We start from the raw sequence: 72,089 nt of genomic DNA, 5'->3' as shown, positions 1-72,089 counted from the left end.
CGTCTTGAGGACCTTCCATCTTGTATTTTCCTTAGAAATAAATCTATTTTCCTTGATTTCCTCACGGCGTCCTTCAGCCAGTTCAATCAACTCTATTGCCAGGCCCATTCTTCTTTTTACCTTGGGCTTTTAACCTAATTCTAAATTTCGTACGTAACAGATATATATATTAAAACATACAAACACACCTTTAAAGATAAACCCAACTAAACATACATTTCCTCTGTCCGCAAAAGTTATATCATCATTTTCTTCAATTCTTTTTTTTTTTTTTTTTTGGCATTTTTTAAATTTATGAACAATCCATTTAGAGTAATAACTAATTGCCACATTTTTTCTGCTATGTTTTATTTTTTTATCAATTATTTAATAAATTTTTTATAATAATTCTGTAACACTCCCAGTTGGCTCATACTGGAAATGTTACCGCCACACTGCATCATGAGGTCGTCATCTCCTACTTCGGACCCCACAATACAGTGTTAAGGCTAAAATTAACCATAAAAGTACATTATTATATAACAAAATCTGATTTATAAATATTTACAAATACACTCCTAAACAAGAGGTTTTTCCGGTTAAAAATTTACACATAATACAATAGATATAAGTTCACTCACTCAGCCCGTCTTTCTATATCCCGAGACGTCCCTTGTCCCGGAGATGCCATGCATACCTGAAACAAATATTTTTCTTAAAAGCAGTCTAGAATTAAATCCATTTTAAGAACTAACGTGAAATATGTCATTTCATACCTTTTAAAATAAAGTCTAATTCCCGTCAATCATAAAATACATGTCATGTCATGCCAATAGTGAAATGATGCAACAATGATATCAAACTCGACAACAATGCACATGCGCATATATATATCCGCCGAAGTAAGCAGCCGGAATAAATTTGGCTCCATAATAATAGGCTCACTGCATCTGTTTAAGTGAGCAACCGGAATAACCTCGATCCCGTAATAATAAGCTCACTAGACCATCATCAATAAATAGCCGGAAAATCCTCGGCTCAAGAAAGGACCTGATAAACTCATAATAATATAACGGTCATCTGGTCACTTCCATATACTCACCATACGACTCACACAATCAATACATGGATAGCCGAACGTTGTCGCCATTAACCACAAGACGCCCCATAGTCTGTGATAGCGAAGATAGGACCCCCACTGACTAGCCCTATCCCGTGTAATGTAGTAGAATCCGTGCAACCTGGAATCTCCCAAGGGAAACTCGGAAACTCTACTCCTCATCGCACGCTTTAACGGGATCACGTTTGGAGTTTGACATATGATCCTAAACTACCGGTAGACCTCACCAGTGGCCAGCCCAATGAGTGAAACAACACCGAACACGAATGATTAGACCAAATACGTCTCAACTACAATGGGTCTAATCCCTGAATGACCGTGCGACTAAGTCACCCAATTGTCCGACTACTATCGTCTACTATTGCCAAAGTATTACGGTACATCGGGGTCGAATATCCTAACCCCAGATGATGCCCTCGCTTAGGACTACCGCACTCGGCGACTAAACGATATATTCATAAAACATATCCGATAAACCGTGCAATATGTGTGCATCATGTCAAATAAGTGAATTTACCGAAAAGGACTGGTGAGACAACTCACCTATCCTCCTTTTTATAAATTCACCTACGCGATCAAATACGTATATCAAATATCATAAACCGTGAAGTCTCTCACATGTATATGCACATATATATATAAATATATACATGCACTGACAAAATTATTCACATAATATCACATTAACATATTAATCAGAATCACACGCAACAAGCATACCTAATTTCTTAAAATTAGATTTAATTCCTTACTATTTACCTCTTATCAACACTCCTTAGCTTTTGCAATTTCACCCAAATCTTCTCCAACATATACACTTCCCCATTATTTAATCAAATCAGATGAGCTATATGCTTGTTTATAGGAGCTACCTGCTTATTCAAAAGCTAATTTCTATAATTATCTTGTTGGATTTTAAACTTTTATATTTAGTAGAATACGATATTCTAGCTATAAAACTCTTATACTACATAATATTTATATCGCCCGATTATTAAGTAAAAATACTTAAAGATATGAATAAACAGGCATGTGCAGTACACTGTTATTTTCAATTCGGCTCGGATCGATACGAAATTCTCAGAATATAATGCTAGGATTACGAATAGGCTATTAGCTAAAGAAATTCGTCGATTAAATAGCCAAATAGCCAGTTATGAATTTTTTAAGAATTTCTAATTTAATATCTTCAATATCTAAATTCATATTAAAATACATAATTAAATTCAACGTATAATAAAGAATACAATACTAAAGTCAAAATTGAAATCAAACGGCTAAATCTTTTTCTTTCTTTCTTTTCTTTCTTCTTTTGCCTTCCTTTGCTTCGCAGGTAAAATTTATTTGTTTTATATATATATATATATAATTATATTATTATTATTATTATAATATATTATATTATATTATTATTTAACGTTATTATATATTATTATTATCCTTATATTATTATTATCCTTACCATCCTTATCATCATTATTATATTATTAATATATATATTATATTATTAATATATATATTATATTTTATATTTATCTTTACCTATATTTATCCGTTTAGCAGTCTTTTCAATCATAATAAATAAATAGAATACAAATAAAATTTATTCTAAAATATTAATTTCTTGATCCCAAAATATTATAAAAATATTTATTTGTTATAATAATATTATTTTATACACTCTAAAATCGGGGCATTACAATTCACTCCCCCTTAAAAAGATTTTGTCCCCGAAATCTAAACTCAAACGCATAACAACACTACTTAATTAAAAAAATGTGGGTATGCTTTGAACATCTCTTGTTCTAGTTCCCACATGGCCTCTTCCGCTCTATGCCGGGACCACATTTTTCACCATACGAATATCTCGGTTCCTCATGGATTGAACCTTTGTGTCCATGATCCAAAGAGGAATTTCCTCATACGAAAGATCCTCATTTAGCTCTAACTCATCCGGAGATAATATATGAGAATGATTTGCGACATACCTACGAAGCTGTGATACATGGAACATATTATGAATTCGTTCCATGGAATTAGAAAGTGCTAATTGATAAGTCCAATCCCCAACTCGATCGAGGATTTCATAGGGTCCAACATTACGTGGACTCAATTTTCCTTTAATTCCAAACCTTCTAATACTTTTCATTGAAGATACTTTCACCAGGACGAAATCTCCACTTTGAAATTGACCTTTACGTCAGGCTTTATCGGCATAACTTTTTTGGCGATCTTGAGCTATCTTCATCTTTTCCCTGATAACTCGAATCTTATTTTTTGATTCTTCGATCATTTCTGGACCTAATATCAGTCGATCACTCATGTCATCCCAACCTAAAGGAGTCCTGCATTTTCGTCCATAAAGAGCTTCAAATGGAGCCATTCTAATACTTGTTTGATAACTATTATTATATGAGAATTCCACTAAATACAAGTAGTCCTCCCAACTTCCTTGAAATTCTATTGCACAAGCTCTTAGCATATCTTCCAGAATACGGATAGTTCTCTCTTATTGACCATCAGTCATTGGATGGAATGCAGTACTCATATGCAACTGAGTACCAAAGGCTTCTTGCAATTTTTGCCAAAATGGAGATTGAAAACGTGGATCACGATCCGATATGATTACATCAGGAATACTGTGTCGTTTAACCACATGATGAACATATAATTTGGCCAACTTCTGCATACTCCAAGTCATACGTACTGGGATGAACACTGCTGACTTGGTCAATCTATCTATAATCACCCAAATTGCATTTGTTCCCGACTTCGCCCTTGGAAGTCCTGTCACAAAATTCATTGCAATAGAATCCCATTTCCAGAGCGGAACTTCTAAAGGTTGTAGCAACCCCATTGGTCTATGATGTTCTGCTTTCACCTTTTGGCAGTTTAAACATTGTGCAACAAATTTGGCTACATCCTTCTTCATGCCCTTCCACCAAAAATGTTGACGTAAGTCTTGATACATTTTAATCCCTCCTGGATGCACTGAATGTGGTGTATTATGAGCCTCACTCACAATTTTCTCCTTCAAATCGCTTCGGTCCTTTGGGATACACCACCTCCCATGGAATCGAACACTCCCATCTGAAGCAATATCAAAGTTTTGAGTCTGACCACACAGAACTTTTATAGCCAGCTCGACCATCTTATTATCCTCCATTTGAGCCGCTCTAATGTGATCATAAATTTCAAGCTCAACTTGCATCATTTTCAAATATCTACGCGTCATGCGCCGTCCAAGTACTTCAATTTCCATCCGTGCTAAATCTTGACATAGTTCATCAGCAACTGACATAGAACCCAACTTATGCCTTGGTTTTTGACTCAAGGAATCAGCTACAACATTTGCTTTGCTTTAATGATATACAATTTCGAGATTATAATCCTTCACCAATTCTAACAATCTTCTTTGTCTTAAATTTAATTCTCTTTGGGTGAAGATATATTTCAGACTCCGATGGTCATGAAACATTCTACAATAGGCACCATAAAGATAGTGTCTCGAAATCTTCAAAGCAAACACAACTGCTGCCATCTCCAAGTCATGTGTAGGATAATTCTGTTCGTGAGGTTTTAGTTGTGGTGACGCATAAGCAATAATTCTTTGATTCTGTATTAAGACGCATCCCAATACCTTTTTTGAAGCATCATTATAAACTTTAAAATCATCACCCTCTACTGGTAAAGCCAAGACTGGTGCTAAAGTTAATCGAAATTAGTTAATGGCTTTGCAACCTTCGAAAAATCAAGAACGAATCTTCGGTAATACCCTGCCAAACCCAAAAAGCTTCTTACTTCTGATTGATTGGTAGGTCTTGGCCAATCCGAGATTGCTGCAACTGTAGAAGGATCTACTGAGATACCCTTACCAAAAACTACATGCCCCAAGAAAGCAACCTTTTTCAACCAAAACTCACATTTGGATAACTTACCATATAACTTCCTCGCACGCAGTGTATTTAGTGTCACACGCAAATGTTTTGCATATGTCTTTTTATCTGGAGAATACACCAAGATATCATCGATAAATATTACCACAAACTGATCGAGGTATGGTTGTAAAATTTGATTAATCAATTCCATAAACGCAGCCGGGGCGTTGGTCAATCCAAAGGACGTAACCATAAATTCGTAATGACCGTATCTAGTACGAAACGTTGTCTTAGGAATATTATGCTCTGCAATCCTTAGTTGATAATATCCAGACCTCAAGTTAATCTTGGAGAATATACTTGCACCTCTCAGTTGATCAAATAGATCATCAATCCTCGGAAGAGGAAATTTGTTCTTTACCGTTACTTTATTCAGCCCACGGTAGTCAATAGACAACCTCAAGCTTCCATCTTTCTTTTTCATAAATAAAACTGGAGCTCCCTAAGGCGACGTACTAAGACGAATGTAACCTTTATCCAGTAATTCCTGTAGTTGCAATTTAAGTTCAGCGACTTCTATCGGTGTCATGCGATACGGAGCTCTCGATACTGGCTCGGCGCCTGACACAATATCAATAGTAAAATCCACCTCACGAGCTGGTGGCATACCAGGAATATCATCAGGAAATACATCAGGAAAATCTCGAACCACATGAATATTTTGCAATCGTTGCTCCCCTTGCTTCAAATCTCTTACCTCAGACAGATACACTGGATACCCCTTACGAATAAATGATTGAAATGATAAGGATGAAATTACCTTCATAGAAGGTTGTCTTGCAGATCCTGCATAGTTCACTTGTTCACCCATCGCTCCAACCAACAAAATTGATCTTTTTCGACAATCAAATTGAGCTTGATATGCCATTAACCAATCCATCCCCAGTATCACATCGAAATCGGATAACTCCATACTCAACAAGTTAGTAGCGAAATCAACTCCCCCAATACTAATCGGAATTTACATATAAAGTTCTCGACACTCCAGTACTTCTCCTGATGGAAGTAAAACTTCCGCTACCACTTCTACTGATGAATACAGACCCAATCTTTTAACCAAACATTTAGATATGAACGAGAATGTTGCACCCGAATCAAATAACACAAGAGCTGACAAACCGCAAACAAGAAATATACCCGTTAGAACCTCACCTGGGTGATGATCAGCCTCGGTTTGTGTAACAACATTCATTCTGCCACGCTGGTCAGGTCCTCTGCCTGGCTGCCTAGATGATGAATGTAACTGACTTCGACCACCTCGCCATGATGGTCCTAATCCTCTCACATGTGACAGTGAAGACGGATGCTGCCATGGCCTAAATCTCGGTTCTGGAAACTCCCTTGTAGTTACCGCACTTGGGCATAACCTGGCAATATGACCACTACCACCACACTTAAAACATGTTAATGGAACTTTATCACAACGGGTACCTGAATGACTTATTCCACAACGTCGAAAAACAACCCCCAATTGTTGAAACCTCTCTTGACTCGGTTCTTTAATCGAAATCCCCTTATACGATAGCCCAAACCTGAATATTTGCCACCATTTATTTTTACCCTTTAGTTCTTCCTCCACCTTAGTTTTTCCTTTATCTCGAAACTGATGTTGATACCCCATTTCCTTCTCACTGTTCTTCTGTTTGACTTTCTACTTCTGATAGAATCGAACAGCACGCTCGTAAGCCTCATACAACGAATTGATATCCAACACAGTAAAGCTTCTTGAATCCTCTGCTTCAACCCATCTACAAAATGATCAATTCTATCTCGCTCACATGAAAAGTAGTTAGGAACATACATCTCCAGCTCATTGAACTTTACAAAATAGTCCTCGACTAACATCAAACCCTGCTTCAAGTCCAGCAGCTCTTGCTTCTTTGCTTTTCGAATATGTGACGGTATAAACCTAACTTTTAATTTTGCTTTGAACTCATCCCAAGTCATATCCACTTGGTCCACTTCCGCAGCTTCATCACCTAACCACCACCGATTTGCTCGACCTTCTAAGAAATAAGCCTCGATATTGGCTCATTGATCTGGTAGAACCTGAACAACACGAAATATCTTTTCCATCTTCTCAACCCAGAACTCAAGAACTCCAGGCTCTACGGAACCAGAATATGTTGGTGGGTTATGCCGCATCACAACATCAATAAAACTCCTCTGTTGAGGCATCATCGCAGCCATAAACTGCCGGAAGAAATCCTGACTAGGTGCCTCTATTGGTACATGCTCTGGCACAGGATATTGTAACTCATCAGACAAAGGATCTAGCTCTGGGCCTCGAATAGCCCTATATAAACCATCACCAATTGAGAATTAGACATACTGCCTCTGACTTCCCTGATTCAATATCAACTCAGCAACACAACTAAACCAGGTATAAGATTAAAGCATAAACCACATTAGCAAGAATGCACCCAAAAAACCCAAACCTCGCCAAACCGATTCAATATCATTAATATTTTTAAAACAATTTTAATCACAAGAGCCAAAGTCTACCAAACCTATGCTCTGATACCAACTTGTAACACCCCCGGTTGGCTCATACTGGAAATGCTAACGCCACACTGCATCATAAGATCGCCAGCTCCTACTTCGGGCCCCACAATACAGTGTTAAGGATAAAATTAACCATAAAAGCGCATTATTATATAACAAAATCTGATATTTACAAAACACACTCCTAAACTAAAGGTTTTTCCGGTTGAAAATTTACATATAATACAATAGATCTAAGTTCACTCACTCAGCCCGTCTTTCTATATCCCGAGACGTCCCCTGTCTCGGACGTGCCAAACATACTTGAAACAAATTTTTTTCTTAAAAGCAGTCTAGAATTAAATCCATTTTGAGAACTAACGTGAAATATGCCATTTCTAACCTTTTAAAATAAAGTCTAATTCCTGTCAATCATAAAATACGTGTCATGTCATGCCAATAGTGAAATGATGCAACAAAAATATCAAACTTGAAACCAATGCACATGCACATATATATATACATCCGCCAAAGTGAGCAGCCGGAATAACCTCGGCTCCATAATAATAGGCTCACTGCATCTGTCTAAGTGAGCAGCCGGAATAACCTCGGCCCTGTAATAACAAGCTCACTAGACCATCATCAATAAATAGCCAGAAAAACCTCATCTCAAGAAAGGACCTGATAAACCCATAATAATATAACGGTCATCCGGTCACTTCCATATACCCACCATACGACTCCCACAATCAATACATGGATAGCAGAATGTTGTCGGCATTAATCACAAGATGCCCCATAGTCTGTGGTAGCGAAGATAGGACCTCCACTGACTAGCCCTATCCCGTATAATGTAGTAGAATCCGTGCAACCTGGAATCACCCAAGGAAAACCCGGAAACTCTACTCCTCCTCGCGAGCCCTAACGGGATCATGTTTGGAGTTTGGCATATGATCCTAAACTATTGGTACACCTCACCAGTGGCCAGCCCAATGAGTGGAACAACACCGAACACGAATGATTAGACCAAATACGTCTCAACTACAATGGGTCTAATCCCTGAATAACCATGCGACTAAGTCACCCAGTTGTCCGACTACTATCGTCCACTATCGCCAAATTGTTACGGTACATCGGGGTCGAATATCCTAACCCCAGATAATGCCCTCGCCTAGCACTACCGCACACGACGACTAAACGATATATCCATAAAACATATCCGATAAACCGTGCAATATGTGTGCATCATGTCAAATAAGTGAATTTACCGAAAAGGGCTGGTGAGACAGCTCACCTATCCTCCTTTTCATAAATTCACCAACGCGATCAAATACATATATTAAATATCATAAACCGTGAAGTCTCCCACATGCATACGCACACATATATATATATAAATATATATACATGCACTGACAAAATTATTCACATAATATCACATTAACATATTAATCAGAATCGCACGCAACATGCATACCTAATTTGTTAAAATTAGATTTAATTCCTTACTGCTTACCTCTTATCGACACTCCTTAACTTTTGCAAGTTCACCCAAATCTCTTCCAACGTACATCTGCCCCATTATTTACTCAAATCAGATGAGCTATATGCTTATTCATATGAGCTACATGCTTATTCAAAAGAAAAATTATATAATTAGCTAGTTGGGTTTCAAATTTTTATATTTAGTAGAATACGATATTCTAGCTATAAAACTCTTATACCACATAATATTTATATCGTCCGATTATTAAATAAAAATACTTAAAGATATGAATAAACAGGCAGGTGCAGATTCAGCTCGGATCGATACGAAATTGTCATAATATTATGCTAGGACTACGAATAGGCTATTAGCTAAAGAAATTCGTCGATTAAATAGCCAAATAGTCAGTTATGAATTTTTGAAGAATTTCTAATTTAATATCTTCAATATCTAAATTCATATTAAAATTCATAATTAAATTCAACGTATAACAAGGAATACAATACTGAAATTTGAATTGAAATCGAACGACTAAATCTTTTTCTTTCTTTCTTTTCTTTTTCTTCCTTCTTTCTCCTTCGTGATTCTTCTTCTTTCTTCCTTCACTTCGCAGGTAAGGTTTATTTGTTTTATATATATTTATAATTATATTATTATTATTATTATTATTAACGTAATTATACATTATTATTATCCTTACCATCCTTATCATCTTTATTATATTATTAATATATATATTATATTTTATATTTATTTTTATCGATATTTATTCGTTTAGCAGTCTTTTTAATCATAATCAACAAATAGAATAGGAATAAAATTTATTCTAAAATATTAATTTCTTGATCTCAAAATATTATAAAAATATTTATTTATTATAATAATATTATTTTATACACTCGAAATTTTGGGCATTATAAATTCCATTTACTTTTTACCTACTTTACTTCAATATTAAAATAATATTACTCCGTGTACAACCAAATCTATATAATTTTACCGAACCGAATGAGTAGTAAAGAATGGCGGCTATGACTATGCTGAACAATACTAAATAAACTACCAAGACATTATATAATATTACACAAGATGTGTTACAACTGATTCATGACATGACATAATTATATATACTACACACCTACATGTACGATAACATACTTTTATTTAACATGTTAAATAAAATATATAGTCCCTCCGTTCGGCGACAGATTCCATAAAAGATTATTAATTTTTATTTTTAATAAATTTATTTATTTTAAATATATTTAACCAATATAAATTAATTTATTTTAATTTCTAACATCTTATTCAAAACCTTTTTATTTTTATCTCTCTTCAATAAACAAATATTTTTATCTATATTTAAAATATTTTATTTTTTTATCAAAATAGTTTTAAGTTAATTATAAATAAATAAATATTTTTTTATTTACTAGTATTATATAAAATTTTATTCTTTACAAAATGATATATACATATTGTATATATTTTATTGACATATATTGCTAAAAATATTTAAAACGCCAACAATACTATTCATATACAAAAATAAAAAAATAATACTCCCTCCATCCCAGAACTATAGTCTAGGTTGTGTTCAGCACGGAATTCAAAGAATATTGATATTAAATTAGTAGTGGATAAAAGACTTGTTTGCCCTTGTGAGTGTATTAGTGTAAAAAGTAGTGACAATTGTGCAATAATAATGAAAAAGTAAGGATAGTTTTATAGTGATATGATTATTTATGGAAATGAGACTATTGTTTTGGGACGGAACAAAATAGTAAAGAAGACTGTTGTATTGGGACAAATGGAATATTATTTAGCTACCCTGTCTGGGTCTGTTTGGTTCAAACGAGGGGAATGGTGGGAGGGAATTTAATGAAAGGGAGGGGAGGCGAAAGGTGGGGAGATAATATTAAAATTGTAATAGCGTGTTTGGTTATGGAAGGAAGGGGAGGCAAGACTAGGGAATTTTGTATTTGGTTAGACACTTAAGACAGTGGAAGGAAAAGAAAATAGAATAATTTTACTATTTTGCCCCTATATTATACAAATAAAGAAAAATAAAAGTATTTAATAAAAAATTGGTTAATTTATTCATAAAGCATGATACAAAATTTATTTGTCTAATATAATAAAACAAAAACTGCATTATAAAGCATCGGAAGAACTAGACACCATATACATAATGACCGATCTGCGTACTTCGGGTGGACATTCAATAATCGCTCGAAGTTGGTCTGGATTATTCATAAGAAAACAATATATCTGAGTCCATCGGGTTGTTTCAATTCCACATTCCTTAATCAAATTCCAAGTTTTTTCTCCTGAAAGTGGACATAATTTGCTATTCACTTTCTTTTCTATTATTGCATTATCATGTTCTATTGTCTGCGCTATTTCTTTTAATCCTCCGCTGATCTCCTCAATTTCATTAACTTTCTCCTTGAACTTCTTTTTGTTTCTTGTTTTTATTTCCACAAATTGCTCATCATTAGAAAAGACATCATTCTGATCTAAAGTGACTTCATTCTGAGAGACAAGATTGTCTACGTTTTCAATGCTAAAAAAATCTTTTTAGTAGTTAGATGTTGACGCCTTCTTATTATCATAGATGCAGTTTCAGCACCCTCTCCCGTTACTCGATCATTACCATATATAAAGAATCACCATTTTTTCATAATTTGGAAAAGGAGTATTTTTCCAATACGCAGCTTTAGGTTTTGATGGAAAACAAATAAACGAATTAGATACACAATAATTGTAAAAATTTAATAAAAAATAGTTATAATAAAAAAAAAAAACATAAAATTTTCAAGCAAACCTCTATTAAAGCACTCTGAAAAAATTTTCTTCAATGTCTTCCAACAATTTTTTACTTTCTCTTTGTCAATGTTCATGCTAAAAATAGCATTTAACTCCTTAACAATATTTTTGATACACCGTACAAGTGAAAGAACCATTAACTTTTTTTCCTTCATTGAACTCGTGCAAGAAGACATCAATGAGAGCACCATCCATTGTTCTATCCAGTAAAATTAGTTGATGATTGTCTTTTAGATGACATGCTGCTATTTAAATAATTATACCAAGATTAAAAATATGTCAACAAAATAAGTAAGATAATGCACGATAAATTATTAATGAAAAGAATTCAATGTCACGAATACAACTAAAATTTAAAAAAAAAAGAAAAAAAAACTTATTAAAAAGACCAAAAGCTAAAATTAAAACAAAAGTGGAAAAGATATATAAAAAGTTGCATATTATTCATCTAAATGACGATCATGATCGTAATCTAACCACATTTGGTTAACTATAGCATCTCTTACAAGCCCAATCTAAACCGCTTCATCACTTTCACTTCCTAAAGTATCATCATTGCTATCAAACATAATTTAAGTATCCAGTTCAGCATCTACTTCAGCTATAAGATCTTCATCGGGATCTATGGTCATAAAGTAATTGTGAATAATACAACATGCAATAATGATTTGATTTTGTGCTTTGATTCCATAAGTAGGCTATGTGAAATTTGATAAAATTACAAATCTTTTATTTAGTACACCAAACGCTCTTTCGAATGCATTGCGTAATGATGCATGACGAAGATTGAACAATTCTCTATAATTTTGAGGCGAATTTCGTGTTGAATATTCTTTCAAATGGTAACGAATCCCTATATATGGTGTAATAAGTCTTTTTGTCAACATAAAGCCAACATCAACAAGATAATATTTTCCTATAATTAACACAAATAATCAATATAACTATTTTCAATCAAATATAAATAATTAATATGACTTATCATATTAATTACCTTGAGGTATTTTGAGTTTATCTTCACGTGTTAATGCATTTTTACTAATTCTTGAATCATAAGTTGTGCATTCCCATCCAATAAGCACATAAGTGAACTTTAAGTCAAAAGTACACGTAACTAACGCATTTTGTGTTGAAAAATCTCTTCTATCACGATATCGAGGAGTAATGGCAGGAGACACTTTAACACGTACACTACAAGAAAATATCATTTTTGTAACAAGATTTTTTCGTCTCTAAATTCAGTTTTTTCCGTTACTAATGATATTAGAGACGGAATTAATGATGGAATTACGTTAGCTACGTGATCTTTAGTGACGGAATTCCATTACAAATATACTATTTTTTTGTAGTGGTATATGTGTCCCATCTATGGCACCCATACAATCCTGACATTATATATTTTTATTAAAATAATATAAAAATTTTAAAATTATATAATTGCATACTAAGTGTTATTACCTTAAAGTAGGAAAAAAATCTACTACTTCTAGAGACTTCAAAAAGAGTAGTTGAGCCATTAGGTTGTACAAGAAACTTTTCTTCTAGCTCAATGATAACTTTCAGCACTTGATGGAGATGATGACTAATCGTCTCATTAGAGCGACGAAACCAAAAGTTAACTTCATGGATTTTAGCATTGTGGGTTAATATGTAAATGGTTTTCGCTACTTGTTCTTCCACACTTGACCAACCGTTGGTTGCAATCCACCATCTATTTCTAACATTCGACACAATGATATGAAAGTTTGCGACTCATTCTTAAAATATTCCTACTAGTATCACTATTACTAATTCGTCCCATTATTTCTTCACGTATTCTTTCTCGCTCCGCGCTCAAACTATAACCTATTTATCTTTTTGTTTCATTGTAATGAACTGATAATATGCAATAAAGCATGCAACTTGCACTAAAGCCCGTCGACGAATATCAAAACATTTTATAATCTCATTTTCCATCTACAAGTAAAAAATAATAAAAAAACATGAAAAAATATATACTATATATTTTCAGAAATATAGTTTCATAAAAAAACCTTGTTAAAGAATATTTATTACATCAACATAATAGAGTCTAGAAATTTATTGGGTTAAGAAATTTTGTAGACAAAAAACTATACTTAATAGTAGACGATTAATCAAAATAAAATAAGTAAGAAAGCTAAAAAATTATTATAAAAATTTAAACACCACGAACTAAAAACATTGAGCGTTCATGATAAAGTGAATATACATAATAGTGGGAATATAAAATAAAGAATATATCACTATTATAGTTGTTTTTTTATTTAAAAAATTAAATATTGTTAAATTAATATCAATAAATATACAAAGATTAATACAAAATATATTTTTCTTAAAGAAGTTATATTTAAAAAAAAAATAATCATAATTTTTCATATATATTTGTATATTACAAAATAAATTGACTCTTTTTAATAAAAGAAAATTTTAATTTGATAGTCATTTGAAATATATAAAATTTTGATACTACTATATTTCATATCAAGTTTATTTTTATTTTTAAATATATGGTAAGTAATTTTGAATAAATAAGATGTTAAGAATATAACAATCTAACATTTAAACTAATTTATAGTATTAAAGTTATCTGACTCGTAGAATTCTGTTCACTTTTTTTTTTTATATATCTATTTCTGAAATTTTATTAATTTTAAAATATAATAAAAAAAATGGTAATATTATTATTACGAATAACTAGATATTTTATAAATAATATTATATTTAATAATATAATATTGTATTAATGGTGGGATCCACAAACTATTTTTTTAAAAAGTAATATTAATAAATCAAGAGAAATTACCGTGGAATATATAATACTTAAAATGATATTTTATTAGTGATTGAACATACCATTTTTATTTTTTATTAAAAAAATTACATGTCGATTATTATTATAATAAAAAACTATAGGTAATTATTATGTTATAATAATAATAACGTATTTAATATGATGCATACTAATAATATAATATTATATATATATATATATATAAAACTAATTAACCGACCGACCGAATGAAAAAAAGAGAAGAAAGAGAATTGAAAGAAAATATATATGTGATAATATGTTTTTTACTTTTTATTAAAAATAGCACTTCATAATAATATAATTAAATAGAAAATTCTATAATACATCTTGTTACGTATGAAAATTATGATTAGGTTAAAAAGCCCAAGTTACGAGGAGAATATGGGCCAATGATTGGGTTGGTTGGATTAATCGAGGGATAGTGTGAGGAAATTAGGTGAAATAAAGATATTTCTAAGGTCCGCAGGTCGGAAAGTCTGCAAGACGGAAGGTCCGCAGGTCGAAAGGTCCACAGGTCGGAAAGTCCGCAAGACGGAAGGTCCGCAAGTCGGAAAGTCCGCAAGACGGAAGGTCCGCGGGTCGGAAGGTCCGCAGGTCGGAAGATCCACAGGTCGGGTGGTCCGCAGGTCGGAAGGTTCGCAGGTCAGGTGGTCCGCAGGTCGGAAAGTCTACGGGTCGGTTGCTCTATAAGTCGGGAGGTTTACGGCTGGACCAAATAAAGTCGGATGGTCTATCAGTCGGGAGGTATGCGGCTGGACCAACAAGTCGGATGGTCTGTAAGTCGGGAGGTATGCGGCTGGACCAAACAAGTCAGGTGGCCTGCAGGTCGGGAGGTTTGCAGTTGGACCAACAAGGCGGAAGATTTGCAGTCGGGCCAAAAGGGCGGAAGGTCTGCAGTCGGTCCAGAGAGTCGGATACTATTGCTAATGAGCGAGAATGACACTTCGGTCGATTGAGGGCACGTGTCAGCAGGAGAAGGGTTAGCAGACGGTTGAAAAAGAGGCTTTGTAACCGTTCGGGCGACGGTTTCCAATACTGTTTCTCAAGGAATATTTAAGGATTTGGATTTTTCTGGAGAAATCATCATCAATCATCTACAAACGACAGCAAAGTCAAGAGATTCGGGGATCACCACTTTAATTTCCATTATTTTTACTTTCCAGTTTATTTTCTGTACCGTACAGTGTTTAGAGATTCCTAATCTTAGGCACTAATTAATCAAATTTAAGGATATTTCCATATCTTTGAATTTTACTTTTTGTTTGTTGAAAAAATACATCAACAAATTGGCGACCACAGTGGGAGAAAGGCAAGATTGCTGATCCTACATCAACAGAGAATTTCATACGACTGAGGTCTGGCCGAATCATCAGAAAACTCAGTATGGCAGGCTCACAACCTCAATCATCATCAACACCGGCGGGAGAAAATGTTTCACCATCCGTCATGCCAAATCCAGGGGAGATTCCTCAACCACCTACCGATTGGTTGTCGTATGTTCAACAATTGAACAATCAGCAAACTGTGGCTATGCAGAACATGTTGCGCGAGCAACAGAACATCATGTTGCGCGAGCAACAAAATCTTATGCAGAACATGTTAGATCAAGCATTATTAAGGGTTACTCTTCAACCCACCCAGACGCCGCCAGGGGTGTCACCATCAAGGATGCAAGCAAATTTTGCAGGGCCATCATATGTGGACAGCACACTTCCAAGCGCCACAACGTTCAACCGAACAGATAGGGGAAAGACTCCTCTGACTTTCCCAAATAATATTCCTTTGGGACCAAGGGTTGAAAATGTCCAACCGAACATTACAAGAGATGAAAGGCCTGGGGGACATGTGCAGGATCCTATTCTTATTCCTGGGCAAAATCCCATTGATATTCTTGATCATCAACATTTTCGTTTGGGTGATGAAATTGCTCACGTATTGAGGGTGCAGTTCGGTCTAAATCCTCAGATGGCCAACCGACCTGCTTATCAAAGACCTTTTCCATAAAGGATTATTAATGAATATCCTCTCCCAAGGAATTACAGGCCACTAGATTTTCATGCTTTTTCTGGAGAGGATGGATCATCTACTATAGAGCATGTGGGGCGTTTTACAGCACAGTTAGGGTAAATTGGTAACAATCTTTTTTACAAGTTACAACTTTTTGGATTGTCTCTAACTAGGACATCTTTTTCATGGTTTGTAAGTCTGCCACCTGGGCAAATACAAACTTGGGAAGGTTTAGAGATGACATTTCATGCCAGATTTTTCAATCCCTTGCCAACAGTTTATTTGACTGATTTATTGGAAATGAAACAATATCCAGAAGAGTCAGCTTCACAATTTATTGAGAGGGTGCGATTGATGAAATGACGGTGTCCTACAATAATCAATGAAAAATAGATGACCAACTTAGTGGTCAGAAATATGCATGGTCGCCTAAAGGATGCGCTTATTGCACATGATGTCGAGGATCTGGCAAGTCTCGCATCCAAGGCTGGACGTTTAGAATCTCTTTTCAGGGAAAGGGATCAGAATTTCAGGCGTAATAAAGGCCAACATATGGCTAGTATGGAAACAGAGGCATACGACTTTGATTATGATCAAACAGAAGAGATGGCGGCCGAAATAATTTCAGGGAAGCCTTACGTATGCTCTAAATTAAAGCCAGCACCAGGAACAGAAGTTAAAGGGCAACCGATCTTTGACAATTCAAAGGCCGATGAGATATTTGATATTCTGTTAACTGATGGTCAGATCAGTATTCCGAAGGGGCAAAGGTTGGCTACTAAGGAAGAAATCAAAGGAAGACCATACTATAAGTGGCATAACTCCTTCACACATAATACACGTCAATGCACTCATTTTCGGAATGAGATCCAAAAGGCTATTAAGGCTGGTCGGCTTAAGTATATTACTTTGGGAGTGAAGCAGCAACCATTTCCAAAAGTGACTACAGCAATGGTTAATATACCAGTAACTTCCAGAAAAGAAAAAGGGAATTCATCAAACAGTGGCCGACCAGAGGAGAAACTCAAGGTCTGTGAAAAAACAGTGGCTGAAAAATGGGACAACCAAGATGGTTCTTTTAATGTGGAATTAAAGGAGCAAGCTTTGGTTCGGGACCACCCGACCAGGAGGACGGGTGCGGTCGGAAGCAAATGGACTCGAAATAAGAAACCTTTACCAATTGATGTGGATCCTCGCTTCCCAGGCATGAATTGTACTCATATTCAGAATGCCAAGCGCAGGTACACTGCAAGATACAGAGACAAGGTTGGTTCCTCGAGACAACCAAGTTCTTCGGAAGGAGGTCGGTACATACGGGGCGCCTCAGCAAAGCAACCGAACGACGGCCAAGGCGCTGTTAAGTATACTGAAAGAGGTCGGTCCATCAGGATCGTTTCGTTTGAGCAGTTGAATGAGGCAGAAGAAGGTCGGCCCATTGAGATCACCTCGTCAAAGCAACCGACCAGCATACAAGACACTGCTAATTACAATAAGGGAGGTCGGTCCATGCGAAAAAAGAGTAAAGGCTTGATTGATGAAAGAGTTGAGGGTTTCAGATGTCAGTATTGTGAAAAGATTAACATTAACCCATCTTTGGAGGAATTTCATTTGGAATCTCTGACTGTTCAACCCGAAACTGAAGTCGGAGACGAAATTCCAGACAAGGATTCAAGGTTTGTCAAATCTCGACTAGGGCCACGTATCCCCTGCCGAATGAAAGAAATTAATTGGGTTGAGGAAGAGCTTTCTGGTGGATGAGTCCATAGAATAGCCAAAATGGGCAAAAATTGCGGATCCTGACTTTCAATCAGAGGTCCCTCCAATAGTCTTCCCTCCCATTCCAGAAGGCATGGTGTCTCATTTGAAGCCTCTGTACGTTAATGCTTATATTTGTGGAAAACCAATCACAAAGGTTTTCATAGATAATAGGGCCGTCTTCAATGTAATGCCATTAAAGACTCTCAAGAAGTTAGGAAAGGGAATTCATGATCTATCTCCTGTGGATTTTGAGATGACTAGCTTTACAGGGCAGCCGACCAGGCCAGAAGGCATGCTGGTCGCCTCCATTGAAGTCGGTCAAAAAAAGATTTCTTCTGTTTTCTTTGTGGTGGATGCAGATACCACATATTCAATCATGCTTGGATGAGATTGGATTCATGCATCTAAATGTGTACCATCAACACTGCATCAACAATTGATGTTCTGGGAAGGCAACCAGGTCTTCAAAATGGAGGCAAATGACAATCCTTTTGGAGCATCAGAACAAGTTGAAGAATCAGTTTTTTATTCTGGTCGTGTACCTCCAATGTATCAGTTTTTTATGGCTAATGACTACCCAAAGAAGGGTTTTAAATTCATTGGCCAGAATTCAATGTTTTTTTAAAAGAACAATTGTACTATATGGCTCTTGAGTAAGCCAGACCTACTTTGTATAATACATTTCTTATGGAAGAAGCATAATTACAAGATTGTAGTTTACTTATTAATCAATATTATTTAGATCAGCTTTTGAAAAAGTAGAAAAATAAAAAAAATGTGATGTTCATTTCCAAGAAGATGAACAATTTCGTTGGCCTGAATTGTTAGAAAAAATAGAGCCAGCTTTTTCAGCACAAGATCCTTTGCTGGAGTTTAACTTAGGAACCGACCTGGTTCCAAAAATAATCAGAATGAGTGTTTATTATTCTGAAGGGCAACAAACATTGATGCTCGAGGTTATAAGAAACAATATTGATTGTTTAGCTTGGGACTATTCAGAAATGCCTGGTCTGGATCGAAGTCTGATAGAACATCGATTGCCCATTGAGAAGGATTTCAAGCCTTGTAAGCAATCTCCAAGACGTATGAGTCCTGACTTGATGCCTCAGATTAAAGAAGAGATTCAGAAGCTTCTTAAAGTGGGTTTCATCCGACCTTGCCGTTATGCAGACTGGTTGGCCAACATTGTACCAGTGGTTAAGAAAAATGGTCAGATTAGGATATGCATCGATTTCAGAGATCTTAATATGGCCACCCCTAAAGACGAGTATGTGATGCCTATGGCCGACATGCTAATTGACTCAGCAGCAGGGCACAGAATTCTTAGTTTGATGGATGGTTATGCAGGATATAACCAAATCTTTCTGGCAGAGGAAGATATTCACAAGACAACATTTAGATGTCCATGAGCATTAGGCATTTATGAGTGGACAGTTATGCCTTTTGGTTTGAAGAATGCTGGGGCGACTTATCAGAGAGCCATGAACTCAATTTTTCATGATCTCATTGGTAAGTCTATGGAAGTCTATATTGATGATGTTATTGTCAAATTTTCTAGTTTTGAAGAACATTTGAGGGATCTTAAGGATGCTTTCAGTCGGATGAAAAAGTACAAATAGAAAATAAACCCGACTAAGTGTGCTTTCGGTATATCAGCTGGGAGTTTCTTGGGGTTCTTGGTTCATGAGAGGGGCATTGAGATCGATGCTAACAAAGCCAAGGCAATTCTTACCAGCCGACCACCTCAGACGGTTAAAGAAATTCAAAGTCTTTTGGGAAAAGTAAATTATCTCAGGCGGTTCATTTCCAATGCTGCTGGCAAGGTCAGACCAATCACTAAATTTTTGAAGGTAGGAGGAAGCGTCTTTGAGTGGGGACCGGACCAACAGACGGCTTTAGAGGCTATAAAGCAAGCATTGGCTCAACCACCTATGTTGATGCCTCCCAAGGAAGGTCGGCCCCTCAAACTTTATTTGGCAAATACCCATGAAGTGGTCAGTTGCTTATTAGCTTAAGATGGAGATGATGGAAAGGAAAGGACAATTTATTATTTGAGCAAGACTCTCACAGGACCAGAATTGAATTATACAATGCCAGAGAAGATGTGTTATTCACTGGTGTTTGCATGCACCAAACTTGAACATTACATGCTGCCTATAAGAGTTGAGGTTATTTCAAAGGTTGATCTCATCAAGTTGATTTTGCAAAGACCTATGATGCAAGGCAGACTCATGAAGTGGGCCATTAAATTAGCGCCTTTCGATTTGTATCATTCCCCTTTGAGGGCGGTCAAAGGCCAAGCAGTAGCTGACTTTTGGCAGACTTTCCAGGTCGTGAGGAGCAACCGAATGGGTGTGTATCTTATGTAAGCACTCGAAATTGGTTAATTTTTTTTGATGGTTCTACCTCAGGAAGCAGATCGGAAGCAGGAGTTTTGTTAGAAGGGCCAGATGGCCAAAGGATTAATCTGTAGTTGCAATTAGAAGCTATGACCCATAATTCAGCAGAATATGAGGCTTTAATCTTGGGTCTGGAGGCTTTGATAGCTAGGAAAGTTCAGTCGGTCATTATAAAAGGGGACTCTCAATTGGTGATTAACTAGGTAAACAAAAAATATGTTTGCAATTATCCCCACTTACGTAGGTACAGGGATTTGGTAGGTCGGTTGCTATCAAAGATCTCCGAAGTCATAATTGAGTTCATTCCTAGAAAGGAAAATCAATTTGCAGATGACTTAGCTCAAAAAGAGTGCAAAAGAATCTCAAAAGATATTTGTGCAGAGTTCGGTCCAGAGACAGAAATAGGAACCGACTGGAGGATAGAACTTGTCATGTATTTACAAGATCCAAAAGCAAATGTACCGATTGGAATCCGACTAAAAGCTTTGCGATTTCAGTTGGTAGAAGGAGTGTTATATAAAAGGACATTCGAAGGATTACTCTTGAAATGTTTGGGTCCCGAGCAGGCCTTGGAGGTGATGACAGAAGTACACAGTGGAATATATGGAGCTCATCGAGCAGGTCTGAACATGAGATGGGCTATTCATCGTTTAGGTTTCTTTTGGCCTAAGACTGTATACAATTTGCCAAGGGCTGCCAAGAATATCAGAGGCCCGGACAGTTAATTCGTTTACTAGTCACAGAATTGCAAGCTATGGTGAAACCATGGCCTTTCAAATCTTGGGCTATGGATATCATTGGTAAAATTCATCCTCCCTCATCCAAGAATCATTGTTTTATTTTGGTTGCAACAGATTATTTTACCAAATGGGTGGAAGCGGTTGCTTTGAAAAAAGTGGATCAGAAGGAGGTGATTGATTTTGTGCTGAATCAGATCATATATAGGTATGGGATTCCTCATTCAGTAACAACCGACCAAGGTTTGGTCTTTACTGGGGAGAAGTTTTTAAGCTTCTTGGCATAATTTGGTATTTTTTTGAATCATTCTTCGCCTTATTATCCCCAAGCTAATGGGCAGGCAGAAGCAGCTAACAAGATTATTATTGGAATTATCAAGAAAACAATTTAGGGGAACCTAAGGAAATGGCATTTGTTGTTACCTCGAGCCTTATGGGCACATAGGAATAACATAAGTTTTACCACAGGGTTTTCACCATATCAAATTACTTTTGGACAAGATGCTGTGTTGCTAGCCGAAGTGCAGGTCTCATCTGGACGTACAAGTTTTACCAATGATGAATTTACCGAGGAATACCAACAAGTGATGCTGCAGCAATTGGAGAGCCTGGATGTCAACCGACTTCATGCAATTGATCAAATTGTGAAGCAAAATGAGATCAGGGCCAAGACTTATGGAAAGAAAATCTTTTACAGAACATTCAAAGAAGGAGACTTGGTCTGGAAGACTATTCTTCCAACTTGTAAGAAGGTTGATCAATTAGGAAAGTGGTCCCCGAATTGGGAGGGGCCATTCATTATTCAAAAGGAGATCGGAAATGGTGCCTTTATTATCATAAATCAAGAAGGTAAAAGGGTACACGACTGTATTAATGCTAGATATCTGAAAAGGTATTTTCCTGCCTTTTCATATTACAAGAAAGCATGAAGCAGTAAGTTTTCAGAACCCATTTGCAAGGGTTCGAACCTAACAAGGGTTCATTCATTTTCAGATGTTGAATTATGCAGAGGATCATTTTCTCCTGAGTCAGAATCGTCATTCGAGTGATTAGGGATTAGTTCTGGCTCTTCATCAATAAGGTCTTCTAAGCTAGGTCGCTACTTCTCCCATTGGTCCTGCATCTTCTCAAGATCATAGTCGGTCCTAGCTTTCATGTCTGTCACAGCTTGGCGCTCACGATCAACAAGAGTGCGTAATTTGGAAAAGACTGCACGCTGATTGGAGAAGGTATGATCCCAGCCAAGGTCTGGGAGTATGGCTGCCACGTGGTGTTCAATTAGGTCCATATGATGATCAATGTCGGGAAGGCGACTTTGAATATCCCGATGGGTCTCATATCCTTCCAGCACGTTTTCCATCAGGCGAATGACACGATGGATGATCTTTCTACCTCGTTGGGAAAACTTGAATTTGAAATCTAATTGTTTGAGGATGCATAGTAGGTCTTCAGCGTGATCTCCAACTGGATGATTACGCACAAAAAAGGGTTGAATGACACCTTGCCAATTGTTTACAGGAACATGAGGAGGGTGAGGTGGCATTTTAATATCTGTTCGCAGGTGTGTTTAAAGTTTGATTTATAGATAAACGCTTGTTTGCTGGTTTGCAAGTACTCTATGTACTTATAAAAGAGATTGAGTGATTGGTTCCTTGAAGAGTTGGAATCCTGGAAGGTGATCCTTAACAATAGGATGAAAATTTTATTTACTAAGTCAAAATTTCCAAAAGTTTACAGAAGAGACCCTAAAACAAGTTTAATCGGGGACCATTTATCTTCTGTCCTGGAAAGTCGCCTGTTATTGGCAGCCGACTGATATTGCCTTATGAGTTGGGATCGGGCATGAATCTGTAATTCCTGGTCCAGGTCAGCTGCATTGGTCTTGTACCGATCAATCAGGCGTTGCTCGTCGTTGATATGGCCTTCCAGGACGGACCTTTCTTGATGAAGCGCCCTCAGTTCTGCCTCTTTTTGCTTAATCGACCCTTCTATTTGTGCCTTGGCATTATTAAGGCCTTCTAGCCGGCCAATTGCCTGTTGAATGGATTCCTTAGTTTTGGCCAAGGAAGCCTACAGACTTATTCGATCCAAATCAGGCAAGGGTGTATCGGATAGTCGCTCCATCAGTTGGTGAAGAATGGATGTAGCAGCCGACTCTGAAGACATTTGGAACAACAGACCACCAATGGCTTGAAGAAGGCTGTCAAGCAAGTCTGGCCCCAGGTCGGGGAAAGATTGGTCAACAGCCTGTGCAATTATAGTTCTGACATCCGTCGGAATGGAGACAGCCGACAGGTGGGCTAGGTCAGGACATCCCTGGAGGAAAGGATGTTTATTTCAGACTAATTGGAGCATGAATATTGAAAATTGATTGTGGAAATTGTTCTTACCTCTGGACGAATGGTGGTCACTAAAGGTGCCAGAATAGCCATGAACTTGAAAGGCTGGTCGACTGGTATTTCAATAGCCGACTCGTCGGCTGCTTCCAATGGGCGTTGAGGTTTAGATCTGGGTCCTTGAATGATGGGAATGAGATATATTTAATGTCATGTGAACATCAGTTTTTAATTTGGAATGGAGAGTTTGAGTGTATACCAGGTTGACAGAGGTCTCTGAGTCAGAGGAGGTGATTTCTTGTAATTCCTGTAAGAGATCTCTTGGTGGCACAGCTGCAGGTTCGTCTTCCCATCTGTCTGCCTCTGGAAGAGGGTCGGCTGCCCTTGGGTCGGCTACCTCCAAGTCTGCTGCCCCTGGGTCGGCTACCTCCAAGTCGGCTGCCCCTAGGTCGACTACCCCCAAGTCGGCTGCTCTTTGGTTTGATGCGTCTGGAGCGGTTGTATCAAAGGCAGCAGAAGCAGGCATAGGTGTGGCCATCGGTGCCATAGTAGGCAGAGATGGGTCTGAAGCGACATAAGGTAACCTGCCCATCTCTGAAGAAGTCTCCTCGCTGGAAGATGAGACCCTTGTTGTTGCCTGCTCGGCAGATGAAGGCATTTTATTCGAGGCCCGGCGCTTGGTCGAGGGCTCAGGTTCTGGTAGTGGGTCGGTTGGTGGCTTTGCTGCTTTAGTTGGTTTGGAAGCAGGTCAGGCGGTCGCCCGGGCCGAAGCCACACCTGAGTATAAAAATAAGGATTAATACCATGGTAAGGGAATGATCAAGTTAAGATGAGAGTATGAGATTATACCTGGACGGGGTCGGGTCTTTATAGAGGGCCGACCTGATGGGCGGTTTGCTAAGGTCAGTTGATTGTCTCCAAAGGGAGGAATAGTTTGAGTCTGAGAGGCTCAGGTCCGCAGGTCGGAAGGTCCACAGGTCGGAAAGTCCGCAAGACGGAAGGTCCGCAGGTCGGAAAGTCCACAAGACGGAAGGTCCGCAGGTCGGAAGGTCCACAGGTCGGAAAGTCCGCAAGACGGAAGGTCCGCAGGTCGAAAGGTCCGCAGGTCGGAGGGTTTGCAAGTCTGAAGTTCCGCAGGTCGGGTGGTCCGCAGGTCGGAAGGTTCGCAGGTCAGGTGGTCCGCAGGTTGGAAAGTCTGCGGGTCGGTTGTTCTATAAGTCGGGAGGTTTGCGGCTGGACCAAAAAAAGTCGGATGGTCTATCAGTCAGGAGGTATGCGACTGGACCAACAAGTCGGATGGTCTGTAAGTCGGGAGTTATGCGGCTGGACCAAACAAGTCGGGTGGCTTGCAAGTCGGGAGGTTTGTAGTCGGACCAACAAGGCGGAAGATTTGTGGTCGGGCCAAAAGGGCGGAAGGTCTGCAGTCAGTCCAGAGAGTCGGATACTATTGCTAATGAGCGAGAATGACACTTCGGTCGGTTGAGGGCACGTGTTAGCAGGAGAAGGGTTAGCAAACGGTTGAAAAAGAGGCGTGGTAACCGTTCAGGCGACGGTTTCCAGTACTGTTTCTCAAGGAATATTTAAGGATTTGGATTTTTCTGGAGAAATCATCTTCAATCATCTACAAACGACAACAAAGTCAAGAGATTCGGGGATCACCACTTTAATTTCCAGTATTTTTACTTTCTAGTTTATTTTCTGTACCGTAAAGTGTTTAGAGATTCCTAATCTCAGGCACTAATTAATCAAATTTAAGGATATTTCCATATCTTTGAATTTTACTTTTTGTTTGTTGAAAAAATACATCAAAAATACAAATCAATGTATGTAAAAACTACAATGATAAAAATTGTTCAACATACCTTTACACTATGTGTATTTGATTCAAAAGAAAAGTGATAATTCCAAGTCATTTCTTTATTTCACCAAAAACCTATGAAATGGCATAAAGAACCAAATTAATTCAAAAATTGAAGTGATCTAATTATTTGATAAAAAAAATAATAATAATAAGAAAAAGAAGAAGGGAGAGAATAAAATCCATCCAGAGAGATTGAATAATAATTTACTTAATTGTACAAGAGATAATTATTAACATCACCAATATAGATAAACAATAATTTACTTATAAATAGTAACAACATGACATAAAATCATATAAATTAAGTATATAATAAAGACCAAGTCTTATCTTATCATGTCAAATTCAAATCTACTTATATAAATTGAACTAATTATTAAACTAAATCAAATCATTTAAACAGAATTAATTAAAATATATACTTAATTATAAAATAAATTCGATTAAATTTTTTAAAAGTATTTTAAAATATATTTGAATTAAATTAATGTGATATGTTTTAGATAGCGTAAGTATTTATTAAAATCAAAATAAAGAAAAATAATAATTTTATATACAAGTATAAAAATAGATAAGGTAAAATTTATATAAACTAAATCAATTATAAAAATTATGTTAATTTTTTAAAATATATTTATTTGATAAAATAAATTATTAAAATAAAATACAGTTATTTAAAATTATTTATTTATTTTTTAAAATATTATATATTATTTTTTGAAAATATTATAACTAAATTTAATGTAAATTTTAATCTAAAATATTTTAAAATATATAATGTAATTTAGATATATACACAATATATATTAATATTTATTTAGTATAATTAAAAATAAAATAAATAAATATTAAAATTTAAAAATATTATACAAATTTAATAAAATTTTAAAAAAATATAATAGGCAAAAAGTGTTTAATAAAATATCTCCCCTCCAAATTCCTCCAAATTAGAGGGGAATCAAAATATAAAGAGATTATTCCCTCCGCTCTCTAAAAAAATTTGAATCAAACATTACAAATTTTAGAATTGTCACCCATTCTTTCCCCTCCCCTCCTAAAGCCTCGAAGCAAACAGACTCTAACAAAATGGGTCATCTTGACTGAAATATTATTTGTTTATTTAACATGCACCTAAGTAAGACATATGAGTGCTAATAATTCCCAATAAATAAAAAAAACCATATAAATGACCATATTGTTGTAATATACGTAGCATAGTTACAATGTTGATGGTGGTTAATTTGTATCCATGTAATTGCAATTTGTTTTGCCTATAAATAAATCGTGATGTGCATCAAATCAAATACACTTAATCTTCATTACTTCTATCTTACTATCTCTCTCTACTTTGCATAACATATAAATAATAATTTATATCTTTACATACATAAAATATATATATATATAAATACATTATATTCACCAGCCGTATACACATATTTGATATATTATATTATTTATTATATAACACATATTATATACTTTTTTTAATTTTTTTTAATCATTTTATATTATAGTAAAAATACATGCTATTATAAAATATTTTAAATTTTTATATAAATTATAAATATATGATTAGACATTCAATTAATTTATAAACCTATGCTACACATTTTTACTATCTAATAAAATATTTCTATTTCTTAATCCACTATATAAAAAATAAATAAATAAATAAATAATAAAACTAAAAATATAATTCAAAAGAGTAGATTAAAAGGGGAGGGAGAGGGTATATACTAAAACAATTCAATTTTGTTTTGAATTAGTTGGAACAGGAACCAGTGAATGGCATTATTATTATTCATTCATTACACAAGAGTGAATCCTGTTTTTACGTATTGCAAACATGAAAAGGGCATGTTCACAAGTTTATCTACTTTGAGGGCTTTGGACATAAGCGTGTTCAAAGCCATACCTATACCCCACCCGGCCCCGGGAAAGCCCTCTATTCCATCTACTCCACCCAAACCTCTACATACAACAAGCGATGTATTGCACACCCATGGTACCGAAACTGTGAATGCTATACCATTACCATTGCTAGAATGTTGGCAGGTATCTAACAGAGCATGTTTGTAGGAACGGCATACCTGCCTCGTATGCTTGCCCATTGCCAAAAGGGGTGAACTCTGCGCATCTACTGACGACGACAAGTCAACATCTGAATGCAGGTTGACGACAACAGTTCCATGGCTGGGATGAAGCCGGCACCCCAGAGCATGGACAAATGGAGAGTCAGGTTGCCATAACTTGTGTGGGAAAATGTCTTCACCATCATAGGCATCGATGAAGATCATGTCATAAATGGTGCTCCCTTCGAGAACAAACTTCTCTGCGTCTGAATTGAATAGTAGTATCCGTTCATGGGTTCCTCCCCAGAGAATGTTGTCAAATGGACTTGGCTTTGGCTGAGCACGCTTGCCAGATGGGGAGATAGCCGAGTACGCAGGAAACCCCATTTCTTTGATTGATGCAGATATTACAAGAGGGTCGATTTCAACTATGTGGACTACAGCACCTGAATGAAGGCAATTCCAAGATGAGCAACTTGGTCACATCAACTAGAGCAAAATTACACAACCGTGCTGATAAAAATAATCTACGGACAACTGTGTATCAGAAATTCGGACTCTTCTTAAACCATGACAAATATGTGGAAATGTACAAATTTCTAGCAACATCCATATGCAGCAAGTTTTGCCTATACAAGTGATATAACAGTTATCCCCAAACACATTTCAGATCTGCAAATGAAAATGCACTTAAAGAACACGCATAGACTATGTATTTCTTAGGACAGTTTCATCTTAAATGAGCTACTTTTGAATGAAAGCTTATAATGAGAAATTATTAATGTTGATTTCAAAAACTATTAACAGTGTCAACAAGGACAAGTTTGAACTGAAATTTAGGTTCAAAGCACAATATATTCGTAACTAAGCCATCAAAAAAAGTGAAACGTTTCAGAGCTCTAAAATAATATGTTTACTCAATTATTTGATGCAGAAACAGTTTGATTTCTCAAACCTTGAATTTTACTGGCCAAAAACAAAGGTATGCTTCCCCCACCATGACCGATGCACAAAATTTTCATATTCTGCTTCCCATTTATAGCATTGCTGATGAGGTCATAATTCGATGAAGCAATAGTAGTCAAGCCAGCAGAAATCATACTCTTCACATCTGCAAACAAAGTCCCAACTCAATACAGGAACAGAATGTCAAGCTAAGAAAAAGAGCAGCTGAGGAAGAAAGGTGTCAGAATAACATAAGGATGGGATTGAAGAAGCATACATCTAAAGCCTTTAGGCATTTCATATTTTATTTCTTTCAGGTTCGCCAATGAGATCGAACATAATGAGCTGATCTCCACACTAGTCTTTCTGTAGATTTCTGCATTATATATTTAGATTTTACGTTTTTCAAAACTATTTTGAAACAATGGCTCACAACTAAAGCAGGAATTTGTTACTGTTTTTTTTTTATCCAACTACGAAAAAATTTTCTTTCATTCTAAACAAGTGCTATCAGCTTATGATGGAAATACCTACAGACATCATAATCATATAGACGAGAGGAATAATTGAAGGAGGCGACAAAAAAGTTGAACATCATTTTTTAACCAAAATGAGTAGGGAAAGGGGAGCGAGTAGGCAGTAGTCAGTCATGACACAAGAAAGAAACTCAAGGGAGAAATGATAACATAACTGTAAGTTAGTTAGCATTGGTCGGGCATAAGCTAAACATGGGCGATGCAAGTAATTAAAAGTTTTTACATGGCACAGCCAGACAATTTGGTTGTTGCATGAAGCTCAAAGAGGCAGGTTCGTCTTCGGTGTATGCAGCCAATATTTTAACAGTGCTTTCCCGAGTAAAATCATTAAAGTGAAGTGTTCTCCATTCATAGCCACTAACCCGAATGTTTCCTCTATAATCTGGGCAAATCTCTGTACGCCGATGTTGAAGCCATTTTTCTGCTCTTGCCCAGTTAGATCTATCCTGCATTGCCATTTCCATTGTTAGTCATCGTCGACCAGCAAAGATATTATGCTTCTGCTGCAGCCTGCAGCTGTTGGTAGACAAGTGTAAACAATCAAACGTACTGGTTTTGAGCAAGGATGAGCCAGGACGGATACGACGCCGTTTCCGGCACGGGAAATCTCTCGGAAAACGGTGCGGCTATTGGAGGCGGCGCTGTCCCACCACTCGGAGGCGTAAAACCAATCGCCTTCGTCCTCGATATACCGGGGATTAATGGCCTTTGAAAAGCGACGAAGGCTCGATTTGAGGTTGCATTGTGTTAGATTAAACATTTATGCGGCTGCGAGGAGGGGGGAGAGAGCTTAGGAATTGGAGAGGAGAAAGCTCCGACGGAGAAGCTAGCTTAAATCGGTGAGGGATTTTGGGTGTGGTCGACGATTGGTAAAGTATATTAGTATTAGTATTAATATTAGTATTATTAGGGCGGGGCAGCAGGGGTAGCACTACACTAGCACTAGCACTAGCACTAGCAGCAGTTAAAGGGCCACTGTATGTGTTATCCCAAAAGTCATTTTTGGGTCAAATTTGTTGGAGTTTCAGTTTGGGTGGAAGAAAAAGAAGAATCCACTGGGCCCATTTAAATTGGCTCAGTTTGAGAGCTGGCCCAATACATTTATTAAAGCATTTATTGTTACCCCCGTTACTTTTATAATTATTTTCTCAATCCTTACTTTTAAAACAATTCTACTAATAAATACACTTGCCACTCAAATATTACTTTTTTAAAAAACCGAATGTCTCAAATAATTAAGTAATTAACTATTATACAAATTTTAAAATTTGAAAATCTATGCCTCCAATAATAATAATAATAATACTAATTAATAATAATGATAATTATTGAGTATTTAATTATTATTTTCTGAAATTTAAGTCTCCAATAATATAATAAGTTAATTATCCAAACTTTTAAATCTGAAATTTTAAAATTTTAAATTTATACATGGATTATTTTATTTGTACAAATACAATTCAAATTTATTATAAAATATCAGGCTCATTTATATTTTTTAATCATTTTTTTTATATCCAATTTTTAGATTTATCTAAATTCTATCTTAAATTTCAATTAAATGACCAATAAAACGAAATTATTAAAATACAATACTCCCTCGGTTCCGTATACAATGCAATATTTTTATTTTGGTATTTCCACATAATCTGTAATATTTTCAAAATACGAAATAATTAAGTATATTTTATCACATTACACTACTCAAATAAAATGTATATATACACATTCTCTCATCACATTATCTAATTTTTACTTTATTCTACCCACCTAATTCTTGTGTCGGAATCAAAATGTTGCTTCTTATATAGGACGGAATGAGTATTTTATAAAAATATTACTTCCTCCGTCCCACTTATTATGTCCACATTTCTATTTTCGTCTATTCCACTTATTTTGTCACTTTTCTTTTTTGGAAAAGAAATATATACTTTAATATTATTTTAAATATTTTAATTTATAATTTTTAAAATTTTAATTATCTTAATTAGTTATTTTAATCTTAATTTATAATTATTTTTATTATACAATAATTATTTTCACTAATACATTCTTAATGATTTACTAATTATACTCCTTATAAATTCTCGTGTCTATGGTAAAGTTGACATAATAGTTGAGACAAAAGGAGTATTGTGCTATTCAGAATTTTGCTTGTAGATAGCCGGTGTTTGGTAAGTCTGTCAGAGCGATGAAAAAGATGGATTCTAAAGGAAGCCTCTCGCGTAAGATGATATATAAACAAAAAAATAAAATAAAGCAATTTTTTTTTTTTTTTAAAAAAGTTAGCCGAATTTAACATATCTGAAAGAAAAATAAGAAAAATTTGTATATATTACTCCAACAATTTGTTGGAATATATGGGTATTGCGAGAATAAACTCTACCGTGAAATCGAGTCGAGGATGAATCCTCTTTCCAAAAATTAGATACGCCCCGGTAGTGCCTCCGGTGACTGGCGTTCTAACTCAAGGATAAAACGGTTTCCGTCTACAATGAGAGTGGTACCTCTAATTGCTCGAGCAACAAAAATGAGAGAGGAACTGAGATGGAGAGGTTGTCGGAAAGCTAGAAGAGATGAGAGAAGGAGAAGAGAATTGTTGATGTTGGTGTTTAGAATGAAGGGGGGAGACCCTTTATATAAGCGTCTCCACTCGGCCAAAATGACAGGGTATCAATTACGATCATAATTACGACCTTAATTATTGATGTAATTTATTTTAAATTCAAACATTCCGTTTGAAGCAGTTGTAATTGATTCTAATTACAAACTTTCCGTTTGTGACGATCGTAATTTATTCTAATTTCAAACCTTTCGTTGGAAACGATTATAATAAATCTATCCAACGGATGATATTTTATCCAAATAATACTGCGACTTAGGCCATATACCTGGGTTTAATTTGGGGTTGCACAATTTGGTTTGTCTCGAGACAGACAAAATAACCAAAATATTAACCAAACCCCATACACAATAAATAAATAATTATTTCCTCCAAATTAATTACAAATTAATCTAATTAATTTGGTACACCGGTCCGTCGCATTTTCACTCACAAAGTAATCGATTGCAAAATAACTGATTATCCAACAATCCCCACATGAGAGGAAATGCCCATAAAGGACAGAAATCCAGCTCAATCCCTGTGAGACATTGACACATCAGGACATGTAGTTTTTTGCTTTGAACCTTCCATAGTCAACATTACAGAGTGTACTGATGGCCCAGTTGATGTGATGCATTGAACTGTTCCACCTCTGCGTGCACTTAGTCAATAATATTGACGTGTCGCTATCTCAGTCTCAACTTTGCTCTCACATTTTGATCCATTTCGGCCATGGATCTCATCTTTGGATTAATTAGTGTTTCATTTGAGGCGGCCCACACTTCACACTTATATAGGTAATCCTATATCAAGGTATCTAATTTACACCTTTAGGACCATTAAGAGTCATTTACTCAACCTCACCACTTTTGCACATTATAACACTTATTGCTTTTCAGGGAATTGTAATTGAGTGTTCATGCCGGACTCTTACAGTTTAGTTTTTCCATTGAACCAAGGTTTGGGATTTCCAAGTGATTTGGTTGGGTTACCACTGTAATTGTCTCTATCTTGTGGATTTCAAACTCATTCTCTTTAGCAGTTTGTACATTTGATCTCTCTGCAACCCTTTGGTTAGCGGATCCGCTAGGTTTTCTATTGATTTTACATGTTCAATAGTCAAAACCCCACTGGTGATCAAATGCCTTACAGTGTTATGTCTACGTCGGATATGTTGGGATTTACCATTGTAAATTCCATTCTTAGCCCTTGCTATTGCAGCTTGGCTATCGCAATGAATCATTACGGGAAGTACTGGTTTAGTCCAGTATGGAATATCATCTATGAAGTTCCTCAGTCATTCGGCTTCTTCGTCAGCTTTGTCAAAGGCGATGAACTCCGATTCCATTGTGGACCGTGCAATGCACGCCTGTTTTGTGGATTTCCACGAAACAGCTCATCCTCCAATCGTAAATACATATCTACTTATAGACAGTGAGTGTTTTGCGTCGGATATCCAATTCGCATCGTAATACCCTTCGAGTTTGTCTATAGACTTTTACTACGAGATGGACTTTGTATTTGTCAATAGACCCATCAGCCTTGAGTTTCTTTTTTCAAAACCCATTTACACCCTAGTGGTTTGCAACCTTCGGGTAGGTCAAATAACACCCAAGTGTTATTATGCATTATTGAGTCTATTTCACTATCTATTGCTTCATTCCAAAAATGAGCATCAGGACTAGATAGTGCTTCCTTGATCGTTGTTGGATCATTGTCTAACATATACATAACAAATTCCGGACCAAAGGTTTTTTCGACCCTTGTCCTTTTGCTACGCCTAGGCTTTGAAGCCTGTTGATCAAAGCTATTGGTCATTTGTCTTTTTACGCCCCGCAGATTTTCATCTACGAACTTTTGGATTTGACTGCATCATATCCTTATAAGGGTAGATATTTTTAAAACTGTGGCGTTACTTGATTCTATCGTAGTTCCCTCGGTCATCCCAAGGATTTCCGATTTGTGAATTATGAAACGATAAGTACTACTGTTTAGTGCGTATCCGATAAATATGCAATCTATCATTTTTGGGCCGATAGCGACTTGCTTTGGATACAAAACTTCCACTTTTGCTAGGCACCCCCATACTTTAAAGTATTTGTATGTGGGTTTTTTGCCTTTCCATAGTTCGTAAGGGGTGTCATCCTTACCCTTAAGTGGAATTTTGTTCAGGATATAATTTGTAGTCAGTACCGCCTCTCCCCACAGGTTTTGGGGAAGTCCTGAACTTATCAACAAGGAATTCATCATTTCCTTAAGTGTTCGATTTTTGCATTCTGTAACGCCGTTCGATTGAGGTGAATATGGAGCCGTTGTCTGATGAATTATGCCAATTTCATTACACAATTCTTCGAATGGGGCCACATATTCGCCACCTCTATCACTTCGAACTGTTTTGATTTTACAGTCAAGTTGATTTTCTGCCTCGGTTTTGAAGTTCTTGAAGGCCTCGATTGCTTTGCTCTTTTCCCTTAGTAGGTAAAGATAGCAATACTTTGTGCAGTCATCGATAAAGGTAATGAAATATTTCTTTCCCCCTCTAGTTTGCGCAAATTTTAAATCTCATACATCGGTGTGAATTAACTCTAATGGCTTAGTCTTCCTTTCGACAGACGAGAAGGGTAATTTTGCCATTTTGGCCTCTCGCAAACTTCACATTTTTTTTGAGTGTTCACTTCTTTTATATTTAGTAATTTCATATTTACTAATCTTTTTATAGCATTTAGGTTTACATGACCTAATCTATAATGCCATAAATCAGAACACTCAATCGAGTACGAAGAAGAAACAACATTTTTATTATCAATAGGTGGTGCTCGGCGTAGCCATTACATTTAATTTGAACATCCCATTTGTAAGATAACCCCTAGCTAAGAACATCTCATTTTTTTATAATATAAATTTATGTGCTACAAAGACAAGTTTAAAACCATGCCTAACTAGTAGCGATCCTGAGACGAGATTTTTCCGAATGTCTAGCACATGCAGGACATCTTTCAGGGTTAGTTCTTTGCCAGAGGTCATCTTCAGCACCACGTTCCTTGTGCCTTGTACCTTAGAAGTTGCGTGATTTCCCATGTGCAGCTTTCTCCCTTCGGTCTCCTTGTAGGTCGAGAAGTTTGTTTTGTTGGAGCAAACATAGCAGGTTGCTCCGGTGTCAAATATACCAAGCTCTCGGACTTTCCACATTATTTGTTTCATACACAACAGCGACGAGGTCGTCACTATTAAGGTTACGATCAGTCCGGTGGCTCGTCTCGAACAGTTGGGAACTCGGCTTCTTCTTTTTCGGTGCCTTGCAGTCCTTAACCTAGTGTCCTGTTTTACCACAGTTAAAACAGTTACCTGTAAACTTGGACTATTTGGCTTTGCCCTTGTCCGTTTGAATTGCGCGTGCACGGTTTTTTGGCAGGATCTCCGACCAAGTTGGCTTTAGCAATATTTCCAGTTTTAGCCTTGTGCTGCTTTCTGTTGTCTTCCTCTATCTGGATTCGTACAATCAGATCTTCAAGTCCCACTTGCTTTAGCTCATGCTTTAGCCCGTGCTTGAAGTTGCTTCAACTCGGGGGCAATTTCTCGATCATCACACTCGTGATGAACTTTTCTGGCAGTGGCATCTCCTCGTCGATAACAGAGTGAACAATATGTTGAAATTCTTCCACTTGTTCGACAACAGACTTGCCATCTTATAGTCCATAAACCGGGCCACAACAAACATTTTAGACCCAGCATTCTCGGACTTATATTTTTTTCTCAAGGACATCCCACAACCCTTTCGTACTCTTTATTTTGTAATATACATTATAAAGAGAGTTAGAGAGACTATCTAATATAGTATTTCTTATCATGTAGTCTCCGTGTGCCCACAATGCATAATTCGCATGCGTCTGCTAGTCTGCATCGGGCTCTGGGGTGATTGGGCCATCGTGCAACACGAACATGGCAAACCCAATCACAGTCAGGTAGAAGAGCATCTTCTCCTGCCACCTCTTCAAGTCCACTCCCATGAATGGTTGTAGAATTTGCACGGGGCATCATCCGTGGGCCAAGCCCAGGACCAACAGTTTGAGCCTCGAATGAAGCAGAGGGTGCATCCACAAACCCAAGAAATTCCCCATATCCCCCAAGGGCAAATCCAGAAAAAATAGGGCTATCCATAAAGGGAACTGGCCTAAGTGGAAGAGCGATTACCTTGTCTGCGGCTCCGGAGACTCCTCTGGCGGCAATTCCGGCGACGGCTCCGGAGGTTCCTCCGGTGGCGGCTCCGGAAACTCCTCTGGCGGCGGTTCCGGCGGCGACTTCGGCAGGGGTTGACATTCTCGCAAAGTACTATATAATTTTCGATTATTGGAATATATGGGCATTGCAAGAATAAACTCTACCGTGTAACCGAGTCGAGAATGAATCCTCTTTCCGAAAATTAGATACGCCCCGCTAGTGCCTCCGGTGGTTGACATTCTAACCCAAAGATAAAACGGTTTCCATCTCTAATGAGAGTGAAACCTCTAATCATTGGAGCTCCGGCCAACAAAAATGAGAGAGGAGCTGAGCTGGGAAGGTTGTCGGAAAGCTAGAAGATATGAGAGAAGGAAGAGAGAATTGTTGATGTTGGTGTTTAGAATGAAGGTGGGAGGTCCTTTATATAGGCGTATCCACTCGGCCAAAATAGCAGGAGGATCAATTACGATCATAATTATGACCTTAATTATCGATGTAATTTATTTTAAATTCAAATCTTCCGTTTGAAGCATTCGTAATTGATTCGAATTACAAACTTTCCATTTGTGACGATCGTAATTTATTCTAATTTCAAACCTTCCGTTTGAAACGATTGTAATTTATTCTAATTTCAAACATTCATTTTGAGATTATAATAAATCTATCCAACGGATAATATTTTATCCAAATAATACTGCGACTTAGGCCATATACCCGGGTTTAATTTTGGGGTTGCACAATTTGGTTTGTCTCGAGACAGGAAAAATAGTCAAAATATTAACCAAATCTCATACACAATAAATCTATTTCTTCCAAATTAATCTAATTAATTTGGTACACTGGCCCGTCGCATTTTAACTCACAAAGTAATCGATTGCAAAATAACCGATTATCCAACACAATTATTTATATATTACTTCATCCATCCCATTACAATTGATACTATTTTCATTTTTTCTATCACATAACAATTGATACATTTCTATTATGGATAAATTTATCAAATCAAAATTTATTTAACAAATATAAATTAACTTAATTAACTACACAACATTTAATATCACATTTCATGTCACTCAAAACCGCTTTATTTTTATCTTTTTCCTTAAAAAACAAATATTTTTATCTATATTGAAAACTTCTAATCTTTTATAAAGTTAATTTATGTTAATTCTAAATAAATAAATGTATTATTTTATTTACTTGTACTATACAAAATTTTATTCTCTATAAAATGATATTCATATTGTATATTTTTTATTGCGATATAATTTTTAAAATATTTAAATATACATTCTAATTTTCTTAATCATATATATTAAACTTAAATTAAAACAATCAATATAATTAATTATATAAAAAATAATAAAATAATATCATAACTCACTATTAGTAACATTAAATATCATCTCCTTAAATACCATGTCCCTAATGGAATGTATCAACTATATTGGGACGGAAGAAATGTTAGACAATAAAATTGCATAAAATCAATAAATTGTTACGAATTTAATAAAATAATAAAGATAATAAGTTGAAGGTACGATATTACAACGCTTGTGAAAAAAAAAATATAGATATTATTATGGATGAGAGTGATAAAAAAAATTATAGGATTAAAAATAATAATTAGAATGAATGCTCTTATGATATAGGAGATCTATTCAAAGTTAAGGATGGAAGATTGACTATGCAAACTTATGGGATCATGGATATTGATTGTCTCTGCAATCACTTGAAAGTAAATAGCAGCAGCCAGTAAAAGCAAAGGGAATCCAATCATCATCCAAAAAATATACTGCAAGTCTAAATTTTATTATTATTTTGTTTATTCTGATTATGTTTTCTTTTTTGTATTCAATCTGATTATGGTTTAATTCATTTTTATTGTTTTATTTTATCTTGTAATTTCTTTTTGAAATTTCATTGGAAGTTGATTTATATTATCAATATTTATTGCATTTTGGATTCTAAGTATTGAAGTCATTTTGTTTATTCCTATTTTGATTTTCAGCCTCTATTTTAAGTTAATTGCTACTCTGGCAGTTAGTTTACGCTCACCCGGTTTACTTTGATTTTTTCCTTGCTTTTCCGAGCAATTGGACTTAGTTTCCAATTCTTTTTTAGGAAGTTAGACAACCCATCAACTTTTGACAAGCTCAATTCACTAAGACTTTTAAAACAATTCAAGCGACAATAGTTTTGGAATGCCTCGTGGGACACACCATGTTCGTATGTGTGGATGCATTTGAGGAATCGCACATTAGATAATCCAAGGACTTCAAAAGGTAGTCAAGGGCCAATGATAATGCGCGAGTTGACGAACAAGCTTTGAAGACCCATAAAATGTGTCTTGCACCGTAAGTCTCTTCCTCGGCAGAGGCTGACGAGCAGAATGTGATTATGCCGACAACCGTTCTGCAAGATCACATATGCGTGAAGATTCAGTCATCCCTCCCTGAGTCAGCCTAGCAGATTTTTTAGTATCTATTGGATATTCTTCACCGATGATACGCAACAAAATCACTTGTCTACGTGATGAGGAGAAGAGGAAGGAAAAAGACCTAGTTGATGCATTCGAGCATGAAATGAAGTCGTTTTTGTGTGTCCCCCAGCCGCCGACAGTAGAAATGCCAGTTTTAACACCATTGAAGTTCGGCCTGGTCTCAATAATCCATCATGGGCAGGAGGTCGACACCAAAAAATATGTCGGAAACATAGGATGAACCGAGATAAATTGTCATAGTTAGGGGGCAACAAACAGTCCGGAAAAGAGAATCCTATAGGGATAGGACAATTTTGAGGACTTTCTAAGTTACATGGTGGGATCAACCAAGGTCCAACTAGTTATCTCATTTCCAACATAATTCGGTATGACATCGTTGATCCCATCAGCAAGAGATGGGCCCAAAGAGGTTTGTCCTTACAACGCGCACCGAGGGACTATCAAGCAGCTGGTGTTTTTGCAAGCGGAGCAAGATCCCTTCCTGATCACGCTAACGCTAAATGTTGGACTTCGTATTTTTTAAGGTCCCCTACGAGCACCCTAAACGTGCAGACCAGCAGAGCAGCCTAAAAATCCTCTCATCAAGCCTCCTTGTTTCAATCACGAGGTGATTGCAGAGTTCACACGTGTGATACCTCCAGAGTCGAATCGGTGCTAGGTCAACCCATACGTTTGGACGTGTCGGTGTTAAGCCATGCGATAGTGATTAGAGATTAAATGAATTGATTTGACTACTCATGTCAATAATATGAATATTCATTTTTAGGAGCTTTACTAAAAGAACTCTAGAGGTAAACGTGCTTGCTCTAAAGTAATTTTAAAATAGGTGACCCCCTGAAAAGTCTCCAGGATGCGCGTTAGTGAGGAAAAAGTATGCTGAAAGGACTTGTGTTAATCTGTGGGGTCAGTCTATGATCTCAATATGGCCAACTTGTATGGCTTGCATGCTGTGGTGTTACTATTGGTATCAGAGCTAACCTACGATATCCCATAGTCATTGAATGGAGTGTTGAGGGGCTTAGTAGTTGACGGATTTTTGGGGTGCAATGTGGACATTGGAATTTTAAGTGGGGGAGGATTTGATACCCCCAAAGTTGGACCGGTGCTAGGCCAATTCTCGTGTATAAACTAGCTAGTGCTAGCGCATTCAAGAATAAAGATTAAATTGATGAATATAGATTAAATGAATTGATTAAACTACTCATGTCAATAATATGAACATTTTTTTTTAAAAAAAAAGCCCTATTGAAAGAACTTTAGAGTTAAACGTGCTTGTCCTAGAATAATTTCAGGATTGGTGACCCCCTGAAAAGTCTCCCAATATGCAAATGAGTGAGGACAAAACGTGCTAATAGGACTTGTGTTGACTTATGGAGCAAGTCTATGATCCCGAAATATCTGATTTGCGTAGTTTGCATGTCGGGATGCTACAATGCGTCAAATTTATAGAGATCCATTGTGCATGCCCACGTGGCCTCACTATTAGCTGTCTTATCTAGATTATATCATTGAAGAACATTCATATACTGGAATTCTCCTTATTCTTCGGGGAGGATTCATGTTCTACGATAGAGCCTACTAGCCAATTTACTATCCAATGTAGTAGTGAGTTCGGATATAACGAATGATTAGAACTATACTTGTTTTTCCTCTCATTTACAGGGCTTGACATTCAACTGGTACGCCGCCCCATAAGCTAATTTGATACGTTCATGGGCGGAGCTAGAAAGTGCTATCCATAAATGATTCCGCAGTTCTTTATCGAAGGTTACAATATCGGACCTCACCAACCTATGGTAGAAAAATAATGAATTGGTCGAGCAATTCTTTGAGTACTCCAAGCGCGTAGAAGGAAAATGTAACGTGCTCATCCCCAATGATCAAGTCGCCAACATGATTGTCGATAATATCTACCCTATCTTAAGGAGAAGCTCGTACTTCGAGAATATCATAACCTCCATCAACTAATCATCAAAGCTGTGAGAGCCAAGTAAGAGGACATACGCCTACACTGGACCTTATCTTTCTGAGCACTGAAAGAGGACCCTAACATCGAAGAGGGTTCAAAGGGTATAAACCTCGCGAAATTTATCGAAGGCACAACTATACTAGTTCAGCCTTGAGTGTCTCAAACCATGGGAAATGTCACGGTTAATTTCAATCCATCAAATCTTAGCAACTCACTCCGTCGGCTACTAAGGCAGGCTTCCCAACTTGGCCAAGCACCACAAACGCCAAGATCTTTTTATAGAGAAAAACAATTAGAGAGAGGAAGTGTTGAGAGAAACTATGAACATTTTAATTTCTAATGCTTGCATGAATACAATGAGAGGGGTAAAGGTGCTTTTATAGGCCAAGGACTCCACAAGACTATTCTAGAATGTACAACTATCATAGTTACATGTACAAAGATCTATAAGTACCTTCCAAAATAGTTTCTAAATATGTTAGGGAATATTCTCTTTCCAAAATGGGTCCATAATATGCCAAAAAATATTCAGTCTAGAATTTTCCACCAAGTTTGAGTGAATTTCTTTGCACAAGGAAAAAAATCCTAACTATCGAAAAACCACCATATCGCGGCCACCTCGAAGCCTAAATATGGTAATTCTCCCTCACCTAAGCCTTAACGTCCCCATCAAGTCCTTACTCGTTATGCCTCAATGTGGGACTTGAATTGCCATAGGTCTTATTCATTTTCCCATGCCTCGCTATCGACGCACCTTTCCACCGGATTAAGTACTCGGTACAACAGGGCATCCCCCGTTTGCCTATCTTGCGATCCACCATGATCTCCGCAACTTCCTTCTCGTATGATACCGTGTAATGGATGGACCACGGTGTGACTCGTTCCAAGACGGTCCTTCTCATCTTTGTGATATGGCTTTAACAAATTTACGTAAAAAACTGGGTGGATCTTGAAGTCATCAGGTAGGTTGAGTTGATAAGATTGAGTGCCAAGTTTCTTCACCACCTCGAACAATCTCTTATACCGCCGCGTCAAGCCTTTATGCACTTGACGGATCGCCTTTACATTTCTCCCTAACATCCGGACCAACAATTGGTCTCTAACTTGGAACTTCCGTAAACTACGCTTGTCATCCGCTCATTTCTTCACTCCTCGGCTGCCTTGGTCCAATACGCTCTTGCTATGTCATGTTCTTTGTTCCATCCCTTAGCAAGTTTGTACACTACCGGACTTGCACCCTCATATCCTTGTGCCAACTCTTGTGGCGTCGTCGGTTGTTGCCTTGTCACCAACTCAAAAGGACTCTGTTGAGTGGACTTGCTACGCTGCAAGTTATACGGGAATTTTGCAATATCAAGTAAACGAGCCCAATCAATTTGGTTGGCACTTACAAAGTGTCGGAGGTAGATCTCTAATAAGTGGTTCACCTGCTCGGTTTGTCCGTTAGTTTGTGAGTGGAAGCTCATCGAGAAGTGGAGGCTCGACCGTAATAGCTTGAAAAGCTCCCACCAAAATTTTCCTGTGAAACGGGGGTCACAGTCACTAATGATGCTTCTCAGAACTCCCCAATATTTGACCACGTGCTTAAAAAATAGTCGGGCAGCTTCCTTGGCTTTGCAATCCTTGGTAGCTGGTATGAATGTCCCATACTTGGTGAATATATCGACCACCACCATGATCGATCGACATCTATCCAACTTGGGCAAAGCCGAGATAAAGTCCATCGTCACACTATCCCACTGCCACTCAATAAGCAGTGGCTCCAATAGTCCCGCTGGTTTGGCTTGCTCAACCTTGTCTTGTTGATAAACCAAGCATGTCCGCTCAAAGGCATTGATGTCGTCCTGCATGTTAGGCCAATAAAGAAATTGCTCGACCAATGCCTTAGTACGTTGAATACCTGGGTGTCCTACCTATTTGGAGTCGTGGCACTCTTTAAGAACATCTCGCCGAAGGTTATCCCACCGCGGCACATATAATCGGTCCCCGACCGTGAATACTAGGTCATTCTCTTCCCAAAATTTTCATGTCGTACCATTCTTAGCCATCTCCACCAAGTTCATGGCTAAGGGGTCCTCGACCAATCCTTCCTTGATCCGGTCGGCAAGGTCTCCTTGCACTTGGGTGATCGTGCGAATGAGGTCTTCCGACTAAGTGCATCCACCATAACATTGGCTTTGCCCAGCTTGTACACCAAGGTGAACTCGAACTCTGTCAAAAATTCCTACCATCGAGCTTGCTTCGGAGTGATCTTCTTTTGATTTTGGAAATAAATTAGTCATATTGTCCATCTTGATCACGAAGTGAGTCTCGAGCAAGTAGAACCACGAAATGCCCATCATGCATCAATACTCCTCCAATGGCATAGTCCAAAGCATCCGTGTGGAGCTCGAATGGCTTCGAGTAGTTCGGAAGGCTAAGCACCGGGTCTTCCACAACCACCGCCGCCTTCAAGTTCTCGAAGGAAGCTTAGCTTTCATCGGTCCATTCCTAAGTAACATTCTTCTTCAGAAAATTGGTTAACAGTGTTGCCCTCGCCGAGTACCCCACAATGAACCGTTGGTAGTAGTTCACCAATCCAAGGAATGACCGAAGCTCTGAGACATTCTTTAGGGGCTCCCATTCGACATTAAACCGCACCTTCTTGGCATCCATTAAGATTTTTCCATGCTTCACCTTGTGCCCAAGAAATATTACCTTCGTATGAACAACCGAACACTTCTCCAATTTCACGTATAGTTCGTTCTCCCTTAAGGCTTGAAACACTAATCGCAAGCGTTCAGTATACTCGTTCAATGACTCGCTATATATGAAAACGTCATCCAAATACATTAAAACAAACTTATCCAAGAACTGATGAAGTATTTTCTTCATCAAGGTGCAAGATATAGTGGGTGCATTCGTTAGGCAAAGGGCATAACCAAAAACTCAAATGAGCTATACCTCATCACGCATGTGGTCTTCAGCTCGTCTTCTTCTAAAATTCAGACTTGCCAATACCCTCAATGCAAGTCAAACTTCGAGAACCACTTGGCTTTACGCAATGATCGAACAAGTCCGCCAGCAATTCACCTCACCCATTTCTCCAACTTGATTCATGATCGATCTCCCTCCTCGGTGGTAGCTTTTTCGGCAATTCGGGTGGCATCACATCTTTGAACTCAGCCAAAATGCTCTTGATCGCCTCTTGAGCATCTTGGTTCTCCATCGGGTCATCCTCCTTGAGGGCACAACATATGTCTTGTGCTCCCGCTTAATCTACTTTGACACTTGCATAGCCGAAAAACATGAGATTTAACTTTATCATTGTGTAAAGGAACATTAATAGTTACCTCACCTTCGGTAAAGCTCATTTCGGGCCTTGTGGCATGTCACCGTCATCTGCTTTATGAACTTCATTCCCAATACTACCTTGTAGTCATTCATTGGGAGAACCGTGAAGTCCAACTTTTCGTGCCACTCCCCAAGTAGAATTGGAATCTGCTTGGCCACACTGATGATCGGCTTCGATGCCGCATCCACCGGTTTCATCCATCCTAGCTCATTTGTTACTTTTACCCCATCTTAACCGCTTTGTCCTTGGCTAGGAACTTGTGTGATGCCCCCGTGTCCACCAAAGGCTTTGTAGTTTCCCTGTTTACTTAGGCCTCGATGTACATAAGGTCACTTTCGGACTATTTTTCCGTTGGCACCACAACATCCTCTATGTCACCCTCGTGACATTGAGGATTTCATTGCCCCCAATCATATCTCCTCGGGCTTTTCCTTTTCTTTGACTATAGTGGTGACATTGAGAGCTTTCTTCTTCGGGCACTCCCGAGCAAAGTGTGGCCCTTCACAAAGGAAACAACCCCGCTCTTTGGTACCAGCCTCGGTTGTCTCTCCTTGCCCTTGAAGAATGACTTATTCTCTTTTTATAGGGTTTGACTCCCCAACTTTTCTCCTTGACCACCTTCTTAGGCGCATAGTCCCATCGGAACTCCAAAAGATCCTTGGCCGCAGCTATGGCTTGTTGTGTATTTATTATTTTTTGGCACTTCAACTCGATAACTGCCCATAACTGTAATCCACCCAAGAAGTAGAACAATCAATCTTTCTCGATCATATTAGAAAGATCAAGCATAAGAGACGTGAACTTGTTGATGTACAATTTATGCTCCCTGAGTGTTTTAGGCAACACAACTTCTTCACGGCCAATTCATTGGCATTCTTCAAGTAAAATTATTGCTTCAAGTTAGACTTGAATGCCTCCCATGTTTCTATTCAAGCCATCCCACGAACAATGTCATTCTGGCATCTTTTTCACCATAATCTCACATCATCTGACATGTACAAGACCACCGTCTTGATCTTGTTCTCATCGTTCTTTATGCGTACTGCATTCATATAGTTATCGATGGACCATAAGAAATTATCAAGTTCTTTAGCATTATGCCTACATGAGTACTTCGGAGGTTTCGGAGTCTCGATGCGCAGTGCCTCCCATACCTTGGTGCCACCATCCAAGATGGCCTTGAATAGGGCCTGATCCTCTTTGAGATGTTCCAACCGCAAGACCATCTCTTCCCGCAAATCTGCTATCTTCACGGCCGACATAGCCTTCAGCTCCACCTTCAACTCATTGAAGGCCTCAGTTATGGTGCCTTTTAACTCATTAATCGCCCACAACATAAAGTTTCTCAGCTCTTTGAGCTCCGACATGGCTGTATTCTTGACCTCGCCCATGTTCGTCTCAAGGGTGTCCAACTACTCTAAGGACTCCCCAACAGCAACCTCGAGCTTGATTACCCGCTCGTCCATGCTAGCAAATGAGACTTTCTTCTTGTCTCTCGCCTCTCCTTGCATCCATTGTGGCCAACATTTCCATCTGACACATTTCCGTCGTTCCCTCCTGCCATTCCCACTACTTGCCAAAGCTATCGCTTTGATACCACGTGTCACGGGTTAACTTCAACCCATCGAACTAATTGTATGCTCCTGAGCAACTCACTCTGTTGGCTCCTAAGGTAGGCTTCCCGAGTCGGCCAAGCACCACAAACACCAAAAGCTTTTTAAAAAGAGAAACAACTAAAGAGAGGAAGTGTGGAGAGAAACTATGAACATTTTGATTTCTAATGCTTGAATGAATAAAATGAGAGAGGTGGAGGTCCTTTTATAGGCCAAGGACTTCACAAAACTATTATATAATTTACAACTATCACAGCTACATGTACAACAATCTAGAAACACCTTCCAAAATGGTTTTTGAATATGCCGTGACATATTCACCTTTCAAAATGGGTCTAGAATATGCCGAGAAATATTTCGAGTCTAGAACCTTCCGTAAAGTTTGAGTAAATTCCTTTGCACAAGAGAAAATCATAAGTATGAAAAAACCATTGTACCGCGGCCACCTCGAAGCCCGATCGTGACAAAAGGTTTAGTTTGATAATTCCTTCTTCACTTTGGTTAACATCGTGGGAATCTAGCCAAAAAAGGCTACATCCCCTAAATTTCTAGTTGAAATAAAAATTCAAAAGCCTTTTGTGCCTCGAAGGCCTCTATTCTAATGGCTTAAGCAAATATATCGGCCTCCGAGACATCCTCTTGTCTGGGATAGGCTCGCAACTTTCAATGCCATCGCTGAAGTTAGCTTAAAAAAGAACGGTGAGGTGTGAAGAATAATATCTGTCAATCAAGTTGTTATCATGTCTTATTTGACTTGTCGGCCCCATAAGGTGTTGAAGGATGGCAGTTGGGCAGTAAATCGAACTCCCAAGAAGTCGAAGCCACTGTCTCAATCATAGAAGAGACGTCAGCAACAGTAGAGATAAGTTCGGAGATGAGAGTAATAGTCACACGATGTAGGAAAAATAAAAATGTCTATAGCTAGATCAAAGCCCTTGACACATTCCGAAGGTTGCCAAGTGGCTTTCAACATCGATTGAAAAAGCCGGAGAGAATGGCAACTGAAGTAGAACCTAGAAGTGAGCAACTTGTATCCAGGGAACAAGTCAAACGCAATAAACAAATCGCACAGATAAAGAAGTTTGCATACAGAGACCAGCTCACACACAAAGAACACTTCACGTAGAGAATGAGAAATGTACCCTTAGATATGATTGGCTGTGCAATGTCAGTCTCAAAACCATAACATTGGACCTAATCCTAATACATAAAATGGTGATTCATTGTTTCGTAAGGGATGACCGGGTGGTGTGGGGAGAACTCGTGACCGTGAGGTCATGGATTCAAACTCTGACGCCTCCAGGTCTTGCATGCTACACATGGTTCGTCTAGTGTGACTTGTCTTGTTAGGCCTAGTTTGCAGGCTATTAAGTTCGACCAAAGGTTTACTTAGAGCGCACCAAAAAAATAACGGCTGCGAATTCCCACGATAGAAACATAAAATAAAATAGAATAAAATGGTGATTCGTAGTCCAATAAAAGTCATTATCAAATATTCAACTCCTAATTTTACTACCAATGTTAACTTATTCGTAAATAGATATTATTGAAGTTCCAAAATTAAGTGGATTATTAGAACTACTCTATATTTAGAAAACTACACAATAACATCCGTAAAGTAAGGATTTAAAATAACAGGATGGGGCGCCTCTCATTGTGTTATTCCAAAGCTAGAACCGAAATTATTTTTCGCAATCTCAAAATTGCAAAATTGAATACGAAAATACGTATGAATTTCGCTTTTCGGCAAAACTCAGTGTGTATTTATTTTGTTAGACAATTTGAATTAATATTTTCTTATGTGAGATATAAAAATGATATATAAAATATAAATAGAATGAATATATATAATATATTAATATTTTTTTTAAAAAAACTATATTTATATATTTTTTTAAAAGAATACACCCTCATTCCCTTCGCCAAATGAATAAACACTTGAAAAATATTTTAGCAAAATATATCATACACTATGTAAGTGTTTATATATTTTCCTCTTTAATATAATAATAATATTTTTTTTATTAATTTTTTTTATCTATAAATTTACATATATTTTATATTTTATATTTTAATTTTAATTGTATTTATATTTATTTTTATTATTATAATAATTATTATTAATTATTATCTTTAATTTGTTTATTAATTATATTATATAGTTCATATATGTCAATTTATGTTTTATTTTAAAATTTTTTTATCTATAATTATTTTATTAAATAAATTTATTTATCTATTTATCTTTATTTTTAATTATTTTTTATATCAAACATAATTTATTAATATTAATTTTTAAAAATTAAATTATTTTTAAGAGTAAATAAGTGTGTTTGTTTGGGAGTTGGAGTTTTGAGTTGGATTTTAAATAGTATGAGGGTGTTTCTTTAAAAATTATCTCTCAAATATGATTAATTAGACTTTTTATTTTTCGAAAGAAATATATATATTTTTTCTCATAAAATATTTATGTAAAGACATTTGAGTGTTTGTTTCGTGTTTTCCGATGGATATCTTTTATTATTTTAGATATAAAAAATAATATTTAATATTAAATTATTATTTATTTATGAGTTGATAGAGTATATATCCGTTTCATAAAATTATGACACTATTCATTTGTTGGTCAAAACTTATACACAATTTATTTATAGTAAACAATTGTATATACCTACAATTTTACTATACTTACTTTAATAAATACTAATAGCTAATTAGCCCCTACATTTTTTTATTCAATTTTTTTTTCGATTGTTTAATAAAATTTTTATAATACATCTATTTTACTTTTGATTAACCCTACTTACATTAAATATCATCATTCTTAGTCTTCATGTCCAACTAAAACTACATAATTTTATCGGATGAAAAGAGTATATTGTTATTGTTATGTATGAAATTTAGAATTAGGTTAAAAAAAGCCCAAGCCAGAATAGGAGATGGGCCTATAAGTGGGGCTGTCAGATTGATCAAGGAGTATTTCGAGATGATCGGGTGAATTAGACATATTTCTAAGGAAATAGGCGGGTCGGAAGGACCGCAGGTTGGAAAGTCCGCAGGTCCGAAGGTCGGAAGGTCCGCAAGTCGGAAAGTCCACAGGTCGGAAAATCCGTAGGTCGGATGGTCCGTAGGTCGGAAGGTTCGCAGGCCAGAAATTCCGCAGGTCCGAAGGTCCACAGGTCGGAAAGTCCGTAGGTCGGAAGGTCCACAGGTCGGATGGTCCACTGGTCGGAAGGTCCGCAGGTTGGAAAGTCTGCAGGTCGGAAAGTCCGCAAGTCGGACGATCTACAGGGCGGATGGTTTGCAAGTCGGGCGGTCTGCAAGTCGGATGGTCCGCAAGTCGGGAGGATTGCGGCTGGACCAACAAGTCGGGAGGTCTGCGGTCGGACCAACAAGTCGGTTGGTTGGTGGTCGGACAGGCAAGTCGATTGGTCCACAGGTTGGACCAATAAGTTGGGAGGTCTGCGGTCGGACCAACAGGTCGGTTGGTTGGTGGTCGAATAGGCAAGTCGGTTGATCCATAGTCAGACGAGCGAAATGTGGGTTGTTGTGGAGGTCGGATGCTGCAGAAAAGCAAGCGAGAATAATAGCTTGGTTGGTTGAGAACATGTGTCAGCAGAAGAGGAGGTAGCGAACGGTTGAGAGAAATATTGTAACCGTTCGGGCGACGGTTCCAAGTACCGTTTCTGAAGAATATTTAAGAATTGGGATCTGCAACTAGTAGATCATCTTCAATCATCTTCAAACGACAGCAACGTCAGTGATTCGGGGATCATCATTTAAATTTCCAGTATTTTATTTTCCAATTTATTTTCTGTACCGTACCATGTTTAGAGTTTCCTAATCTCAGGCGCTAAATTTATCAAATTCGAAGATAATTTCCTATTTTCGAATTTTACTTTTTATTGTTGAAAAAATACATCAACAATTATAATTATGTGTATATATTTTATTTTTTTAATAATATTAACCGGAAATCATTATTAGTAGGAAATAATTGGTGTGAACACACTCATAAATCAAATATTTTCCATCCAAGCCCAATAAACACCCCCTAAAATTTTCAATTCAAATAATTATTTTATGTAATATAAATAAATATTGATTTAATATTTAGAACATAATTTATTTATTTTTTATTTTTACGTAATAAAAAATAGGTATTCAATTTAATATTTTTAAATTTTTTTAAATACATTGTAGAAACTCTTAAAAAATTTCGAAATAAACTTAGCTTACTTAAAATAAATTAATTTTTAATACACAACATAGTTATTTAACTATATTCTTGAATGGGAGTTGGGCCAATGCCAGGCCAACTCCCATGTGTGGCTGAGCCGGTGCTAGGCCATCCGATATTGGTTAGAAATTAAATGAATTGAATAGAATATTTATGTCAACAATGTATATATTCCTTTTTGGGAGCCTACTAAAAGAATTCTACAGTTAACATGCATACACTTGAGGATTGATAACCCCTACGAAGTCTCCTAGGTGCGCATGTCTGAGGACATAAGCACGTTGGAAGAACTTCGTTGACCTGTGAGACCATTCTGCGATCTCGATAGACTTGACTTTGCGTGGCTTACATATCGGAGTGTCATATTCCGTCCCATCTTAATTGATAATTTTTTGTTAGTCCCACAACAATTGACATATTTATATTTTGGGTAAAATTTACTAAATTAAAATATTCTTAATAAATATAAAATTAATTTAATTAACTATATAACATATAATATTATACCTATGACACACTCAAAACCTTTTTATTTCTGTGTCTCTCCTAAAAAATTAAATATTTTATCTATATTTAAAACTCCACACCTTTTATAAAATTAATTTATGTTAATTCTAAATAAATAAACGTATTATTTTATTTAATTATATTATAGAAAATTTTATTGTCTACTAAATAATTTTCATATTACATATTTTTTAATTTCGATATAATTTTTAAAATATTTAAATATATATTCTAATTTTTTTAATCATATATATATTAAATAATTTTAAAACTATCAATATAATTAATCAAATAAAATATTATAAAATATTATCATAACTCATTATTATTATTAATTAATTAAGGGTAAACTGTTGTTTTAGTCCCGTAACTGGACCCCTTTATCATTTTCGTCCTCTAAGTGGAGCCTGTCGCAAACTAGTTCCATAAGTGAAAAAATTTCGATGTTTTAGTCATCCAGTGCCGGAGACGCCCGTGTGGCTCGCCGGAGGTGACGTGTCCGCCAGGTGTCACTGACCTGGCGGACACGTGGATTTTTTTATTTTTTTTTTTACTTTTTTCTTATTTATTTTTATTTATTTTTAATCTTATTTGTATTTTTTTTATTTGGTCTAATTAAAAAAATTATAAAAAAAAATCTATGTGTCCGCCAGGTGTTGCTGATATGGCGGGACACCTTGGCGGACACGTCACATCCGGCGAGCCACGCGGGCGTCTCCGGCGCCAGAGGACTAAAACAACGAAAATTTTTCACTTATGGGACTAGTTTACGACAGGGTCCACTTACGGGACTAAAATGATAAGGGGTTCAATTATGGGACTAAAAAACAGTTTACCCATCAATTAATTATTACTAATAAAAAGAGTCAATTTCTTGAGATGAATAATTTTAAAACTATCAATATAATTAATCAAATAAAATATTATAAAATATTATTATAACTCATTATTATTAATTAATTAAACATTACTAATAAAAAGAGTCAATTATCTTGAGATGAATAAGCATTATAATTAGTATATTGAATTACAAAATTTGTATTATAGCTAAGTTGGGGATTCTTTGAGATTTTATGTTACATATATACATAAATTTTTCAATTTTTTGCTTTTTATATTAAAATGAAACTCAATTTTAAATTTAAAATATCACATCATCACCTATTTATATAATCATATAAATCACTTATTCTAATTTGAAATTTAAATTTCAAATACAAACCTCCAAAAGAACACATCCATTGTTTATTAGAAGAATTTATTTTTGAAAATAATGTAGAACAATAACAAAGTAATTATAAGTACAAATAAATAGATATATAGTAAGAAATAACATGGTTCATATGCCACGATTCGCTTAGTGTGTATCTTCATATACCATTTCAAACGATCAAACTACTAAAATTATGATTTATTTTTTTTAAATGTACGATATGTTATGATTGAGAAAAAATATACTACGTAAAATATATTTTATAATGGACTATCTATACATAATATTTCTTTTTACAAATTTTCTTATCTTATTGTGTATCTTCCATCACCTTTATTTTATTTAATTTGAATAAGAACAAATAACTTAGATATAAAATATTATCAAATTTCAAATTTTGACTTCGAAGTTGGTTTTAAAAATTTTCTTGGGTTTGGCTGCCCGAAGATAGATTATAGGTGTTGGATGCCTCATCAATCATGACCTTTATTAGTTACGTTGTTGGATCACTTAATTATATCCATATTTATTATTAGGGTAAATTGATTTTTTTTTTCCATAATTGCACCCCTTTATCATTTTAGTCTTGTAATTGGAGGTTGTCTTAAAATAATTTCGTAAGTGAAAATTTTTTACAATTTAGTCCTCAATATATATGTGACATCTACGTGGCATGCTAACAGACACGTGTCGGCCAGGTCAGCGCCACGTTACTGACCCGTGTCCACCATATGGATTATTTTTATTTTTTTTAAATATAAAAAATTTACAAATATAAAAACGAAAAATTAAAATTAAAATTAAAAATTATTAAAAAAATAAAAATTATCTATATGTCCATCAAATCAGCACCACGTAATCTTTTAATAATTTATATATTAGTATATTTTAAAATTATATTTTTATATTTTATTTTTAATATAAAAATATATATTATCTACGTAGCGGCCACGTAGCGCTGACCTGACGGACAAATAGATAATTTTATTTTTTAAATTTTAATTTTTATATTTAATTTTTTTAAATTTATTTTTTATATATTAAATTTATTATTTATTTATTTATTATTAAAAAATAAAATTAAAAAAGATATCGTGGCAAACACATATCAACCACGTGGTGTTGATCTGGCCGAATGTGTCCACCAGCCCGCTACGCATATGCCACATAGGCATTGAGGACTAAATTGAAAAAAAAAAATCGCGTACGGGACTATTTTAAGACAGCCTCAAGTCATGAGACTAAAATAATAAAGTGGTTCCAATAAAAAATAATAATAATAATAAAGTGGTCCAATTATGAGACTAAAAAATAATTTATCCTTATTATTATTATTATTATTATTGTTGTTGTTGTTGTTGGTGAAGATGAGGATCAATATTTTTGTATTTCAAATGAAAACTAAAGAATCACTTTGAACAAAATACAAATAATTTGAAAATCTAACAAAAAAACGACTAAAATTTTTGTTTCAAGCACCCTGACTTAAAAAAATGTGTAAATTCCACTATAAGAAAACAATTGATTTAAGATGGATTTTTTAAAATGACTTTTTCATTGCTAATACCGACGGAATGAGTATTTTTGTGATGGAATAAATTTCCCTCGCAATTAACGATTTTAAATTTTAAATGTATTTAGAATTCCTCACTATTAGAGAGAAAATTTGCCGAAGATTTACATTCTCTTGCAATTAACATCTTAATATACGAGTGTTTGTCAAATGAATTTTTGAAGGATTATATTGATCTCTTGCAAAATTTATAATTACTTATTTTAGAAAGATCTTAAAAAATCTTAACCTTACCAAATATCCCAAATTGAATTCCCACAGCCACACCATCACCGTGTCCGACCACCGGTTCGTGCTCACCGCGCCAGAAGTGCCCGCCAACGTCCGGTCCTCTGCGGCAGCGCCCGACATACAGTCGCCGTCTAGCCCTAATCGCCGCCGAGCCCCAAAGTTCCTCGTCCCCCGGCGCTCCGTCAACCGCCGTCCATTTCACCGGCGTCTTCCTATGAGAGCTATTTAATTTTATTCTATTATTTTTTGTGACTATTATGAGTTTTGGAATAGAGAGCTTTCAAAATTTTGGCTTCTACAATTTTATTGAATTTTTTTTTTTTTTTTTCAAAGTACTGTGGAGGATTATGTTCATTCCCCTCTTTATTGATCCATTGAATTGATGCGTGCCTTACTATATATTGTTCTATAATGATTCCATGTTATTATAAATAATTTTCTTTCTCTATAAGATACCTCTAAATTGCGTATTTTCAATTATCTGGGAGATTGTTGAATAGTAACTGAATAACTTAATGTTATTGTATATATATGACATTGTGTGGAACGCATAAATATCCATATCATGTAAATGACTGTGTTCTAAAATTTTCTTAATGCAAAACTGATTTAGTGTGATTCATGATTGATTTATTTTTATTTTTTTGATGAATTGCAATGTATTTCATGTAAATTATTATATAGGTGTTATGCTCATCGACATCCTATGACCATTAACTGCAGGAAATTAAAAAGAACTGTGGACACAACAACTAGATTTGTATCTTTGATTTTAGCTACAGATAAGTAAATATGAATATGTATATAGATATTTTTGAGTAATATTCGTGTTTTTCCTATTAATTGTCATGTAATGTATGGTGTCGTCTTTTATATTCATACACAAAAATTAATGTTTTCCCCCATTAATGTATGCTTCACTACATGTATTTTGTTTGTTTTATCAATGCATAAACTTTCCTCATAACTTATAGTTGAAATTAGCTTGGGCATTACTTGTCTCCACACTCACTGATGAATATTTGATATAGGAAGGCACAATTGCAACTAGTTTATTGAGTTTGTTGTAGGCACCACGAAGAATATCTGGCAACCGCAGTTCTAGCAAGTATTTTCTTTGAATGTCTGATATTCTCTAATAGTGTTGTTTTTTTTTTTTTCAATTTTTTTAATGGTCAAAATTTGTTTCAAATTATTCTTACAATGGTTGTATTGTATGTATTGAAATTAGCTTCTGAATATGCTAAGAATACCTCTTATTTTACTAAATAATATTTGATGTAAGTATGAATTTCATGCTTATGAGAAATATCATAATTTGACATTGTATGACACATTCAATTAGGTTGGCCTATTTATTTTTCTTTATAAGGCCATTTTGCTTATCAATGTTTTTGAAATCCTTTCTAAAAATTTACTTTTTGCAGAATATAAGTGTGTCATCAGTACTATTACGTGGTCTTGGATGTACAATATAATGTAAAATAATATTATGAATTGGGATTTCATTGTTGGGGTAGAATATTTTCTGAAGTATTGTATGACCAGTCCAGAGGTGTATAGGATTGATGATAACATAAGATGTACATATAAGCATTGCAAAAATATAAAGTTTCTTCCTTTCGACAATGTGAAATACCACATGTACTACTCAAGGGGATTCGTGCGTTTTTATGAAAGATGGACATGTCATGGTGAGGAGTATGATGGAAGTGGTAGCTCTAATCAATCAAACAGACAAATGTTGGATATTTTTGTTGAACTTGCAATGGGTGATTACACCCAAATGGTGACGGACACCAAAGATCCGGATTTTGAGGCACGTGTAGCAAAAGCTGAGAATTGAATCCAGAAGATAATAAATTATATGGAGTTTTTAGTGCGGATGACTTATGGGAGGGTTGCATAAAGACAACTTTATTATTTGTTGTAGCGAGGATGCTAACTATCAAAGTGGATTTCAACCTGGCCGAGCGATAGTATATGTATAGTGCCAGCTACTACATGATATAATGCCAGAGGACAATTGCTTCATGAAGATTTCTTATATAAAAAAAAAAAAAACTAATTAAGAGTTTGGGATTACCGGCGCAAAAGATCGGTTGTTGTCAACTGGGATGTATATTATTCTGGAAAGAGGATGTTTGCTTAGATTGTTGTAAATTTTGTGAGAAACCACGTTACAAAGTAAAAAATATGCGATACCGGCGGATACGGTACATATTTTGCTTGCCGATCACACCAAGCCTGAAGCATCTATTTGTATTTACAAGGACGGCTTCGTATATATGGTGGTATGCGGTTATCGCATGCAAACGGAGACATGTTGTGCCACCTGAGTGATCCAAATGCTTGGAAACATCTTGATGCACTATATCCCTGTTTTGTAATGGAGGCAAGGAACGTACGTTTGGTCTTTGCACTGATGGATTCCAACCATTCAACAATAAGGAAGACAATATTCCTATTGGCTCGTAATTGTGACACCGTACAACCTTTCTCCAAATATGTGCCTAAAAGATGAATATCTATTTCTTTCTATCGTAGTACCAAATGGTGCAACTCAAAAATGAAAGATCGTTGTATATTTGCAGCCACTTATCGAGGAGCTGAACATGCTCTGGTGCATTGGAGTTGAAACATTTAATACATCTCATTGGCAAAACTTTATCATGAAAGTTGCGCTATTGTGGACTATACATGAAAATACACTCATTTCTCTATGTAATTTCATTAAATATTTGCTTACTAATAACACTAATTTTGCTAGGTGATTTACCTACTTATTTTATTATGTATGTGTGGGGAACCTCTCGCAAGACCGCTTGCCCGATATGTCAGGAACAAACAATGGCTATCATTATTTTGAATGGTTGCAAACAATCATGGTTTCATACTTACTGTAAGTTCTTTTCCCTAGAATCACCTGCACCATTTCTACCAAAAGAAAATTATAAAGGGTTGTTAGCGACTTCAATCCTCCGCCGCATATGAAAATAGAAGCGGAACAACTCATGATGATAGCAGAAAAGTTATGCACATTGAGAAAAATGTATTTTAGAATGTATTCAACACAGTAATGGATGTGAAGGATAAGACAAAGGATAATGTGAAGGCACGGATGGACATGACATAACTTTGTGATAGAAGAAAACTTCAATACCTCATTGCCCGACAATGCTACTCTCAAGATGCTTATACATTGGATAAACCTTGTAGGAAATAATTTCTTACGTGGATTGAAAATTTGAAGATGTATGATGGATACATTTTCAACGTCGATCGATGAATGGACATGATAAAACATCGGTTGTTTGGGATGAAGAGTCACAATTTCCATGTTTCCATACAAAGGCTATTCCAATTGAGTTTCGAGAGCTCTTGCCTAAAAATATTTGGGAGCTGCTAACTGAGTTAAGCAACTTCTTCCGCCTGCTTACATCGAAAGTTGTTATTGTTAGCGATATAGAGATGTTAGAGTCAGAAATACCGTTATCCTTTGAAAATTGGAGCCATTGTTGTTTCAGGCTTCTTCAATAGTATGGAACATCTTCCCATCCATCTACCACATGAGATGAGAATTATCGGGCATGTTCATATCCGTTGGTTATATCATTTCGAGAGATACAGAGAAACAATTTGAAATGCCCTTTCATGTCACCTTTAGTGTATACTTAAGCCTCTTTGCTTAATCTACATGAAAAATATTTCTTTATTTTCATAGGTTTTTGAATCATCTCAAAAGGATGGCTAAAAATAAGGCCCACGTTAAAGGGTCTATTGTAAACACATTTCTCATAATGGAGACTATATTCTTTTGCTCACATTATTTTGAAAAATATGACTATAAATTTGTGAGGAATGTTCCCAAATAGGATGACGGTAGTGTATCTGTTTATGGATATAATTATACGTTGCTTGTGTTCAACCATGTACCCCGATTGCAATGCAAACCCAAGAAACGGTTTCTAACTCCTAGAGAACGAAATACAATTCAGACATCCTTTTTTTCCTGAATGTCCCTTAAATAAATCTATTTATATCGTAAACTTTTTGGGTTTCTTGATTATAACTGTTGTTTATATATTATTAGGTGTTAGTGAAACTTGAAGTTTTTATTGTACGATCTTCGAAAATTAACTGAGGCAATTGAATCCATATATTTTTAGAGACTAAAATGGCTTTGCAGCTTCAAAAGAACTTTACAACATGGTTCTATGAATACGTATGTATTTGTTGTTGACATACAACTACTTTACTACTATAGTAAAATGATATAATTATCTATATCTTTTTATTAGATGATGAACTAGCACGCTCTGAACAGAATATTTTGGGATATTGTGCATGGCCCGTTGGTAGAGGTTACCAAGTATCCAATTTTTTTTATCAACAACTACCATTTCCACATGGAGATACAGAGATCAAGGAGGTCAACTTATAACCGTGATGGTTTGTATAAATACTAGAGGGTTAGAGTACTACGAAAATGTTCAAGAAATTATAGAGGTTGAGTTTCATGTGCTAACCATAAAAAGATGTATCTTATTTTGTTGTAATCGATATGATCCAACTAGCGGTGTCGGAAAAAGAAGCACGAAAAATACAACTTGGTTGAGGTAAACAATTGGAAAAACCTATGCAGTTACGAACCTTTTATACTTTGGATGCAAGCTACACAAGTCAACTATATTTTATTTCCATTTTTGAGAAATGACAAAGATGGCTGGTTGATTGCTTGTCAGATGAAATCTTGAGGTTGGATTGAATTAGTATATGGAGAAGTGCTCACCCAACCAGAAACTAAGACGTACTAAAATCCAATTGTTGAGGCATGCAAAATTGAATCTGTAAGAAGTTGTGAAGAAATAAATTTTGTATCAATAGGAGAGTTTGTACACCCTTGCAAATATCTAACGACTGTGATACGGAGGAAGAGGTCTTTCCTGATACATCTAGTTCTTATGATAATGAATTTTTTACTCATTGAATTCGGATGATGATGTACCTTACGACTAGATTATTACTTTATATGATTAAATTTTATGTATATTTTCTCATAATGCCAAACTATAAAAGTAATTGAATAATAAATTCTTTGTTGTCTTGTGATTATTTTAAGATTCATCCGTAGCCAATTTCAAAAGAATTTGTTTCTACTATTTTTGGTAAATTTGAATTAGCCAAGATAAAGACATAATATTTAAACAATATTTTTCTTAATTTCTTGTATTAGGGTTTATGTATATCTACAGGGTTCATGTATATCTCCAGGGTTCATGATTCTTTTTTGATCTGTCAGAAAGTGGTTTGATTTTTATATTTATACTATAGTAGAAATCTAAACCATAATATAGATTTCTTAAAATCGTTGAAGTTGAGTTTTGTAGGATTTCATCAAAAAATTTGTTGGAAAATTGAAGTGACCTTTCAATTAATGTGATAAGACCCTGTGTCATATAGTGTCCTAGGAATCTTACTTTTATTAAAACGGACTTATTTTTTATTTAAAAATTACTAGATATTTTTCTTTGTAGTTAATAAAAAAGATACAAACGTGTTCGAAAATTTTTTCTATATTTTTTGAAAAAAATAGGACGTTATCAATATACACAATACAAAATTTATAGGAGTCATTAAATATATCATTACAGTCCATTCATACTATCAATGGAATAGTGAATACAATTTTATATTTATCTTTATAGAAAATTTGTATTTGTCAAAAGGTAGATTTCATATTAAATTTTTCAAATATATATGCACTGTATAGTTTTTGTAGTAAATCTATTTTATTAGAAATTAGATATCTAATCTATTTTAAAGCTTTATTTAATAGTGTATGACTTATTGCTAACTCTGGGGGGTTTCTTTTTCAATTTTATAGGCTTTGTTGACATAAAAAACACTGCAGCTCTATGGCAATCTAGATTTTGATATTAGTTTTTTTTTTTTTTTTTTTTTTTTTTTTTAAATCTTGTATTTATTTTCTATATAGTTCTTCTAATTTTTTGTTCATTCGGATAAGTCTAACTTTTGGTAGGATATTTTTTCCATTAAAGGTTGATTTATAAAGAAGAGAATTGACATGTTTATTTCGCTACAAAGGGTATTGGGAAGATTAAAGCATATTTTTTGTTTTATTAGATCAAATAAATGTGAGAATTTTGGTTTAATTTTTGAATTTTTAAAATTGAGTTCAATTCTTTTAAAGTGAAGATCCTTCTTTACTTTGTTTAGGATAAAGAGTTTTGATGAAAAAAATATATATCTATTGAAGTTTTATAAATTGAATTTGCTTCTCATAAGTTAACTTTTAGTGTTTGGGATTTTTCTATAAGTCTAAAGTATAATTTTTTATTGTTTATTTTGATAAAAATTGATTTTGGGCTGACTATATAGGGTGTAATCAGATTTAGAAAAATGGTTCCTAAGATGACCATATGATGTATATTTGTTACTACGGTAATTGAGGTCCCTAGGAGAATTCCTTGGTTTCTAATGGAAGCTTCAATCCTAGAAGAGCCATTTAATATGGAGTTATGTGCTGTTTTTTTATTTTTGCATGAATTTTGTGAAGGAATTTAATATGACCAACAATTTAAATCAACTCAAGTATCAAAGAGTGCTATAGTATCCATGAAGAACCCTTTAAAATATTCAAGCTTTATTTTAAAAATATATTTTTTAGAAGTGGTTTTATTTAAAACAAAGAGAAATCTTGTGGTATGTTTTGAATATATTGAATTTGATTTTGTATTTTTTTCATTATCTATTTGATTTCAGTGATGTCAATTGTCACAATAATTTTTTGTATTGTTTTTGAATCTTGTGGTGGTTTTTCTTTTAGTTTTTAAATTTCAATTTTAAGCTCTTTCATCTCTTTTTGAAGAGATTGCAGGGCTTTTGAATATGTTTATAGTATTTGCTAGAATTTTGGTTGAATTATAATTTTTGTGAACTAGTATTATTTTATTTTGTTGGTCTTTCGATATGTTGGAGTAATTTTTCAAAACATATTTTTTGGATATTTGGATTGTCTGTTTATTTAATGAAATCTATCAAGTTTTGTTGTTGTCGTGTAATTGTATTAATAGATAAGTTAGAGCCAGAAGAATCAAGGGAGTCGCTTTTTATATTAAATATATTCTCTTTCTCGTCTTCATGTGGTGAGTCGGAAGAATAGATTTATGGGTCAAATTCATCTTCGGAAGACATTAGAAAGAGATTATAAATTTTATGAGTACTTTCTTTATCAAATTGGAATCCTTGGATTCTCCTTTAAATTTATAGTATTTAGCTATATATCTTGTTTTGTTGCATCAATAACATTTTACAAGTTACTTTTTCTTGTAATTATTGTTGGGAGTTTATATATATATATAGTATTGTTGTAATATGCGAAAGTTTTAAAGGATTTAATGTCTTTTTAAGATTTTTTATTTAGATTTTTTTTTACAATTACAGTTTTTATTATGAAGTTTAGGGGTGCAAAATTCAAATTATTTAGAGAAAATATCTAACAGAGTTTTTTGTACGTATGAGTGTGTATTATAAATATATATACCATGTATTCATTCTGTCCATTAATCTATACATGTTTTTTCTTTTTATTTGTTAAAAAAAAAAAAAGCACTTTTCATTTATAATAAATAATTCTTATACACTCCGTAATTTATACATTTCAATAATACACTTATTTAGAAAAATTCTATAACTACTTTCACACTCAATATATAAATGATTTTCTCACTTCATTAATTTATTCATATATCTTCAAAATACTCTTACTTAAAGTCATAATTAAAGCGGGAACGTTGATATGACATGGCAATCCGACACGAATAATTAGATTTTGGTCAAGAATTTCGATCTAATTATGTATATAGGTTCAAACGAACCAAATGCGATAATGAACGAGTTATATTAGGGTTGAAGCCTTCAACGCGTACGCAGACACAATAATCCGATTATAATATATTAATATTAACTAATATATTTATTATATAGGTAAAATAATTTTAATTTTAAAAAAAATATATATAAATTTAAATTGAGCCCAAGTCAAATATAATATTTTTAATAATTTTTATTATTTACTGTGTGTACAACTATTTTTTATTGATTTAGTAATATTTAGCTTTCTTTTGAATTGATTAATTGATTATATTTAATTTTTGGAATTTTAATTTTAGAAAAATTTTAAATGGGTAAACGGGTCGATTAAGTGTTAGTTGGGTCGAGTTTGTGTCGGGTCATATAACCTGTTTAAAAAATTATTAAATAGATTAACGGGTCATTTTTGGATTGGTTGAATTTGAACATGCCAGGTTTATGTCGTATCTTCTTATCCATTTAAATAAATTAGTCAATTTTAGGTTGGACAATTTAACTCATTAAAAAACTCAATCCCATCCGGCACGATCCATTGCCAACTTTAGTCATAATAAATTAATATAATAATATATTCAGTGGTGGATGACTGGGCCGTGCTGATTTGATCAAGTTAGCTCAAACTTGAAGCAACTAATATTTCATCACAAGACATGCACATTAATTTGATGCAATTAATAATTATCACAAGGTAGATAGTTAATTCTGTGTTATATAGAAATATGTGTATATATTGTGCTGAAATCAATATATATTATGTTGAAATAAATATATATTGTGCTACGTGGAATTATATAATGTGTAATGCTATATGTTGTATTAATATTTATTGTGTGTGTTATATATTGTATTACATGTAATTATATAATGTATTATCAAAATATGTGATATATTATATTAACATGTGATACTCCCTCTGTAAATCTTCTCATTTTTCTATTTTGGTCTGTCTCATAAAAAATTTCATTTAGTAAAGTTACATTCCACGTAAATACAAAAATATCTCTACGTTATCATTACATCATTACTTTTACACAAAAAAATAAAAAAATAAAAAAGTTATTTTTATATATAGATCATTGGTACTACACTTTAATAAAATACTAATATACCTAAATTTATGCGCCAAAAGTAAATAAAAAGAATATTAGTGGACAAAAAGAGTAATTAGTTTTATATATATAAAATTATGCTGATTGGGTCAAATCACCACCACCACATTGATTTGACTCAATCAACACGGTAATCAAAGTGAACATATTAATTAAAATTTATCTTCAACTCAAATAAACATATATTTGATGAACGTAGGGGCTAGTATATATGGAGAAAGTGGCGGTTTAGGTGCTAATTTGGTCAAATAAGCACCCTGTTAATTTCAATCAAATTAGTAAACTAACTTGGAAGTAATTGGCAATCGAAGACATATAGTACATTACCATGTTAGCATATTAACTTAAAATAAATAACAAATCATCACAAGATAGATAACATACATTGTGTTATTGTACTACATGCAATTATATAATTTTCTATACTACTTATTGTATTAATATTTACTGTTTGAGTTATATATTGTGTTGTGTTGTATAATCTGTTTATTGTACAATGATGCGAATTATATAATTTTCTATTTAAAATATTTTTTATATTATATTAATATGTGCTTTTTTTTATATATAAATATTTTCTGATTGAGTCAGAATATATTATGTTGAAATCATAATTAGAGCAAAAATCATTTGTAGTCTCATTCAAATTTAATTTTTTCATTTGTGGTCCTACTAAAAAATATTTATCAAAACTAGTCCCACACAAAACAAAATTCATCATTTTTAGTCCCACCGTTAAATTTTAATGGATCATGCTAACGTGACTATCTCGGACGCTGATCTGGCAGCTGAGTCGGACCGACTGAACATAGTTGTGTTACATAGAACACGACTGTAATTAAACCTACAGCTCAGCCACCGTCCTAACTGAATTAAACACGGGCCTGTTAACAAACCACATGCCCGTGTGTAGTCTCGCGAAACCGCTGAAATCATATTTAAACACGGTCGTGTTCCTTGATACAAACCCTAAATTATCCTTATTTTAGTTTCTGTGTTGTTGCGTTTCAATCGAAAATTTTAATATATGATCATTATATATTTTTAATTAACAACATATTATATTTAATTAAACATTCATTTTACATAGAATATACATAAAAATAAAACAACTGAAAACTACATAATATCTATTCAATCAGACTCATCATGTCCTCCATCCATTAAAACATATGTGTTGAGTATATCTTCACACTTTCTTCCTACCGTTGTGTCCTCTGTTGGGTCAAGTGCATATGAAGGCTAGGCCAGCGGGTAAGGAATCAAAATGTTCCCGTAAAGGTCTGCAAATGACATTCTTATCTTCTCTACATATTAAAGAATAGGCGATACATCTTAATACACAACTGATCAATGTATGACTCCTTATTGGAGACCCAATGTTTAACCTGGCGATGTGGCTGAGGGTGCATAGCCTCTGATCAATCTCTCGCTCAACCTCGTTGCATTGTGCAGGATCATCCTAATCAATATCTTCACCAACCGTACCAACAAACACAAACCACCCTCATTGTGTCCAAATTTTTGTAATCATACCCATAGAATGTAGGATGCGCAAACCACATGGCATCATAAGACAATAAGGCTCATCTGTCACTTCATTAAATACCCTAAGACCTTTTGCCAATTGAGTAACATAAGACCCAATAGCAATGCCTCCAAGACATTTATTCTCAACTTGATGTAAAAGGAATCGTACAATAGGTATACGTGCATGCATACTTCAAAGATAACATAAATCGTGCGATGATACTACCCCCGTACTCTCTTTACGACCAGATAATGTATGGGCCAAAATTTAATGAATATATCGCAAAGGTGCATACCGGAGCATCGATGCCTTCGACCGTGTAGGATTATGAAATTGCTCCATGCTAATCTATGACTTGAATTGATGAGCATTTTCTGGTATTGAAATGGGCAAGTCATTAAAATCTAACACATCCACGAACTCCCTGTCATACAAGCCAATAGTTGCGGCAAAATCAAATAGCAAAATCGAAAAACATCTTGCCTATGAGTTGAAAATTTAGGTTTTTTTGTTTTTCGTAGTGATGATAGTTAATCAAGTCGTGCGCCAACGTAGTTATGAATTTCAATATTAAACTCTTGCAAGTCGGCTTTATAAATTGGAAAAATGACGGCATGCCCTTACTGAAATCAACTCACATTCCTTTCTATGCCCAGAGTCTCCAATAATTTCTATCTATATTCTTACTCGTACTTTTCTATCTATATTCTTACTCATTGAAAAAACTTTATTCTTCGAACATTCATACCTTTCTATATGCTCTTATTTTTTAAAATTCAAAAACTAACCATTTACATCCAAATTCGTATTGCCCCTCGATGAACCCGTAGCTGTCGATACTATTTGCCGCTCTGTTGTTTTTTTCCCTTAGGAGCCATTCTTTAAAATTAAAAAATAAGAGAAATAACCAAGGATGCAAATGAGCTCATTGTATGCTTATTGTTGGGATATATTGCATCTAATATTTCATGTGACGTTTGTCTTAAACCCCTTTATACATCGTTTAGGATCTGATTGGAACAAGGACTCATATTTCTTTGCAAGCCACGTCGACTTCATATTCTTCACATTCACGTCGCATACAATCAGGGTTGCAATTATATGTTCTAAGTTGAAAAGATGCTTTATCTTACCTTTAGTGCATTCATTTTTCAATTTTGATTCTCAACAACATATCGGATATAAACTCTTCTTTTATCGTGATTCTGAAATGCCTCCTTAAATTATTTTTTTCGAGCTAAAAATAATTCCAAGACTAAAAATGGGATCATACTTTAACGTTGGATTGTCAATGGCATACAACTCCATCTCATCAACATCGAACTCGACAAAGCTGGTTAAATCCTTTTTCTTAAGAATCACCAAGTGACATCTCATCTCTTGAATTTTGGTTTACTACGACACTTTGATTTTCATTAAACTCATTCATATCCACATTACTCTCGAATACTGACTGATCAATCCTATCATCTTCCGAATCTTGTTCTTCCATCATATAATTAGAATCTTCATAATCCGATTCATTAAGCATTTCATTCCCCCTATCTTCTTCTTGAATATCAGTGCAGTCTAAATTTATATCTTCATCATATATTTCTTCAGCACCTTTTTTGGATCGTAATGCATTTCTATGATAATGATTTTTTTTCAATACAATACAAGTTATAATATAACACATATTCAATACACTATTTATAAAATATAAAGTCAATAAAAAAATACATTATATAAAACTTATCTCTATAGTATTTAGTTTTTTCATACAATATAATTCATTAATCACAAAAAAATATATGTACACGGGTACGGATCCGGTGCTAATGGGTGAGATAAAACAGGGGCTGGATGGTAATTTCAGAGTAAGGGTATAAGGGTTTAGGCATTCTTCTATTCGTACCATTCCTTCATAGCGATTCAAACCAATCTCTCTCTCGCATTCTTCTTCGATTTGCATTCTTCATCAAACTCGTTCTCTCGATCCTAGATTGTCATCAATCTGTTTGCAACTTCAATTCTTCGTCTTCAACTTCTTAAACCCGCTGCCTCGTTTCTAATCGACGACACAGATGCGCTCAGGGTTCTTGATTTCATCATCGGCCGTTGCTCCCAAGATTCGGTAAGTATTGAAAGTTTAATCGTTCGTTAAATGTTTCTCTCCTTCCATGTTACCCAAGTGAAATTGTTGTTCTTGTTGTTGTAGTTTTGGAAAAGCCCTAGTTTGAGTTCGCGAAGCCCTAGTCCCATTAATCGCAACTCTTCGAAAGAAATCAACAATGTCAAAGGACCCAATCATTCAACTGCCTTGCATTCCCATGAAGGTCTCCCACCTCAATGAATCTTTACAGAAACCTTATCAGGATTCGATTTAAGGTATACTCAAACAAGCCCTTTCAAAGGATTGTTCCATGTGAAGCCAATGGCTATTCTCGTGGCTCCTATCGTGAAATTATTTAGTTATTGGGACCCTGATAGCGAGTGCTTTCATCTATCTAATGGGAATAAGTGGTATATTACTGATCGGGATGTTGGTGTTGTCTATGGGCTGCCATATGGCAAAAATAAGGAACCTATTTCACTGTACGAGTCTGATTCTTTTTACAATTTTGCTGATAGATTTAGTTTAGATATGAAACTCATAGGAACGGATAAAAAACATATAGTTGAGTCTTCGTTAAAGGAGTTACTAGATAGTAGTAGACTAAGGAGTGATTTTAATTTTTGGCGAATATATGTAATGTATTGCATGTGTGTCTTGCTTATGCACATATCAAATGCGAAGATTAATCATCGCATATTCCAGTTCCTTGAGTCCAAGGAGTTGACAAATGAGTTTAATTGGGTTGGTTTTGTTCGGGATAAGATTGTGGAGGGTCTGGATACAATGTCTAAAAAATTCAAGAAAAAAGCTTTGGTCAGTGGAAGGCCATCTGGGGACATGCATTGCTTAATGGTAAATTAAAATATCGTGATCACTTTGTTTTCTTTTCTGTTTTATTGTTCTCATTGTGTAATATGCTATTTTTTTAATTTTCAACATATATTTTTTGATAAGTTCCACAACAAGAAATGCGGTGTGCGCTTTTTTTTCATGTCATCTCAAGCGAAAAATAACATTGGAAGATGCTGCCAAGCACTTCGGCCCTCAAAAAGTTCGATTTGCAAAGGTTAGATTTTGTCATCCAGTTTGAAATATGTACTTTGAATACGCCGAGTTCATGGTTTATTTGGCCTGCTGATTGTTCCACTGTGATATGTAAAGCAATACTTGTTGATATGATGGGTTAATATCTTTGAAATGCTGGATTTGATGTATTAACTGATACAGAGGAGGATGGTATACATGATGTTTGTTTTTTCATCCTGATTGTTCCAGTGTGTTATGCTAAGCAATATTTGTTGTTAGGTTGGGTTAGTATCTTTGAAATGCTAGATTTGATGCATTAACTGGTACAGGGGAGGATGGTATACATATTGTTTATTTTTTCCTGTTGGTTTCTCCACTGTGGTATAAGCAATACTCATTGATATGCTAAGCAATCTTTGTTGATATGCTGGATTAATATCTCTGAAGTGCTGGATTTTGATGTATTAGCTGATACAAAGGAGAACCGTATACATGTTTATTTTTTCATCTTAAGTGTTCCACTGTGATATGTTAATCAACAGTTGTTTATATACTGGATTAATATCTCTGAGATGTTGGATTTGATGCATTAACTAATACAGAGTAGGATGATTACATATTATTTGTTTGTTTCTGTTGATTGTTCCAATACGGTATGCTAAGTAATACTTGCTGAAGTGCTAAAGTAGCGATTTTTGATTGTTGTCTTGATTTCTTGATACAGTGGTATAAAAATGAGATTACGTGGGTGTCCAAAAGACTCCGCAATTTAAAGAAAGAATAAAAGAAGAAGTTTGAGGGCCATGAAGATGACATTGCTGATGGCAGCAAAATTTCTGAAAAAAATGTTAGTGATTTCAATGTTATGAGTTGATCTATAGTATATCCATTGCTTTTCTTATACAATTGCAGTGTATATAAGCCTTAATCCTGAATATTGTATAGGAATTTTTTTAGTGTAATTTGCCCCGGTCGGGGGAAGCTGTTAATGAAGATGAAGGTCTTCATGGACAGAATGTAGAGAAGGTGATTTAAGTTGTATGATTTTGTAGTTTTTATCTTGTTATGTTATATAATACCAATTGCTTTTCTTGTACAATTTCAATGTATACAAACCTTAATCCTGATTATTATCACAGGAATTTGTTGGGTACGATTTGCCTCTGGAGGAGGAACTTGCCCATGATGAAAAAAATGTTGAACATGTATTTTTAATTGATCATTGCTAGATAACCATTATATCATCTATATTTTGAATTAATTAAGAATATATTCTTGATCATTGTTATAGCAGCAAACTGAAAATGATGCGAAAGTGCAAACTGAGGGAGCGGATTGTGAACCTCCCACAAAGAAACAAAAAGGCGATGCAGAAATTGATGTTGACCCAATGAGTCTTTTTTCACTTGGGTTAACACAGGATTTTGAGAATGCTGCCAGACCTTCAAAGGAAGATTCACCAACCAAAATTACGCTGAGTACTTGCAAGGTATAACTAATTATATATTTCCTTTTAACTTTGTTTATAATTGCATATATGAAACCTTTTTTAAGATTAATGAATTTATTTGGTAGGAAATTGTTTTATATGAATCAACTGAACGAGAAAACATCCACTCGCCAATGTCCTCCCTTCCCCAGCTCCAGACAAAAGAAATTAAGGTTCATCGCGATCGACTGCCATTGAAAGTTTTATGTTCTCCCTACGAAACTTTCTCCAGTATTTTTGATGTATTCAAGTTGAGTGAGGAGGAAGAGAGGACTGTCAAGTGAACATTTTATTTACAGCGCGCATCAGTGATTGACTTGGGATATATTATTTTTTCGGATGGAATCTCTGTGATATTCAAGCATGATATCCAGAGTTTACGTCCATCATCTGACATTGCAAACAACGTGGTTGATGCATTTGGTACCTTTTTGAATAGATCAGCTTTAAGAGAAAGCAAGCACAACGGTGTTTCAATGTCCAAGTTTTGTGTATCATCCAACGTGGCTATAAGTATATATATACATGTGCATAAAATATGTATCGATGATAATTATTGATCATATATAATGCTAACTCGTTGAGTATTTGATGCTTATGGAAGACCTTAACTAATGCTATATTTTTATATGCATGTAGTATATGGTGCGCATTGAGATCGAGAATAATTTTCTCCGGAAAACTGACAAAGAACTGGTGAAGGAATGGGAAAGACAGTTGGACATGAAATACCTTGGTGACGATCGGATTGAATGCTTAAAGGCTGACAATGTGAGTGCTTTTTATGTATATATGGAATGCTGAGTTTAACAAGCTGAGATGATGATATGATGCTTTATGATATGCTAAGTTGGTTTTGTGTATATTATTGCAGTTCTTTTTCCCATTCTGTCGTTCGAACCATTGGGTGTTGATTTCCGTGTCCATTCTTCGTAAGCAATTTTTTATTTCAATAGCTTATATACTGTTGATAGATGGAATTCGGACTCAGTGGTTTTTGACCGACTTTTTGGGTATTTCTGACGGGCTGCAAAGATATTATTTCCCGACCCACGGTGGGATGCCCATTATACAGTTGAGTTGCCACCCCACGTTATGTAGCCGGATATCCACAGTTGTGGCATTTTCACTATGTTCTACATGGAAAACTGGCCCATTGACTTGACTGGGCAGGTTTGTGAGCAAATTGCTAGGCGTGAATTTTTAGATAGGTTGCGAAAAATGTATTGTGTACAAATCTTACTGCAGGAGAAGAATCATAATATTGGAGATGTGAAAGAGAGGTCATTGCTTGCGCTGGTGTTAAGATTGCATGCGTTGAAGATGAAAAATCTGATGCTCAACTATTGAAGGGTCGTATTAATATGGCTGCACGAAAACGTGTTAATGTGCAAGGGCAAGGTCGAGGGCGAGGGCGTAGTCAAGGACAAGGTCGTGGGCAAGGAAAAAATTGAGTGTGATGACTGGTTTGTTGACATTGATGAATTGAATTTGAATGGATTGTTGGTATTGGTCGAATTGTATTAATTTGAATGGATTGTTGGCGTTCATCAATGGGTTGAAGTTTAATTGGTGATTGATTGATTGTATTTTTTGCATATATTTATGCTTAATACTTAGGCTGCTCGATGTTAAATCAAGAGATGCTGACCGATACATAGTAAAATGATTGGCTTAGTGTATATATATGCTGGCATATTTAGAATGAATGTTGTCTTGCATGATTTCAGCAGTAATTTTTTATATTGACAATTAATTTTGCAGTATTTTATGGAATAACATTCATTTCATTTGATAGTTCATTAACATCTTAAACACACTTGTAGAAAATGCTTATTGGTACTCAGGATGATGCTTATTGTTATTCGACAAAATCCATGGTCTTGTATATGTAAGTGCTTAGCATCAATTATTCACAATAGTTTGGTACTAAATCATGTATGAACTAGCAAAAAATCAATTTCCTTGCATTTATCCCAATGGTTATCTCTCTTATTCATCCTTCGATGCTTCTTTTGTCTCTCGTAATTGCTGATTGACACTTTTCTTTTAATTCTTCATTTTGGATTGTCTCTTGGCTTCAATATTAAATGACCTGCAGTGGTTGTATTACGCACTTCTCCTGTAGCATGAAGAATCGATTAGTTTAATTTCATATATATTTCAATGAATATAAAATATATAGAAAACGTAAATGTTGTTTTCATCCGTCGGCATTCCTCCATACAGATTTGGGCATGCAACTGTGTTGCGAAGCAATTCATTGAATTTATGTAAGAATGAATTGTAATTCTTTGGCTCAGATGCTATTAACTTTGCGGAATTCATGAACATGTGGCACAATAATTTGTATCTTTCTGAAAAATCTATTTCCTCCCGACTAGATGTTAAGCTTGTGTGGTGCTGCTGTAACATCCTTCTAGCATCTTTTCTCCATCGATTCAATATGTATTTGTCTGGGATGTTTTTGAACTGTGCACACCCTGTTGCTACTAATACATCCATCGTGCGTATTGAATCACAACACAACATTCCAGTATTTTTCCACATATTGCATGTGCACTCAATTGAAGACTCTTGAATATTGACACGCACAAGATGTTGATCGCTTGTCTTCTCTATATTATATACAAGATATGTTGTCTTTTTATCTAAGCATTGTGTTATGAATTCAAAGGATCTTTGGTGTTGCTCTAGAAACCATTGAGAGACATTTGGTGTGTAGAACATAGCTGCAGATTTTAACAATGGGTTGAACATGTGACTTGTAGCCAACCGTCTGTCCCGTTCGAAGAAATCTTGTTGTTCCTCTTTTTCTCTATGATTCTCCACCACTCGTTGAAATTTATTAAGAAATTGAACAATATTATTGTCCGGTTGTAAAAACCTATTCAGCATACTCATGTTCAATAAATAGAATATACAAAGAACAAAATTAGCATTCTAATCCATTAATTTCAGTAGACAATGCAAGTAAAGAAGCATGTTCAGTTGCTAAATCATAAGGGTCTTGTAGGTTGCATTTTTGAACCTTTTCAATGAGAAGTTAAGTGATTCACTCAGTTGTGTTGTTCTCATTCCTGCAGTAAAGTGTTGTCTTGTCCAAGCCGAAGACCATTGTTGTCGCAATGAATAAATAATCAGTAGCCACTTATGAGGCCCTTTGGGGAAGCATGCCTGCAACATATACTCCCACTTGAGGCTGAATTGGTTTTCATCCTGTACCCCGTTGAGAATATGTTGAAACATCTCAGCAAACATGTATGTACAACGCAAGTAGAGTAGTTGTAATTGGGGTCTTCGATTCTCAAATTCATCATTTAGCTGTAATAATTCTAACATACCTTGTAGTGTAAAGAGCACTGATATTTTTTTTGGCATTTTGTACAATATGTCATGTGCACAGAGCATAGAATGTCAATGACATTATCTCTCTTAGTGCTTGAGCCATAGCCAAATCTTGATCCATAAAAATAGTTTTCGGTGCTTGTCCACCCATACACTTTGAAAACCCACTTGAATAAATCTTGTGTTTCCTCGTACAACAACGTTGCCCAAAATATAGATGTTTGGCGGTGGTTATTAAATCCCATGAAAACACCTGATGG

General features: G+C 35.3%; 3 protein-coding genes across 3 annotated transcripts; all 3 read right to left on the bottom strand.

Moving 5' to 3' along the window:
* Positions 1–3,608: 3,608 nt before the first annotated feature.
* On the bottom strand, positions 3,609–5,950 carry LOC127252819 (uncharacterized). The gene is made up of 4 exons (XM_051277148.1): positions 5,494–5,950; positions 4,875–5,103; positions 4,122–4,458; positions 3,609–3,980 (listed from the first exon to the last, which is right to left on the bottom strand). The coding sequence occupies exons 1-4, from the start codon at positions 5,948–5,950 to the stop codon at positions 3,609–3,611; spliced, it is 1,395 nt and encodes a 464-aa protein (XP_051133105.1).
* Positions 5,951–27,531: 21,581 nt separating this feature from the next.
* On the bottom strand, positions 27,532–30,188 carry LOC127252792 (uncharacterized). Its single transcript, XM_051277109.1, has 4 exons — positions 29,874–30,188; positions 29,547–29,769; positions 28,798–28,953; positions 27,532–28,288 (listed from the first exon to the last, which is right to left on the bottom strand). Exons 1-4 carry the CDS (start codon positions 30,081–30,083, stop codon positions 27,579–27,581), a joined length of 1,299 nt encoding a protein of 432 aa, XP_051133066.1. The 5' UTR covers positions 30,084–30,188; the 3' UTR covers positions 27,532–27,578.
* Positions 30,189–42,895: 12,707 nt separating this feature from the next.
* LOC127252818 (uncharacterized mitochondrial protein AtMg00860-like) lies at positions 42,896–43,829 on the bottom strand. The gene is made up of 3 exons (XM_051277147.1): positions 43,699–43,829; positions 43,121–43,424; positions 42,896–43,069 (listed from the first exon to the last, which is right to left on the bottom strand). The coding sequence occupies exons 1-3, from the start codon at positions 43,827–43,829 to the stop codon at positions 42,896–42,898; spliced, it is 609 nt and encodes a 202-aa protein (XP_051133104.1).
* Positions 43,830–72,089: the final 28,260 nt, after the last annotated feature.

This window comes from Andrographis paniculata, unplaced genomic scaffold, assembly GCF_009805555.1.
Source record: "Andrographis paniculata isolate CXL003 unplaced genomic scaffold, ASM980555v1 Contig49END, whole genome shotgun sequence".
Classification (NCBI taxonomy): domain Eukaryota; kingdom Viridiplantae; phylum Streptophyta; class Magnoliopsida; order Lamiales; family Acanthaceae; genus Andrographis; species Andrographis paniculata.
Note: the sequence above shows the minus strand (reverse complement) of the source record. Positions and strands in the feature narration are given on the sequence as shown.

Coding starts and splice junctions, on each gene's coding strand:
- LOC127252819 (XM_051277148.1), bottom strand. CDS start 5,950: ATGGAGTTATCCGATTTCGATGTGATACTGGGGATGGATTGGTTAATG. Junction 4,459..4,874: donor AGCTTTTTGGGTTTGGCAGG/GTATTACCGAAG, acceptor ATATCATTAAAG/CAAAGCAAATGTTGTAGCTG. Junction 3,981..4,121: donor GCGATTTGAAGGAGAAAATT/GTGAGTGAGGCT, acceptor AACTGCCAAAAG/GTGAAAGCAGAACATCATAG.
- LOC127252792 (XM_051277109.1), bottom strand. CDS start 30,083: ATGTTTAATCTAACACAATGCAACCTCAAATCGAGCCTTCGTCGCTTT. Junction 28,954..29,546: donor AAATTGTCTGGCTGTGCCAT/GTAAAAACTTTT, acceptor CTTTGTTTGCAG/ATGTGAAGAGTATGATTTCT. Junction 28,289..28,797: donor TTTGGCCAGTAAAATTCAAG/GTTTGAGAAATC, acceptor GCCTTCATTCAG/GTGCTGTAGTCCACATAGTT.
- LOC127252818 (XM_051277147.1), bottom strand. CDS start 43,829: ATGGAGAACCAAGATGCTCAAGAGGCGATCAAGAGCATTTTGGCTGAG. Junction 43,425..43,698: donor GAATCAAGTTGGAGAAATGG/GTGAGGTGAATT, acceptor TTTCATATATAG/CGAGTCATTGAACGAGTATA. Junction 43,070..43,120: donor CCAATTTTCTGAAGAAGAAT/GTTACTTAGGAA, acceptor GAGAACTTGAAG/GCGGCGGTGGTTGTGGAAGA.